The following is a 71,655-nucleotide window of genomic DNA, read 5'->3' as shown; positions in this document are numbered from 1 at the left end:
AGGCCCTTCTGATCTGTTCAGCCTGGTCAGGCCAGCAGGCACGCTGTTGACATGGAATCCAAGGGCTCAGGGGAGAGTAGAACAGGGCTGTGTTTTCCACGGCTGCTGAGAAAGGTGAGTGAGGCTGATAGAATAACAAAAAGCCACTTCAAAACACATCAGAAAAAGTCAGAAAGCAGAGGCAATCAGAGGTTTGAGAGACACCCCCCCCCCCCCCCAACCCTGACAAAAGAGCAAAAACAAGTCACAGAGGAGCCTGCAGCCCTGATGGTTTCGAGACTGTCGCGGTTGCTGACTTGAGAACGGGCCTGTCCCAGTGGTTCCGCAAGGGGCCGGGAGCTGAGGCCTTGGGGGCTCAGAAACTTTACCTGAGTTCTGAGAACCTTGCAGCCAGGGAGGTGGGACAGTCCCTGAGTGCTCAAGGCTCTGGGAAGACAGAGGTGTGTCGGCATGGCAGGGCCAGGCTGGCTGGGTAGGAGAGCATGTTAGCCCTCAGACTGGCCACCTGTTAGGAAGCAGAATCCGCCCTAGCCCTGAGCTTTGGGGGCCTACTGCCTGAGGGAGAGGCCTGCATGGACCTTGTTCACCGTGGAATTCAAGGCCTAAGGCCACCCACATCCAGGAAGCCCCTCCTTCAGGATCTGACAGGAGGAGCCAACCACAGAGACATCAAGCCTGGTGCTCCCTTCCCTGCCCCCATTTCCCAAACTGCTATAGGACAGTGAAGTGTAGGGAAGGGAGCCTGGAGTCGGTGGACTTGGGTTTAAGTCCCAAGCACTGTCATTCACTTGCTGTGTGACCTTGGGCAGGTCGGTTTACTTCTTGGACTTTAGTTTCTCGACTCGTAAATTGTAGTGTTGGCATACACCAATGGTTCTCAAGCCGGGCTGCATATTGGAATAACCTGATGAGTTGTAAAAAGGAATGAGATTCTAACTGTTCTGGGATACAGCCTGGCCTCAGGGATTTTCAAGGCTCCTTGGACGATCCTAGTGTGTAGCCACAATTGAGAACCCTTGGTCTATCCAGCATACTTGAGCCATCTTGCTAAAATTCAGATCCTAATTCTATAGGCCTGGCATAGGATGAGAGTCTGCATTTCTTTGTTTTTTTGTTTGTTTGTTTGGTTTTTTTTTGAGATTTTACTTATTTATTTGAGAGAGAGAGAGAGAGCAAGAGAGAGTTAGAGTGAGAGCGAGAGAGAAACAGGAGCTGGGTGAAGGGCAGAGGGAGAAGCAGACTCTCTGCTGAGTAGGGAACCCAATTCAAGGCTCAATCCTGGGACTCTGGGATCATGACCTGAGACACCCAGGTGCCCTGAGGGTCTGCATTTCTAATAAGCTCACAAGGAATGCCCATAGGCCACAGTTGGAGTAGTAGCAAGTCTATCTTTAATATTCACTTCTCTCTAGCAGCAACTCAATCTGGGTTTTATTTTTTGGAACTGGCATGGGTTGCGTATTTCTGCCAATAGATACCATCACTTCTAAATTCTTTCTTTTCCCTCCCTCCCTCACAAGAATCACTTAAATTCTCACTTGTCATTTGACTTCTGAATAGGTTTGAGTCAAATTTCCCTTCAGAGTAGAAAATGAAAGATAAAGCCAGACTATGATCTGAGTTCCAGGTGGGGCAGGGGCCATTTTACTGGTGGGAAAGACTCCACATTGCTGATAATAATAGATATTGAGCTCCCACTTCTGTGAGGTACTGTTCAAGTGCTTTATATAAGTTGTCTCATTTACTCCTCACAACAACTTCATGATAACTACTGATAATGCCCCCTGTTTACACATGAGAAAGCTCCAGCTTAAAGAGAATCAGAAATTTTTCCAAGCAAGGAGTAGTTTGGGACTTGAACTCTGGTGTCTGTGTTGACTAGACCATGTAGGACAGGATTAATATTTGAGCTACATGCCTGGCCAGACCTAACCAGACCCAATGAGATCCAACTAGACCCAACCAGATTCCACAAGACTCAACCAGACCTGACCAGACCTGGCCAGACCTGACCAGATCCAACCAGACCTGATCAGATCCAACCAGACCAACCAGACTCAACCAGACCTGGCCAGACCTGATCAGACCTGACTAGATCTAACCAGACCAACCAGAATCTATCAGAGTCAACCAGACTTGGCCAGACCTGACCAGATCCAACCAGACCCAACCAGACCTAACCAGACCTGACCAGACCCAATCAGACCTGACCAGACCCAATCAGACCTGACCAGACTCAACCAGACCAAGCCTCTTGGCACCAAGTTGTTGGCAGGAAGAGGGGTGGGATGGGGTTTGCATGAGTTTAGTTTAGTCAAACAACTTTCTCCACTCACCTCCATATCTCCTTAAACAGAAAAGGAAGAGTGGTAATAGCTTTCCATCCCTACCTGCTGGGGCCAGGCCTCCGGGTTCTTGCATAGAGTTTGGCACCTGGATTCATACTTTTCCCCACTTAGCTGCCTGTCCCTGCATCAATCTCTGCTGCCTGCATCTTTTTTCTACTTGTATCATTTTTTTCCCCAGGGGAACACGCAGTGTGTCCAGGTTTGTGACTATCTTAATCTTCCTTTTGTAGGCGTGTCTAGGAGCCTAGAGCAAGGCTTACCCCCACCCCACCTCCCAAACAGTGCCACAAAGAAGCTTGTCTGAGGCTACCAAGATTGCTACAGACTCTAAACGTCTCAGATTCTACTGGGTTCTTAGCCAATATGGTAGTCAACAGCCCAGCCCAATAGTTTTTCTAACTTGACCCAACCCAGCTTCTTCCTGATATTAGCAATATGGGCTTAGAGTGGGGTAAGGAGGTGAGAAAGAAAGAATGAAGATGTTTTCATTCTCCTACTAGAGCTTGAGATCCTGGAGATGAGGACTTTGTCTTTTCACTTTCATATTCCCAATACGAAATGATTGTTATTCCATAGAATATGGTGCTGGGCAGACAGATGCATAATGCTTGTTATGCCCGAAGGAAGGTGACTCGGGCACATTTTCTTCTTGCACTGAATGATTGACAGCACTGATAGCTCGTCCGGCTTGGCGACATAGTCACCTGGCACAGATTGAGTTTGTGAGGTCCCCGGAACCCTGTGGGCACAGTTACTGGGAAATCTTTCTCTTTCACCACATCTTCTCAGGTTTTGCAGCAGATCAGGAAGGTGAGGTTTTCCTTGATATGCTGGGTATGTGGTAGAGTGCTCACATTGAGAGCGATCAGGAGATGCCTGGCCTGGCACTAGTTAGGCAGCCCTGGGGTTATAGACTGTGGGAGTGACGAGATCCCTCTCTTCCTTACCTTCCAAGGAGGAGGCAAGGGGGAGGGGGTCATCCTATTCTCAAAATTGGGTTTGGATATCTGGGATGAAAAAGTAAAGGGTTTAATCCACATGGAAGAGTTTTCCTCTGCAGATAGCTTTTCTCTCATCATTAAGAAAGAAAGAGAGAGAGAGAGAGAGAGAGAGAAATCAAATACGCCCAAGTATTGAATGTGCTCAAGAATCTAAAGTGATTTTGCACTGGTCATTTGGGCCCCAGTCAGGGAAATGTTCCCATGTATTCAAATTTTTTTTGATAATAAATTTATTTTTTTATTGGTGTTCAATTTGCCAACATACAGAATAACACCCAGTGCTCATCCCATCAAGTGCCCCCCTCAGTGCCCGTCACCCATTCACCCCCACCCCCCGCCCTCCTCCCCTTCCACCACCCCTAGTTCGTTTCCCAGAGTTAGGAGTCTTTATGTTCTGTCTCCCTTTCTGATATTTCCTACCCGTTTCTTCTCCATGTATTCAATTTGTGTAAGAAAATGTTCTTGCGTTAACTCATTAAGACTGTCTTATGTCTTGAGTCTTACAAGAAATAAGCCAATGAAAGGTATGGCCCCACGGCTAAGGTGCCTGTTCTGGTGGGAGTGGGTCCAGCAAGAAGGGCATTAGTTAGGAGAGGCCCCAAAACAAGACCCTCTGTGATTCAGGTGGATGTTCCTGCTGGGGTCACATTATTATTATTATTTTTTAAGATTTTTGTCTACTTATTCATGAGAGACACGGAGAGAGAGAGAGAGAGGCAGAGACACAGGCAGAGGAAAAAGCAGGCTCCCTGCAAGGAGCCTGATGTGGGACTCGATCCTGGCTCTCGGGATCATGCCCTGAGCTGAAGGCAGATGCTCAACTGCTGAGCCACCCAGGCATCACTTGGGGTCACATTATTGCTGTAGACCCAACTCTCTTCCTCTGGCTTTCCCGGGAGGTGGGTGGGCTGTGAGGTTAATCCACTTACACCATCTCCTCTGAAAGCATTATCCAGTCCAGGGGGATGAAAACTGGTGATTGGTGGTATTTCTATCTCCTCCTTCCATCAATAGCTGCTTTTCTGTATTTTAATTGCTGGGGTTAGAGCTTTTGATTGTGTGGAACCATGAGGTGGGCCCCGGGGAGTGGATTAATTAATCTTTCATTTAACAAACATCTCTCCTGGAGTATCCATCTGCTCCCATGACTTTTATCTATATGCTGCTGATTTTTAAACCTATTTCTTTGTTTTGACCTCTCTCCTTCACATTAAGCTCACACGTCTTTTTATCTTTTTTGAGATTTTCTTTTCTAAGCCCACATTTCTAACAAAAGAAAAAAAGAGAGAAAGAATGGATATTGCATGTAAATGATTGCTGTTAGCTTACGGAAGTTGTTCTGCAATACATATTCAGTGACTCTATTTCCAGGTGCAGAAGCTGAAGCCACCAGACGGGCTAGATTTGCCTAAAATCTCAATAGAAAATCTGTGGCAGTGACACCGTCCTGAGATCACTCGCATCAGACATAAACCAGGTACTCCAAAGGAAAAAAAAAAAAAAAAGGAAAGGACAAGAAAATTCATATCAGAATTAGAATTGGATCGAGGGCTTCCCCACTCAAAGCTGCGAAGAGAGCCTTAAAACAATGGCAGGGCTGCCCGGGTGGCTCAGCGGTTTAGCGCCGCCTTCAGCCCAGGGCATGATCCTGGGGCCCCGGGATCGAGTCCCACGTTGGCTCCCTTCTTGGAACCTGCTTCTCCCTCCGCCTGTGTCTCTGCCTCTCTCTGTGTCTCTCATGAATAAATGAATAAAATCTTAAAAAAAAAAAAAAAACCTATGGCAATGGAATTGATGCCTGTCCTCTTGGGTCCTTCTAGTTAGACACGGTCTGCCTTCCCCAAGGGGGTGAGCTCTTCTTCATCCTCCTCTCCCCTGCACCTTCCAGCCCAGTGGGTGGCAAGACCAGGGGCTCAACAGGGATGTGGGGGTTGAATCTGGTGGTTAAAGCTGACTTGTGAAAGTCTTGGTTGTAAACAGCATTAAGTGAGGGCACCTGGCCCCTCCCATCCTCTCCACTCAACTGTGTCCGAAAGGCTTGGCCCAAATCTCACCATTTTTTAAAAAAGATTTTATTTATCTATTCATGAGAGACACAGAGAGAGGCAGAGACATAGGCAGAGGGAGAAACAGGCTCCCTGTGGGACTTGATCCCAGGACCCCGGGATCATGACCTGAGCCAAAGGCAGACGCTCAGCCGCTGAGCCACCCAGGTGACCCTTGAATCTCACCATTTTTAAGAAGACTTTCCAGATGAACGCAGTTTCTGATATTTGGAGCAACTCCTGTCTGTTCCCCTCATTTAGCACCCCCTCTATATGCTAATTTATGTGGGAGGGGGCAGTGTGGCACATGGCTTGCAAGTGTGGGCTGTGGACATGAACCTCGTGTTTAAACTCCAGCTCCACCATTTTCTAGCTGTGTGCTCTCCAGTCATTCCTCTGAGCCTCAGTTTCCTTATCTGTAAAGTAGGTTGAGTAATAATTCCTCCCTCTTAGGCTTGTCATGAGGATTAAGTGGGACAGGTTGTGCGGAGTGTTTAGTGCGTTGCCAGGCACACAAGACATTCTAGCTATTATTGTTGTAAGTTTTCACAACGAAATGTTTTGTTTCTCCACCTCTTTGAGGATGGTTACCTCACCTGTGAAGCAGAGGAAATAATATGCAATCGAAGTGGATTGTCATGACAACAAAATGAGAAGCTACATAGGAAAATGCTTTGTGAACCTTTTTAGGTTTGGGTGTGAAGTGTGACTGCCCCCAAGATTACACAGCTAGTACGAAGTGGCACCCTTGTGGAACCACCACACCCTCCCCCCCACTGGCACACACACACACACACACACACACACACACCCCAGCAGGGGCAGTTCCCCACCTGGAAACCTCTGGGTGGCCTGACCCCTACTGGTGTCCTAGGGAAGTTGCTCTTTCTTCCAGGTCATCTGAGCAAGTGCTCAGGTCCCGTGCGGTCCTGTGCAAGGCATGGGCCTCCCCCTCAAGAAGCTTACAGAGAGAAGTGTGAATAAGCCTTATTCTCAACGAGGCCAGGTGACACAAAAGTGGTGGCAGCAGAGGGGCAGAAGGAGGGGGAAGATTGGGAGTGAAGTTTCAAGGGCGGACTGGCATCAGAGCTGGTCTCTGAAAGATGAGTAGCATGTTAGTTTGCTGGGGCTGCCCTAACAAAACACCACAGACCGGGTGGGGTGCACAGCAGAATTTTGTTTCCTCACAGCGCTGAAGGCTTGAAGTCTGAGAACAAGCTGTTGGCAGGATTGGTTTCTTCTAAGATCTCCCTCTTTGGCTTGCGGAAGGCTGTCTTCCCGTGGTGTCCTCACACGTTCACCCTTCTGTCTGTGTTGCCCATGTTCTAACCTCATCATGTAAGGAGGCTAGTCACACTGGGTTAGGGCCTGCATGACCCATGTGACAGAATTTGACCTTAATTACCTCTTTAAAGGTCCCATCTCCAAATTCATTCTGAGGTCCTCTGGTTTAGGACTTCCACATATTAATTTGGCACAGGGGAAAATTTAGCCTCTAACAAGTAGGATGTTTTCTTCTTACATTTGCTCAATTACAAAAACAAAATGTGGTGAAATTTTGAGAAGCATGGAAAGGAAATAATGGACGAAGAGATGACCATATCTGCCCAATCTTTTTTTTTTTTTTTTTTTAAAGAAAAGAATATATGGCTTTCAAAATGGATATACAGCACCTGCTGTTTTGTACCTATTTTCACTTGACAAATACATCATGAACTTTCCTCCTTAAAATTAACTCTCCTTCCACAACATCCCCTTAAAAGGCTGCATATTGGTTCATTCTAAGGATGTATTAACTGTGTTCACTCAGTGGGTGGCAGAATTTTGATTAGCCAAGATTGATAGCCAAGAAGTAGCCCCATGGGATGGAATAATACAAGCTTCAAGAGCACTGTGTTGGTGACACTTTAGCAAAGTGGAACCAGCCAGAAGAGTTCCCAGAATCAAGTTGATTACACTTATATGTATGCGTATTTTTTTTTTTTTTTTTGGTGGTGATAGACGTGGATGTGACAGCGCTATTTCTTCTAAGAAGTCCTGAGGTGGTCCTGAGAATTGAGCCAGCTGTACAATTTATATCTGACTCATCAGAATCTCAGTGACACCCCACAGGGCAACTGAAATTCAATATTTGACTCTACAGGGTGACATGGAACTTAAAGACTTACTAGTTTTTATTGCGATGCTGCTTTTTTAAACAATGAGTAACTTTTAGTGATTGGTGATGATTATTTCCCCCTCTCTCTCATTCCCTTCTTTCTCTCCCAACTGTTTATCCCTGATGAAGAGAAGTCTCTGGTAACACAAAGCAAAGTGACAGAGATTTAGTAATAAAGATTGGTTTGTCTTGTTTCACACTGAAAACCCTGAAGGATCCAAAAGGGACGTGCAGGTTGGTCCAGGAGGGCTTCTTGGGGAGAAAGGAGGCAGGGAGCATATCTTCAGGATGCCCACCCATGGTGGTTTTTAAACAACCCAACAGACCATTCAAAAGAGAGACAATGCTTAACCCTGTTAATTTCAATAACTCAGACTTTCAAATTATGTGATAAAGCCCACAGAATCTTAGGTTTCACTTGTTCTGTCATGCAAGTGGAAGAAGAGGAAATGGGAATGGCTCTTTATGTGATTTGCTAGAAAAACCCACAGGATAGCATAGAAATCCAGAGGTGTCAGTTTCTAGATAATAGCCCATTCTTTTTTTTTTTTCTTTTTAAAGATTTTATTTATTTATTCATGAGAGAGAGAGAGACAGAGAGATAGAGAGAGACAGAGTCACAGGCAGAAGGAGAAGCAGGCTCCATGCAGGGAGCCCAATGTGGGACTTGATCCTGGGTCTCCAGAATTACGCCCTGAGCTGAAGGCAGACACTTAACGGCTGAGCCACCCAGGCACCCCATAACAGCCCATTCTTAAGTGAGCAAATCTGTCAGAATTACAGACATTTTGGGAGCTTGCTTTCTTTCTTTCTTTCTTTCTTTCTTTCTTTCTTTCTTTCTTCTTTCTTTCTTCTTTTTTTTACAGGGCATGGGAATCACGTCTATAGTCTTAGGAATCTTACTAGACCCTTAAAAAAAAAAGATATATTTGTTTATTTGAGAGAGAGAGAGCGAGTGAGAGTGTGTGCATGCTCATGCGGGGAGGGCCAGAGAGAGAATCCTCAAGCAGACTCCTCACTAAGTGCGAGACTGTATCCCACCACCCACGAGATCATGACCTGAGCTGAATCAGATACTCAACCCACTGAGCCACCCAGGTGCCCCCTTACCAGACGTTTGTTGAGTGAATGCATCCAGGGACAGCTTTATTCTAACCAAGTCCAGCTAAGAACAATGATGGATACTCACACCAGTCCACACACTGCCCTGGAGAACAAGATTTATATTCTTGTAGAAATCTTCATCCTCACACCTTATCAGACTTGATTCCTTGAATTGGTTTTCTGATGAAGAGTGGCACTTCTCTTTCCTTAGCTACAGGGCGGGACTGGGGTGCAGGGCAGAGGGAGGGGAGAGTCCATCTTTCGTAATTCTTTCTTAGGGACTTATGTTCATGCTGATGGCTTGCATTTTGGAGGCAATTTCATCAGTTGGCGTGATAAGGAAAGAAGCAGACCTGCTAAACTCAATTTTACTAGCAGAAATGGGAAAGAATGAAGAGAATTGATTTGTTGTGAAGCAGAGCATGGATTGTTTTTGTTTGCTGGCACCATCCTTTGGGTCCCCTTTAATGATGAGGATTCTGATTGTCTTTAAGTCAGGGGATTAGATTTACACCTGTCTCCAGTGCTGTGAGTATGATAAAGGGTGTGTAGATGATTTCCACCTTTAGGTGCTATTAGCCCCTCGACTATGGGGACCACATAGGAAAAGTGAATCTGGAAGGTTGGAGTTTACGTCAAACCTTTAATAAATCCACATCATGAAAACTCAATTAAGATGACTTGGTTTAAAAAAGGATTTACCACTTTGCAACAATTCACATAGACAGTTGTTCTGCATTTTATATCCTCCCCCCCCCATGTCATTTTTTTTTTTTGAGACTGCACTGTGTGCCTAGCTCTGGAGGAAAACCACACAGGCCAGATCTCTAAGGCAGACTATGCTCCCCAATTCTGTGCAAGCGAGTTCTTTTGGTGTCTCTGCGCACCCACGTCCAGTGCCTGGTGAGATAGTCGTGGTACCCAGGAAAGTGGGAAATGCTGCTGAGGAACAGCGCCCACATCCCAGCAGTCATGCGGGGGCTGGCCACCCCTCTCCAAATGCCTGCAAGGCAATGTGTGCCAGGGCTAACACACCCCCTGCCCAAATCCAGGTAGCCTAAGGAGGAAAGAGGGACAATGATGCTCCAAAGGCCCCATGCAGGCAAGGTGCCCAGGGCGAGGGTGGTCATTGGGACAGTTCTGCATCACTCAATTATGAAAGCAGACTCTAATTCACTTTCAGTAAAATAGAAGAGCCAGTTCCACCCCAAGGCAGAAGACGCTGTCAGTAGATGCAAAGTGAGATTTGGGGTCTAGGAAGCAATAGTGTCTCCTCCCTTGGCTCTGTCCTGGATGATTGACATGGCCCCATTTTACTCTTGTAGTCACCCTTCATGAGTCACTGGACTGTTATCCTGTCCGAAGAATGCATATTCTCCTGGAAGGAAGCAGGGCATCGCTAGTGCCTTGAAGGGCTAAAGTCTAGGGCCTCAGATGAGTAAGGAGAAGGCATGAAGGGAAATGATGAGTGTGTATGTGACACAGAAGACACAGGGGTTTTGTTTTTTTGTTTTAGAGAGAGAGGGGGCACACACAAGTATAGGGCAGAGAGAGAGAGAGAGAGAGAGAATCTCAAGCAGATTCCTCGCAAGCTCAGAGCCTGACCCAGGGCTTGATCTCATGACTCTGAGATCATGACCTGAGCCAAAATCAAGAGTTAGCCCTAGGTGCCCTAAAAAACAGAGTTTGTCTCATTCCTCACTGAATATAAACTCCTGGGGGCAGAAGGTTTCGTGTTTTATTCCTTGATGAATCCCCAGCATCCCCAAGTCTGGGGCATCATAGGAGCCCAGTAAATATTTATTCAATGAGTGCTTCTGAAATGCTGAGTGAGGGAGTCCTTCCAATGAAGGCTTCTCTGTGAAGTCTGATGGGGACAAAAGTGGTGTAAGGCAGGGTGCCTGTCCTAAGGTCTGGCCAGATGCTAGCCTGATAACCACTTGGCATTTATTGGTTCATTCATTCATTCATTCATTCAAGGAACATTTCCTCAGCCCCTCTTCTGTAATATACTACCCATCACAAGCCGGGCTCTGAGGTTACCATGGTGACTCAGGGCGGTGGGCGGGGGGGAACCACAGTGTTTGATAAGCATTCATGGGGCTGGGGTGGGGCTGAGGAGAGGATTCAGGCAGTTCATGTCAAGACCTACCGTTCCTCAAAGGCATGTTGGGGTCACCTACCAGCCACACCCCCCACTTTGTACTTCTCCACTACAGAACTCACTAAACATGACCTTCCCTCTGGCTAGTCCTTTGTTGCTCTTCCCAGCTCTTTTCCACCCCAGGGCCCAGCCCATAGTCAATGTACAGCACAGATGTGTGTTACTATTAATCCCAGTAAAATGTAAGAACAGTTCTCAGAGCTTTGTGACGTTATTGGTGCTGGTATGGCTAGGGGACTGTGACCCTCGTTTGGCTGCTGTTCCTTGGTCTGACTTTCTTGGGAACTTCTTGTGGGAGAGGGAGCAAGCTGGCTAGGATTGGGCATTCCTGGGATCTCTATGTCATTGAAATACCACCTGGCCCCCATGGGAGACTACTGGGTGGTAGGCCCATGGACTCTGGCATAGCACAGAAACAGTGCCCTTCACAGGGCCACCTGAGGATGGTAACAGTGTGGGGATCATTTGGAGTTATCCAGGTCCAGGCTGGAGGGGCTTTCACGGGGCAATATTGTGGTACCTTAGATCAGCAGGCATTACTACCCACATATTTGTTCTGATCTCATGATTCTTTCAGGCTTTGAATATGGAACGTCAGAACCCAATCACGTGGCTGCCACCGAGAGAGACCATTAAAATGCAACTAGAATTTTGTTTTGGTACTTTTTACACATCAGCTGCAAATCTTTACAGGATTTTCCCCTTCCCAGGGTAAAGAGAGAGAAGAGGAAGTGAAAACAGGAGGGGAGAATTTTCTTATAGCACCTCTTGCCCTACAGATAACAACCGAAAACCCCTTTAGGTTTGGGCAGAGCCTTGTACTTTTTAGTAAATTGTGCCCATCCAGACTTTGGTTCTCAGAGCTCCCCGAGGCAGGAGGCAGAATTCTGAGCTGCCCCACTTTTCCTCTTATTTGCAGACAGGAGGCACTCCTGGAGCTGTAGGCATGGGCTGGGTGCTGGCTATTTGGGGAAAAGGAGGTAATTCTTCAGAGCTATTCTAGAAAGGCACTGGGGGTTTCTGAGCCTTTTCCAGAAAGCTCCTCCATACCTGGCAAAGAAAGGTCTGTGTGAACAGGGATCCCAGCTGAGTATCCTCTGGGTGGAGCCCTTTGGCCACAGAAGACAGAGGAGCTGTGCTCCCCAGCACTCCGGCACCATCTGCTGCTCGCTCTCAGCTGTGGGACTCTCCTGGAGGCTGGGGATCCCCCACCCCAAAGCCCAGGGACTTTGAGAGCTCCTAACTGTAGTATCTGCCTCCAATAAAAGGGTGACTTCTCCAGAGTCTGGTATGCATATCTCCCAACTCTCTTGCTGCTTTAGGAGACTTCGTTGACAACTTGGCATACAGCACAGGCCGGTGGGAAGATGGGAAGGGTATGGAGGCCAATGGATGAGGCCCTGTTCTCCAATGCAGACAGATGGACAGAAACTCAATACAAGGGCTAAATAGAGGGTTGGGAGCAGGAGAGGGGATAGAGTGCTAGAGGTGCTTGAGGTAGCCTCGTGTTGGAATCCGGGTGCCAAGTCCCAGGGCAGAGTATCCCGGCTCAGTGGCCCCTGTTCTGTGCACCATGTACTCTGTGCTGAGGATCAATAATGCACAATAGGGCAAGTGTCAAGCTCCAAGGTGGCCAGGGTGTTTGCAGTTTGGATGGTTCCATTTCCATGGCTCCTTGGGAAGACTCCATAGTGTGGCTCATTGAGCCTAGAGTAAGGGCCTGGGACATGGAGGATGGACAGGCGATTTGCTGGGGAGGGCACATTAAGGTGGCCCTCTCCTGCCTCCTGAGGGTTTTGGCTTGTTTGGAGTTTGGGAGCTTGGCAGTGGAAGAGAGGCGAGGGATCAGGGTTGCTGGGAAGGAATGGGTTATTCCTTCCTTTGTTTGACAGATATCAAATGTAGGGCGACTGGGCATCTCCACTGGACTGCAGACCAAAGTGCCCAACAGAGAAGCATTAGGATCATTGCGCAAGGGGCCCTCCCTCTACTCCACACTCCAAGGTTTGCTGTCTCCCTCTTCTGATCTCACTTGGTGGGTGGGTGGGGGGGCAAGTAAGTGACCCGTGTTGGAGGCATTCAGCCCATCTCTCTCCTCTGTCTCCAAGCTTCCATCTCCTTGGCCTGTACTTAGGTTCCCGTCCTCTCAGAATATACGCCATCTCCTGGCTGTCTAGTAAGCTGTCAGTAAATATTGGATGAACATGTGAAAAAGATTCATCACCGACTCCTCGAGGGGTCTCTGCTTACCATCTTCTTTTCTGGAGAAGCAGCAGCTTGTTTTTGTCTATGTCTGAGAAAAAGATTAGGGACAGATCTGGGAAGAAAATTGCACAGCAAATTTACACCTGGATCTGGGAGAGCTGAAATCCTGTCCAGATCAGGATCCAGGCTCAGGGGACACCCAGCCAGGACCACTGGGGATAACAGAGCAGTTTGCTGGTCTGAGACAGGAGGAAGAGGAGAAATGTTTGCAAACCGGGCCTGGCATTGCAGGAATTTGCCTGGCCTCTGCGCTAGGGCCAGGTCAGTTGGTTTTCAGGTGAGTCTGGGAAGATTCTATCCAGGGAGATTCCAGCTTCTTCTGTCTTTCTAGGGTACAGCAAGTGGGGTGAATGATAAGGAGCAAAGATGCTGGGCAACGTCTCAGGGTGGCCACTTTGGACCCCAGAACCATGTTTGCAAATGAATAAAGCTTTGGTACAGAGTTGACTCAACAGCTATTCAACAACTACTCAAATTTCCTACAAGCTAATACCAAGTTCCTTGTCCGTGATCCACCCTTGGGGGTGGGGGAGGCCTTGGGTCTGGGATGAGCACTGGGTGGAGACCATAATGTAATGGGGCCTCACTGGTTTCCCTGGAGCCTTGAAACTGGCTGAGCAGGAAGCCTCCTGTTTAAAACTTACGTAAACAATCCTAAGCCTTTTCTGAGAGTGGGTGGGGGGAGCCTGGGGTGCATGTGAGGGTTGAAGAAGGGAGTGGTCATAGATGGCTGCCTCTTGTTGGCACTGGACCCACCCCTGATCCCCAGAGCGGGACCCTCAGCAGCTCAGAACCTGTCCTGGTGGCCTCTGGGCTTCCCTTGTGATCTGGGCACACACCAGGGCCATAGGATGCTGATCAGCCCAGCCCCGCTGTTGAATCAGGCTCCATCACTTCATTTTGATGGCAACTTGAATTTGTTATCCTTCAAGGATCATCTGTTGGAAGGACACCCGCCTCTTGTTACATCTCCCAGCCTGCCTGGGGGCAGCTCTGCAAAGCCAGTGTCTTTGCTTCAGGCCTGCATGTTCCGATGCCAGCTCTGGCACCAGCAGGGTGGGAAGATGAACAAAATTATTAAGCCCATGAGTTGAAAGGACAATTAATTCCCCTGTGGAAACTTTTGTTTCTTCTCTTCCTGGGTAACTTCAAATGTGTTAATCTAGGACTGTCTTTGGCTTCGTAACAGGTCTCATTCATAGCAGTCGTGTGGGTTTTTTTAGCTTTATTTTTCATTAGTGTGCAGTACATGTGAACTTTATATAAATATAAACTGAGTTTTGAAAAATGGAAGAATTAGCCATCACCTCTAATCTTACCACAAACACACTCGATCCAGTTTCACTTCCATTCCTCATCCAAATGTGTATTTAATTATACATAATATGATCCCAATATACATTTACCTTTTGAAAGAACCTAATCTGGGAGCACATGCATGGTCTCATGTGGCTACATTACCTTTCTCATCATCATTAACCCAAAAAATACCTCTAGCTTCATAATTTATTTAATCAACCTCCTGTCATTGGAAATTTGATTACTTCTTCCTTCACACTCCCAACCACAAGATCTGCTTGTCTTTTCTGGGCTCTGTCAATCCCTGGGGGCCAGGCAGAGAAGGTGGTCTAGATTTGGGAGTCTGGCAGGGTTCATGTGACTCCAGCTCTCCCTCACACGCTCCCTTCAGCCCAGGTCCTGAGCCTTTCATCCTGCCAAGCGGTTCTTGCTGTGCCCAGGTGTCCACAAGGAGCTCCTCACTGCTCAGTAGGGTAAGGGCATTTCCAGGGCACATTTGTGCAGTTTTTCATCCATGCTGGCATTCACCCACTGGACTCTGACCATGTGTATAGACCTCTCCTTACCAGATGAAAGGCAGGGGCCAGGTCATACTGGATCTTTATTACTGATGCCTTAGAGTGTTCTTGGCATATAATAGATGCTCAAGGGGTGGTTGAGGGGATGAAAGGTAAAAGAATGATTCACAGCCCGCAAGGAAACCTGTGTCACCAACTCCAGCTCTTTCCCCAGTCTGCTGTAGAATCTGACACAATGCTCTGCTACAGGGCCAAGGGGCTTTGGCTCAGGGCAAAGGGCTCTTTACTGAATAGCTTACTTCTGACTCTTAGGTAGCTCCTGCCCCTTTCTCAGAATTGTGGTCCATGCTCTCCACTCCCCGTTTCCTAATTTCAACCATAAAGTAATGATGGTTTAATAATGTAGGGTCCCCACTCCCCCCATACGTCCAGATTTAGATCCCCTTTTAGTCAATGGGGGACCAACTTGTCTCAGCTTGCCCAGGACTTTGCCAGTTTTAGCTCTGCAGGTCCCCATTCAGTCCCAGTTAGAGACATGTAAACCCGAGGGTTTTGTCCCAGCTCCCTGCACCCAGTTTTAACAGTGTCCTGTAGGGGGCGCTAGAGGCACAGCCTGGGAGGCAGGTGCCCAAGTGGAGGGAGCATTTTTGTCTGCCTTCCCAGATGTAAGACCCTACCACCTGGACACCATCGGACTAGGGATTCTGCTCCGCCAGAGCGGGTCAGAAAAGAGCCCATCTCTCCCCACCCCCCAACCCCGCGTCAGGGAGCTGACACCTGTTGCAGAAGAGGGTGTTATCTTGCAGACAATCCTGGTGCCCAGAGCCCTCTGTTTCTTGGCCCCATGAAAGCAAATCACGTGTATAAATATATTGCTCTTTGTCTCGGGCTATCAAACTACCCAGTGTTTTCTAGCTGACGGCAGCTCTGCCTACCCCAACAGCAGGACCCTCCAGCTGTGAGACCTAGAACAATTCGAGCGACAGCAGAACAAACTGGCTTGCTTCTTTTAAAGTGTGTCTATCGACTATTCACCTGTCCCTGGTTTATAGACCTACCTTGGGAAGTGGGAAGTCATAAAATTTACTCTCAAAGTCAGTGGGGTGAGGGGGTGTGATAATGGTAAGGTAATCTTGCTACAAGAGAGGAGACCCATGCAGATCCTGCTTTGGGCATTAGCCTGGCTGTGGCCAACAGCGAGTCAGCTGTTCTGATGAACACAGATTTCCTGGTGCTTCATGCATCAACCCCCTGCTTTGGTGCATGACCCTGACCATTGAAGTGTAGATGTGCTCAACTGGCTGACCAAGTGTTTAGAAACAATTGCTATCGTGGTAGGATCTTTTTACCAATTCTTGTATTTGCTCACTCTTTGTTATTAAGCTTTGTACTTTGCTGATAATTACAGTTCAACAGGTATTCTGTGAGAACTGTTTTGTAAGGAGGGCCTGGCTGAAAACACCAACACAATGATTTAAAAACCCAGAGCTGCCATTTACGACTTGACATGTCATCAGTGTGGGTGTTTCCGTCTGCACAAATATCTGGGACATGCCAATGAGGATACCAGTCGTTGATAGTGCTCGCTACAGAGAAGGTATTTGTTTATAAGCCTTCCTCCCTCTTAAAAAAAATCATTTCAAGAACGGGAGGGGTTATGACAAAGCATTGGTCCTTTTTTGCAAAGAGTTGGAGAAGAGAGCGGGCCAGGGCCAGTTGGCAGCCTGAGTTCATATTTCACCGGTGCAGTATCTATTCCCCTTGGTGCTGGACTCAGAGGAATCTGGGGCAGGGACATGGTGGGGGGTTCCTGTGACCTTGAATGAGTTATTTAACTTCTCTGAACATCAGTTTGTCCATCTTTAAATCCAAGATGATATTCAGAGTATCCCCTCATTAGGTTATTGTAAGGGTTAAATGAGATGATGTGCATCGTGCCCTGAACCCTTAACCCCAACAGACTGGCAGGGGTTCAACAGTGCTTTGTTGAAGAATCAAGTGTCTCCCTTTACCTTCCCTCCAAGCTGACTGCCTATTCAGTTAAGCCTATACCACATCAGCTTGAACTGTATTCCAGTTAAATAAGGCTTTCTTTGTATTTCGATATACTCATTAAGTGGGTTTGGCTGTTTCCCACGCTTTCCCAGGTGCTCTTTTTTTTTTTTTTTAAAGATTTTATTTATTTATTCATGAGAGACAGAGAGGCAGAGACATAGGCAGAGGGAGAAGCAGACTCCATGCAGGGAGCCTGATGTAGGACTCAATCCCAGGACTCTGGGACCAAGACCTGAGCCGAAGGCAGACACTCAACCACTTTGCCACCCAAGCATCCTGGGTGCTGTGTCTTGAGCCATCATCATCGTCCTTACTGCCCCTCTGCCCCCAAGCCCTGTCCCTGCCACCACCGGTAGCTAACATTTATTGAGTGTCTACCAAGTACTAGGCATCAGTCGAGGTCCTTTCATCCACCTTTCATTCTCTTCTCCCATGCACCCCGAGAAATTGATACTGCAGTAACTTTGTCCCCATGGTGCAGATAACAGAACTGAAATGGTGTCACTGGACTTGAACCCGGAACTGCACTAACGCCTGTGTTCTTGACACCACTATTCACCGCCTCTCTTCATGTGGCAGATCTTGCCCCTTGACAGGTTGGATTTCGCTAGTTTTGCTTTTGGAGAGCACATCAGATTCTAGGTTCCTGGATGCTGGTCACAAATGGTTTTGGGTTTCTGGCGACAACTCAAGGTGCTATCTATCCCCTGTTGTTTAGTGGGGGAGAAGTAGGATTTCACTGCAAGAAAAGTGATCCTCGTCTAAACTGGCATGATGGGAAACACTAAAAAGTGAGGGATGTCAAACGTTTGGCAAAGTTCAGGTCAGCTAGACTTGAGCAGGTTTGTTTGTTTTTTTTAAGTAGGTTCCAGGCCAGTGTGGAGCCTGATGCGAGACTTGAATTCATGACCCTGAGATCAAGACCTGAGCCCAGATCAAGAGCAGAGGCTCAAATGACTGAGCCATCCAGGTGTTCCTTGAGTGTTTGAGTGTCCCGAGGACCTGCTCTCTGCAGAAGAAGCTGTAAAGAACAATTCTAAGCCTGGCACCTATCGTTGGGTCTTAGATGAGTCACTCAGTTCTCTTCTTTGGGCTTTGATTCCCCCTTTTGGAAAATGAAATGGTTAAACCAAATTGGTGGTTCTCAAAGCTTTGATGTGCTAGATTCCCAGACTCCCACTTGGTATGCTCTAATTCAGTACGGTTGGGTGGAGCCTAGGCAGCCTCCCTGGGGCAAAGGCTGAGCCCATTAATTTGAGAATTGTCCACCTGGACCATGGCTGACATTTGATTTGAAAGCTAATGTCCCAGGATATGTGTTTTTTGAGGAGGAGGAAGACTCATCCAAAGCACACACACAGGAAGAGGTGGGTCAGGTTTAGAGAGTAACTGTACACAACAGCCATCTGATATTGGTACTTCCTGAAATTTCTGAGACTCAACTCTTTCAGAAGCTTCCCCAGAGCTCACAGACTGACAGGAAACCACGACAAGGGTAAAATGCAAACATAATACACCCTATCAGATGTGGGGGCAGTTTTCCATGCAGCATGATAACTTGTATCCTCAAAGCTTGTAAATCATTTGTTTTAAATCTGTGCATTTTTCTTGTTTTGGTGGCATGGAGAACTCTGAAGAAAAGGAGGCTTCAAAAGGGAATAATTTTTATGTGTATATATATCCCAGTAGAAGAACTCTGATCTCCAAGGAGATTCTTTTGTCTTTAAGTCTTTCAGATTATTGACCCATAGGGATGAAATCCTAGGACACATCTTCAATCTCCATATCATTTTAATATCTTGGGCTACAGCCTAAGGCTATCTCCATGTCCCCCCCCGCCCCCCCCCCGCAAATGGTGTGTGTGGGTTGATTAACTCTGGCTCAAGATAATAAATATAGATTCCATTGGTAAAGTGATCTACTCTAATATGACCTTCAGGAAATTAGAAAATCAGACTCAAATGTATGAAAAGCACTTGGGCATATAGTAACTGCTCAAAAACATGTTGGCTTTTAATATTAGGTGATCACAGGATCAGCTTTCACGAATTTGTCCTTGAGTTACCAACTGCTTTTGGCTCAGGGATCATTTCTGAGAAGACAAGGTTCCTAGATCTCCAGGTAGCAGGAAATATACTTTCCTTTTATTGCAGCCTTCCCCAAAGATCTTTATCCAGACTACTCTGTAGGATCCTTCAGATGATTTTGGATGATGTGCAGATCTTCTAAATAATGTTCTTTAAAATAGTACTTAAGTATAAAGATCACCAGTAAAATATCTGTATTTAAGAGTATTTTCTTTTTATGACAAAAAAATGGTTTCACATTTATGCTGATATAAAGTTTCCTTTTAAAATAAATGATGTAAGTGGAATAAGTTGATTCAGAGAAAGCTGTTAAGTAATAATAGTACAGGTGGTACCCAGAAATGGTAGAAATCATGGCAGTGCATGCAAATGACTGAGTTTTGAGAAGTACTGTGTTCGTGCATTGAACCCACCTGCTCCCCAGTTTGCTCCATGTGAAACTATTAACGCTCATTTGGTGGAGTTTGCATCTATACTATAGTTATAAAAATCTTGTGCTGGACAGGACCTGAAGGTCATCAAAGAACAACACTCCTTATTTTAGACAGGTGGTTTCTGAGATCTCGAGATGTGCTTTAAGTGCAGTACCTGCTGGAGGAACTATGACTTTCCCCATCAGAGAAAACATTAGTGCTTTCTAGTAGCCCAGACGTGAGGAGTAGAAAAGCATAGTCATTTACCCCCAGTTCATTAAGAGACACTGGAAGAGAGAAATCGTGTCCCATGGCAGGATCTCGGAGTGCACTTGTCTTGAAATATTTGAAGGTCTTTTATTTGGGAGAGGATTACATTTATTCTATTTGATTTCAAGGTGTAGAAGCAGGACTTTGAGTTAGCTAAACAAGGAATGAGCTGTCTTCAGAGATGATGGGCTCCCCAAGGCTAGAGGTGCTTATGTTAGCATCGTGTGACAACCCTCAAGGACACGGGGAAGGGGATGCTCTCTGTCCAAAGACCAGATAGGACCTGAGGTCGTTGCCACTCTTGAATGTCAAGGAGTCTGAGGGTAGCCTTTCCTTCCTTTTAAATGGCTTATCATAGGAAACTATTGTCTGTAACTGTCTCAGTTTTATGTAAAAAGCAGTTAAATCAGGGACGCCTGGGTGGCTCAGTGGTTGAGTGTCTGCCTTTGGCTCAGAGCCTGATCCTGGGTCCTGGGATCAGGTCCTGCATCGGGCTCCTTGCATGGAGCCTGATTCTCCCTTTGCCTGTGTCTCTGCCTCTCTGTGTTTCTCGTGAATAAATAAATAAAATCTTAAAAAAAAAAGTCCCCTCCCCACATTACATTTTTTTGATTAAAAAATTATGCAAAAAATTATATGAACCTTTTTTTTGTGCTAAATGAGAAAACGTGACCATAAGCCCGCTGGTTTAACTATTTCCTGCAATGTATTTTCAAAATCTGGTGGCTAAATACTTGATAGTTTGGGATTTGCATTTTAATTAGGGTTTTGTTTAACAATATGCAGTAATTATTAGAGAGGTATATAGACCGGTCTGGTAAATCGAAAGTTCCATCATTTTGCACTCAGAAAACTTCTACTTGGACTATAAAATGTAGAGTTAATACGTTGAACCAAGTGAACTTGTCATTTTGTAGGCAAAAACCTACATAGGCAATTTCATATAGTTCAACCTAATAATACTAAAGACATTTATAAATAGTCTTATAATTTCTAATACATTTGGATATCATTTTCTACTAAACTCAGAATTTTCCTTAGCATACTGATCAAAGAAACATTATCACAGTAAGCCAAATTATAGTTCAGCATGATTTCTTCTCAAAAGGCTCTGAGTTCCTTTTGACTTGTTACTGCACAGTGAATTTTTCATTTGCAAAGATGTTAAGCCCTCTAATGTGCAAATCATTAAGAAGCCAATGGTTGTTCCAGCAAGGTTTGCCCAGTGCTGAGAAACAAGATAAAACTCCTGCACACGCTAAGACCAAGTGGGGAGACCATGTGTGGTAGTGCTTGAGGGTAAAGGACAACTATTCATGAAATGAGGATTTAACAAAGCATAATCCCAGCTTCCTTGCCGTTCACATGAGAAACCAAAGCTTCAATTTAACTGCAGGCAGTGGGAGTTTCACACTGTCAGCACCAACTGTCTGAAACCCCAAACTGGTATCTAAATGTGAAGGACCAAGACTAAAAATTTAGAGCATCTTAGTTAAATGTCAGATTCTCTTTTCAAACACACTAAACTGTTTTATCTTTTCCATAGGACATTTGTACTATGTTAAAATGAGATAGCTCCTAGTGACTTTCCCCCAAAGTTCTGTTTTACAGAATAATATTCATGTACTGCAGGAGAACCATTTAAAAATACATGCTTGACAGGGAAAGATAGGAAATTTGAAACTCTTCTAAGAAAACTAGGGGACTATGGGGGCATTTCCTGCCCCGTTTTTTGTTAAAAATTGATCAAAATATAAGCCCTTAAATTCTACGCATTCATACTCAAAATAAATCCACTAAAAGTCATGGCTTTTGGGAGTAGCAAGGGCACTGAGACAAAGTAGTTCAATCTATTTTACAGTTGAAACAGGCTCTGAGTTTAACTGATTTGCCCAACGCCTACGGGGATATGGAAAAAATAATCAAAGACCTCGATTATACCCCACATTCTCAAAGAAACTAAGAAACATCTCCAACATTGTTGATTTCTCCAATCAGATCACTCTGACTAGGGGAATTTTAATTCAATCTTCCCTGCCCAGCGGTTAAAAAGCGGTCAAGTCGCATCTGATTAAATTCATTCTCCAGCCAATTGCCTAGTATGGTGTGGGCAGGCTTGGCTGAGAGCTGCTCGTTTTTCAGTGCCATTTCCAGCTGGGCAAAGGCCCCACTTCCATCATTTTGGAGACTTCAATACCGTGGTAAATGACCCGATTTTGCTCTGGCACTCCTTTCCACACACGTATTTAACAAATTCTTTGCCCAGTTTTGACAGAGATGGCCTGCACCCACAAAGTTTATCCAAGTTGTTGGGTAGATGGCTCAGATTCTCAGCCCTACAATGTCTGACACCCAAAAACTGATCTATTTGACCGGTTAGTTCTTCAATTTACAAACAGGACAAAGATCCCATGTGCTATTTAGAGAAACAGAGACTAAGGGTTGTTTCCTCCCAGTACCCAAGCTTCCTTTCCTCTTCTCAGGAGGCTGATGAGTGCGGTCAGCTCAAGTTCAACAGCAGTGATTTATAAAAAATGTCACTATAAGTGAAGTCATGCACGTATGAAGTTTTCTGCATGTAAGCTGAGGGCTTGTGTTCATTTACCCACTTTTTCAAAGATAATTTAAATGTAGAAACAGATTTCCTTTTACTTTGGAGTCAAAGACCAACCTTTAAATGTGATATGACCGTGAGGAAACAGATTTTCACAAATGTCCTGTATAAATGAATGTAATACTGCAGTTTACAGATGTTAGGGGAGACCAAGGCCCTGAGGATGCAAATTTATAATGGCTGTGTGAGCCCACTCCCTGCTGTCACTGCATCACAGTAACAAAATGATACACTTGCTTTGCATAAAAATAGTGATAAAAACACAGAGACATTTTTTCCACTTATTTATTACATTTGGACCTTTAAGAAACATATACCATTAGATATACCACTATTCAGTAAAAATCTATTCTAGTTTTTGGGAAGCATACGTGTCACAAACTATCTTGTTTCTAGTCTCCAAGACTTTACTAAGAGTTTATCAAAAAGGTAGACTCTGATCTATGGGATCCTGAGCCTTGAGGTTTTGAGTTTTGATTATTGTAGAACAATTTCAAATGAATGAACTGAATTCCCAGCTGTTTTCCTCCTGGAATGGTCTAAGCATTTTGAAGTTGTCTAGTCCACTGCAATATTCAATTCCTTAAGCTTTGTGATCTATTCTGTCTTTGGAAAACTTGGTAAAAAAGTATTTTTTTTTTTTTCTGTACAATAAGGATGAATTTATCAGAACACACCCGGTATGAATTATAACAAAAAGCAGTATACATAATGTGTATGCGCCATGTTCGTTTTAATGACTACTTCATAAGCTGGTAACTACTCAAACTATGGAGGCTATTTCTGGATCAGTAAGACCCAAGCTCAGTTGTAGTCAACTCCCTAACACAACTCTTGGTACTCCACGTTGATTAAAAATAAAAAAGGGTAAGTGAACAGATACATACTCATACATGATTACCTTTTCAAGAAGCTACTCTTTGTGGAAGAATACAGGGAGGCTGTTGATGGGGACTGGGAGGTTTAAAGCTATGGCTTTGGTAAGCACCCCAGTGAGCTGTAGGAAGGCATTTTTAAGAGTAGATTGTGCAGCATCAAAGGATAACTCTCTAAAAGAGGTGGGCGTTTTCTCAGTTAATTTAAATTCTGAGGCTTTCAGTAGTTGAGGGCTAAAAATAAGACCCAAAGAAAAGAACCGACTTCACAACGGCTTAAGAAAGGTGACTGTGCCATTTGGCTCGTGATGCTAAATGGTCCAAAAGCCTTTGGTGGTATGATATGGACAAGAAAAATATTAATACACAAACCACATAACACCATTAAAACTCAAAAAACATTTTTTTTTCATTTAAAAAAGTATTTAGAACACATAAAACAAGGCAACATTTATTCTTTCTTCTCATCTTCTGGTGTGGGGTCTGTCGGTGGCTCCTCCACTGTTGCACTGTTGCTCTCTGAGCCAGTGTTACTATCACTGGTCCCTTCCTCGGCCATACTGTCCACCCCCTCCTGCCCGCTCTCCTTGTCCTCAGGAGTAGATGTGCCTTCTTCACCATTCTGTTGGCTTTCCGTTGCTTCTTCAAGGTGTGTCTCCTCTGTAATCACACATTTGTCACTGTCAGTTCCAAGATAAAAATTTACTCTTCTAATTATGCTATGCTGTCCAACGTGGTAGCCACTCACCACAGGTGATGTTAAGCATTTGAATGAACTAGTGTGACTGAGGAACTGTTAGCACCTTTGAAAACAATTTGGATTTGAAAAATCTACTTTTTAGCCGTAAATTTACAAAAGCTAAATACAGATCAATTATTTCTGATGAAAACTTAGCTTCTAAATTAGATGTGCTACAGGTATAAAATACACATGAGATTTTGAAAACTTACTATGAAAAAGGCAGTAAAAAAACTGATACTTAAAAATGTTGATAACTGGTTGAAATATTAAGATATCCTGGGTTAAATAAATATATTATCAATATTAATTCATTTGTTCTGCTTTACTTTAAAAAGTGTTAGAAAATTAATAATCACACAGCGACTTACATTTTATTTCTATTGGACAATGCTGTTCTCTACTTTGGGTTTAATTAGTGGGAAATGACATAAGGGCAGTATTTCAGGTACTTTGTTAAAATGTCATGCTGGGCTGTTTTCTGTAAGCAATTAAGAGCATGAGGTTTTTGCTCAAATAGTCTCAATTTTGTTTTTTCCTTCAGCCTCTAAAAGGATAAAATCTGAGTAAAGCCCCATAGGCATGCTCTACTCATAGACGACAGAACAGAGGCAAAACACAGAGTGTTTTGTCTAGTTGTAAAATGAGCAAAGAATCATACTCCATACCCTAATTCTCAAGCTCCTGCTTTAATCATGGGCATGTACTTATGCTCCAAACTTGTTAAGATAAAAATATGTTCACAAAAAAACAGAAAGGCTCAGATAATGAAACTTAAAATCTGACTATCTGAGATGCTAATCTGAATTAAATTTTTAGTAACATCTGGTAAAGAGATCTATATTCCATTATATAGAATAGTTTTCCTGATGTCAAATTGGAAATTGTCAGTTGAATGCCAAGTATGACTACTGTCTCTCCCACTTCTTGCAGTGATCGTCCAGGGAACCTTTGGCTGTATTTCCCATAATACTTTTTTTTTTTTCCTAAGATTTTATTTATTTATTCATGAGAGACACAGAGGGAGGCAGAGACATAGGCAGAGGGAAAGGAAGGCTCACTGAAGGGAGCCTGATGTGGGACTCGATCCCAGAACTCCATGATTATGCCCTGAGCCAGAGGCAGACACTCAACTGCTGTGCCATCCAGGTGTCCCTCCCATAATACTTCTTTTTAAAGATATTATTTATTTATTTTAGAGAGAGAGAGAGAGAGATCGATCATGAGTAGGGGGAAGGGCAGAGGGAGAAGGAGACTATCTGCTATGTGGGGCTCTATCCCAGGACCCTGGGATCATGACCTAAGCTATGGCAGACACTTAACTGACTGAGCCACCCAGAAGCCCCTCCCATAATACTTTTAACTTAGTCCTGTTTACATAGGGCACTGGGCAGGGTCATAACAGTGCCAGAAGGTAAAGTGATCTCAAAATTTCAAGTAATCAATTTAATTGATATTTTATGTGAGTTTTACATCTTATTTTGTGCCTTGAGGAATGCTTTTAATCAGGAAAATCAGTATGCTTGGAAGTAATAACTTCTCTTGGATCAAGTCAATAGACCTTTTCTGTAAAGACTAGATAGTAAATATTTTGGGTTTTGTGGGCCAGGCAGCCTCTGCAACTACTCAACTATACTGTGGTAGCCCCAAAGCAGCCACAGATAATACGTTAACATACAGGTAAGGCTATGTTCCAACAAAACTTTATGAAAACAGGTGGCAGGACAGGATCTGGCCTGCAGGTTTTACTTGCCCAGCCCTGTCTTAGGACGCCAAAGATGCTTGATCTTAAAAGTAACAACCACACACTATGTTTTAGCAATAAAGGTTAAAACACGGAGTGTCATTACTGTGTCAAATCCTATACTAAGTGATTTTACATACATTTCCTTATTTGTCCTCTAGAACTCACTGTCAAGAGGCCGGTACTAAAGTACTTACAGGTGAGGAAACAGATTAAATAATTTATCTAGTCATAGGCTAGCAAGTGGTGAAAGAGTATTAGACCCAGATCTGTCTGACTCCAGGGCTAGTATCCTTAACCATTCGTATCATTCTACTTTATATGCCCGAGCTGGAAAATGGCATGACTCAATCCAGACAAACAGCCAAGACCTCAAACAGCCAGACTAGAGACCGATGCCCCACTGCTCTTTTGTATTGACACCAAGATTTTATGTGAATCTACCACAGAGATTAGGATTTGGAAAGGAAATGTGTAGATCACAGAGAATAGCCCTTGACAATGACTTTGCAGTCAGCTGGCAGGTTACCTGTCTCCATAGGGATGCTTTCGTCGTCCTTCTTCTCCTGGGTCTTACTAGCAGCTGGCTCTTCCTCAGGAACCATGCTGCTCTGACTACGTTCAGCTTGCTCTGCTGCTTCTTTCTCCCTCTCCTCTTGCCTTTTGCGAGCCTGTTCTTCTGCCTGTGCAATTTCAGCAGCAATCTTTTCCATATCCACTTCTACTTTCAAACCGCACAGCTAGTAGTCAGAAAGAAATACAACTCTCTTAGTAATGTTCTTTTCTTACAATCTGTGAACCAGAGGAATTATTTCAAAAAGTGGGTTTTCTTGGCTATGAACTATATACATTTTGGGGGGTGGGGTGGGAACGGACGTGGTTTGAAGCTCTTGTGTCTATAGGAAAAAAAAGTTGCTCTATCGGCCACTTAACATCAAGTATTATGGGACAGTTGGTGAGGCAATGCTGAAAACACTGGACTTATATATATATAAGGCTTCCATTTCCTATTTCAAGATACCAAACACTAGGTTTACTTGTGTACAAAATGTACACACACCATAAACTACATTTAATGAATAAATCTCAATAAAATGGAAACAACTCATGACAGCATGAGTTTAAATTAGACACCGGGGGTCTAGGGTCTATAGGCCTAGTACATATGTGTATACTATATGATATTTTAAACCTATTGAAATTTTGCCAGAAAATGGGAATAACTTCATAAAGCAAACACCTTACCAGTTAGAGCAAAGTTAACCCTGTTTCAAAGTGAATAACATTTAATAAAAATACTATTGTGGAGAAAAGAACAAGAAAAAAGTACCAGACACAGTGATAAAAAGTACAGTGAACACATTAAATTGATACCCTTTTAAGTTCATTGTTAAATGAATCTGTGCTTTCTAGAAACTTCCTCTTCTTTTCCTGGTGTCGCTCCTCTATCTGAAGAAGTTCAGCTTCTAGTTTTCGCTGAAAGACATGATCAGCCTTTATTATTATTGAATTATTTTCTCAAAAGCAAATGGCAAACATAAAACATATTTCATTTCTTTTTGTATATATATTTTATATTTCATTTCTTTTTTTTTTTTATATTTCATTTCTTAATGGCCCATGCTTTTTCACAGCATGGCAAAGGTTTTGAATTTTGAAATTAAATCATCTGTTGTACAATATGTATAGCTAAGATTTTAAAAACATAAAATGTGGCACAGAGGAGTGACTACAATTAACAAGTATATGTTAAAGAATATTGTTTCAGGCCTGAGCAATGTCTTCAAAAAAATATTTAGTTAAGCAGTAACATCTGAGAAGATGTCTTAAAATTCTCCATACACATACTTTCCATCACAAGGGTCTGTGTTATAGTTTGATGACAAACTTATTAAAATCTCTGGGAAACCTCTACCTCCTCAAGCCTCTTCCCTGAATGAGGAACAGGTAAGATGGAACACAGAAATATTTAGCCTGTACACTGATGCATGGCATACAATCATGCCACTGAGGCTCTGTGACATACACCCAGTTTATTGTAACAAATGCTTTGTGACTTTACCTGATGAACCATTAAGGACTGGACCTGTCGTTTGAGGACCTGCATTCTAGCTGTTGTGACAACTGACCGAACGTCTGGCACCACACTCTCACTAAGGATTTCACTGATGAGGCGGTGGTTTCTCTGGAAACGGGCAGTGGCTGTATGCTTCATTGAAAAGCCATCATCATAATCTGGAATACATAAGATGTCTGGAAATGAGGTCACTAGTAACCATAAACAGGAGAGAGTAACAATGTGAACACCTAATCACCAAGGAGCCATGGCCCTCACTGGCCTAACAAGGGGAGAAGCTTCCTTGCTCAGCAGGGAGTCTGCTTCTCCCTCTCCCTTCCCCCTGCTCATGCTTGCTCTCTCTCTCTCAAATAAATAAAAATCTTTAAAAAACAGAAACAAACCCAAGGGGACCTTAAGGGCATTGTAGGAGCAACGGGGCAGTCATTTGATTAAAAACCATAGGGAGGATTACATAATGTTCATTGGTCAGGGTACTGGTTATTCTCCTGAAATCTTTAAGTGATGATGTGTCTCTGAGAAGGACTTGGCTGAAACACAAATGATATAAAACCATGTGTCTTCTGGCATGAAAATCCAACAATGGGAGGGCTTGCGTGTTACAGCAGGACTGCAGTGCTGCTGAATGGTTTCCTCTTCCAGTAGTAATTTAGGGCATTTATATGTGATGACAACACAGGAGCTGGACAGCGTCTTTGTCACCATATGACTTTAATACTGAAGTAATGAAAAATGCCCACTTGCAGAGAAAACATTAACTCCAGCAACACTGTGTCTCAGATTGCCATATACATCTTATGCAATTAAAAAACCATTAAAGCCCTAAAGTAACTTTATAGGAAAAGAATGTTCACTACCAAATTTTACCTTTAATTTTTATCAATCTACACATGTATAGAGTTGTCAGCATGTAAAGACATTATACTGTTTCGTTCCCTCAAACTCATATACTTACAACATGGATCTGATTTGTATGCTTATTTTCAATGGCTATGCAACAGTGTTTCCTTCATCTCAACAGTGGTCTATCACCACTGTGGTTTGGGGCATATCTGCTAATAATCCATACTATCATTTAACTTACTTAAATTAACTCACTTAAAAAAAAAAAAGCTTCCTCTTAAGCAATACACATTATTATAAAAGTTCCTTTCTGAACTATCTAATTATCTCAGCATCCCACCAGAGGTGGAGGGACCACGCTTTAGGAACCTTTGCCACTGATCCAAATTGTACTGCTTTGTCACAGTTTAGCACTTCCTTTATTATTTGGTAATTAGGTAGTTCCCAAAATCTCATCATCGTAAACACCATGGCCAACAGACTGTTTTGCAAATTATTTTGTTTCCTTTCAAGTAATTTCTTTAGGAAACATACTTCTGAAATGAAAATTACTGGAATATAGGATACCATTAAAAAAAAATTCCACGACTGGGACACCTGGGTGGCTCAGTGGTTGGGCTTCTGTCAAAGGCAGATCCTGGGCATGATCCAGATTCCAGGGCATGATCCTGGAATCCCAGGATGGAGTCCTTCATTGGGCTCCTCATGGGGGAGCCTGCTTTTCCCTCTGCCTATGTCTTTGCCTCTGTGTCTCTCAAGGAATTAAAGAAAAATTCCATGACTTTCCTGGGTTTTTTGGGGGAAGTCTTTCATATTTATACTTTGGATTATACATGGTATATTCATGCTACCTCTATCTAAATTATATGCTTTCTTCTTTCATTTATAGGGCTCTAGTGTTGGCCACTGGTAGGGGAAATCAAGTCTTAGCAATCTGGGCTTGTCTTTCCTTGCACTTAAGAGTTGTCTGACTTGGGGCAGTGGTGGGCTTATATTTTCTAGTTGTTTTCTAATTCACTAGCTATTTATTTTACCTCAGTCTCTAAAATGCCATTTAAAAAACCCTTCACTGTTTGGAGTGGAGTGCATATGCCTTCTCCGTAAGAGCAGCTGGCAGCTGCTGTGCTGCTCATAGGGGGCTGTCCTTCTCTTGGATCGGTGCTCATCCCCACCTTGCAAATCTTCCTTTTTCTGCTCAGTTCTGGGGTGAAAAATCCAAGGTCTAAAGTCACTCTTCTCCTGGCATCTTCATTTCCACCTGTCCTTTCTTACCAGCAGCTTTAAGTTCCTATCTTAAACTTGTAAAACATAATGGGCTGAAATCAAAGGAACAGAGAAGAGGATCTTTTAAAGACTGTTCCTGAATGAGTCTCTAAAGTCCTGCTCAATGCTCACAGTCTTTCACCTAAAAAAAACTTTAATTGCTTGTACTTGTGGCTCCCATGTGGCTAGCCTTTGTTTATACTCTTCTACGGATTCCTCATCCTTCTAATTATTCATAGACTGGATCTTCTTTTTAGTTCTGCAGGTTTTTCTTGCTTAATCATCCAATTTGAGTAATTTTTTAAAAAAACATTTTATTTATTTACTCATGAGAGACATAGAGAGAGAGGCAGAGACACAGGCAGAGGGAGAAGCAGGCTCCCCATAGGGAGCCCGATGCAGGATTCAATCCCAAGACTCTGGGAATCATGACATGAGCCGAAGGCAGACACTCAACCACTGAGCCACCCAGGTGTCCCAATTTGAGTTATTTTGCTCTGTGTTTGCTAGTGTGTCCTTACCACGGCTGATTCTATTTAACACTCGGTACTGTTTCTATTCCATATTTTACTCTATTATTTATTATTATTATTCTATTCTATTCTATTTATGAGAATATTTGTCAGTATCCCAGTCCATTCTTTTTAAAAACATTGTTTTCCTTCTCCTTTTAGGTATATGTTTATCCATGTTTTTAGGTGGCATTACTGTTTCCTCTCTCTGCAGTATCTTTAAAGTTCTTACAAGCCTCCTCTGTCACCCCTACTCTGAAATGGGATCTTATTTTCTTGATTTTTTTTTTTTTTTTTTTTTTTGCTTGTAGCTAGAGCTTCTGGCCTTTCCAACTTCATAGCAGCACATGAGAAAATGCTATTTGTACAGCAGGTGTGATTCATGGAGGAGTATGCTCCCAGATGCAGGTGGCTAGCTCTGAGGTTCCTTGCAGCTTCAGATCCTGCTTGGCTGCAGAGACCAGGGGCAGAATCTGTACACCTGCAAACTTGTCATGGGATGCCAATCAAGATGCTCTGCTATTTGTATGTGTGTATAAAGTTTGTATGTGTGCACTTCCTCATGTTTATCATGAGCTATGTTAGATTTCTGAATTAAATAGAAAGAAAAATTCATAATACTTCTACCCACTCATTAACTTTCTCCCTTAAGTGCCTTTAATTCAGCAAGTTTAAGGAACCAACAGGAAAACAAGATATAAATAGAAGACATTTAGCTTTTTAAAAGCAGTTGTGGCAAAATTCTGATTATGACTCCAAAACCTTCCCTGTATAAAGATTCTGGTAAACTATAAATAGTTTTTGCTGTCTTCTACACTAACAACGATATACCTTTTTCTTGCGGGAAATTAATATATCTTAAAATAATTACTCAAAATATTAAAATGGCAATTAAATATGCTTTGTTTCCCATTTAGGATAGGAAATAAAATAAAAACTTTTTTTTTTTTTTTTTTTTTTACCATCTGGATCTTCAGCAGGCTGAATGCTCATGTAAGGTTCTCCTTTCTCCATGCGAGACTGTCTCTGTCGACTTTCTTCCTCTAAAGCAGCTTCTGCACGACTTTTCGCATTTATGTAAGCAAGGTATGCGGGGGAATTATGATAGGCCTTCATAGATTCATTGTACTCTATCTGAAATTCAAAGGTTTTTCAGTTTTATAATTAACATATTGCAGGTTATACAAATACTTTATCTCATTTGACTATCAAAAGACATAATTATCTCCTTTTTACAGACAAGGAATCTGAAGCCTAGAGAAATTTGACTTGACCAAGGCAGAGACAGTACAGCCTCAGCTGATTACAGCTTTTGTTTTTTATAAACAAGCAAATGTTTATGCATTTTATATATTGTCTCCATTCCACTGTGATCCCCATTCTACCTTTTCTGCTTCGTATTCGTTTAAATATTCTTGTTTTTCTTCATCAGTGAGATCTCGCCACATGCCACCAATAATCTTGCCAATCTCCCACAACTTTAGGTCAGGGTTGGAAGCTTTTACTTGGTCCCAGACCTTAAAAAGGAAACATGAAATTTTTAGGATGCCTAACAATACAGACCTTTAAAAATATTTTTTAACATAGAAACTTTTAAACATAAACAAAAACAGAAGGAATAGTATTGAATTCTTATGTTCTCGTCGGCCCGCTGCAACAATTATCAATAGCCGACCAATCTCATTTCCTCTGCTGGATTAATCCATGGCAGATCTCAAGATATCTCCAATCGCTGTTGAAAGTTAAGATGAGCTAACCCAGTAACATAGTCTCTCTCTAAAAGTTCACAGAATTTAGAAGGAAAGTGGTTAATCTGTATAATACAACAGACCATATCTTTAAATATATGTGTAACAATTGTGACCACAAATTTCTAAATAGTGGTGAAAATAGCTAAATGCTCTTGCTATTAATAAAGATACTGGCTCTATTTGTTACTTTAAGAGAACACAGGTTCATAACCAAGGCAAACCAAACCACAAGGGAAAATTCAAGAAGTGTAAAGAAAATGAAAATTACCATAAGCTTATTGTATAGGTATAACCCCTGCATTCTAGGCTTTTTAAATTCAAACATACAGTTGCTATTCTTTTTATAAAAAATAAGAGTCTAATACATGTGGTCCATATGTATGCCTTTTTTCACTTCAGATTTTTCTCATTTCACTGAACTTCTCCAAGAGGCTATATAACATTGTCTTATGGATTTAAACTATTTATTCAATGATGTTCTTCTTGCTGGTTTTAGTTCTGGAATTCTGAAATCAGAATTAAGTTCTTTAAAAACTGCAATTCCTTATCCTTTCTAACTATGCACAGAAACACTGGCTAAGCCATTATGAAATCTGATATAGAGCAAAGCAGCAAAGAGCAGTCCTCATTCCCTTTTGGCACCTAGCACCTACCTTTCTGCTGTACCTCATGTAGGGCATCAGCGGCTTATCTGGTGGCTTTGGGGGTTTTGGAATCGTAATACCAGAGGATGCCTACAAAAGAGTTAAATACATTCATTATTCACTTGCAAGTAGTTAACCAGCAAAATGAAAAGAGAGCCCTTAAAAAATTCTAATGCGCCTTTCTTCTACTGGTCCATGGATACAAGATTCTTATATTTTCTCCACTGAAAATAGCTATCTCTGCAAATTCAGAAATGTTCACATCAAAAGAAAATAAAGAAAATTACTTTAGGCACATAATTTTAAAATATTTTACTTAGCAGTTTTTTGCTACTGGTTTGACAACCTGGCTGTAAGAACAAATAACATATTACATAATAATCCATACATCAAAAAATATATATGTTTACATATCACATGTCCCATATTTAGGACATAACCTAACACCCTTTTACTGTGCTTAATTTACCATTACATACAGTCAACACTTGATTATCTGCCCAAGTCTAGGCTCCTTCAGAACTTACCACTCTCACACTGTCTGTGGGGGACTTTGTATCTACCTGTACTATTTCAGAAATGCACTGCACCCCTACATAAAGAATACCCCTGCAAAAACTACCTTCTGGTTCAAGACGGAAAACAAAAAAACTTATTTCCTTTATCAAGACTAGAGATTTTATTTTTTCTTAAGGTTCTAGGACCATATCTAGTGGCTTTCTACAAAGTGGATCAAAAGTATAAAGTCGTGCCTTTTCTTGTCCTTAGTCCTAATAACAACATAGGAATGTACCAAGAACAGAGAAATGGCAAACACAGGGCCCAATTAGGTTATTTTTGAGGCCTTATACTGATTACAAATTTTTGGCTTTGTGGAGAGAAAGAAAAATGAAAATAAAAGGCGGAGGGGAGACGAAAAATATTTTTTAAAAAGGTTAAGATACACTTGACGGGATGAGCACTGGGTGTTTTTCTGTATGTTGGTAAATTGAACACCAATAAAAATTAATTTATTAAAAAAATAAAAAAAATAAAAAGGTTAAGATACAGGTAGGGTAGAGGGGGGAAAAAGGCCAAGAAAAAGATGAGAAATTGGTTCTTTCTATGGGCTAATATCTAAGAGATACCAGGTACTGTCTAGTGGGTGACCCAGATAACTCCAATCCAAGAGCACTTATTTCTGAGCTTAGATTCATCTTAGCACACATGACTACATTTGGTTAAGGACCCAGAATAAATTAATAATGACTGAATCACATTTATTTTCTCCCAATTTCTAGGAGACAATGGATATTGATGCTCCTTGCCGGGCCAGGGTGAAGAGGTGCTGGCTTCATTATCAAAAGACAGGGACTGGTGAATCCCTATAAGGAGTCTAAATGAGTGACATTTTGTTCCCTTGCTCTTCAGCTGCTACTGTGATAAAACCCTGGACAAACTCCTCCTTTTTTGAGTTGGGACACCAATTATGATTATTTTTTATCCGAGGGCTCAGAGATTAGTGTGTCCCATTCCATTGTTTTCAAACAATGCTTCCTCCTCCTCCGACGAGGGTCTTCCTCCAACCCTATTTACTTGCGGTAACTCTGCTTCTTCATACGTGAACTTGTTAGAAAGGATATCACCTCTGAAGCAGTATTTCCTCCTCTTTTCTTTCCACTCCTCCCATACATTCACACCACACCTCATGCCAGTGCCCATGCAAACAGACCTTGTTTCTTTCTTTTTTTTTTTTTTTTCCAGTCAGCATTGGGCAATGGAGTGAAGCGAGCCACAGTGATAGACACTGTCAACAGCAATGGTATGAACAGGCCATAAGAGAAGATCTGTCTCAAGGTCTGTAGCTCTTTTAAGGAGGGGTAAAGGAACTCCTATGAGGCTAACCTTACATCACTGGTTCAGAGCAAGATTCACAAAGGTCTGAATTTTCATACATGCAGTTATTAGAAAGCATTTCCAACTTGTATCCAACACAAATTTTCAAAATTCCATAAGGTGGGTTACAAATAAAGTTGGAATTGTCCAATAATTGAAGTTGGTAGACCACCCCTAACAAATTTCCTTTAAAGAGATAAAGAACTCTAAAATGTCTATATTTAAATGTATTGAATTAAAACACTTTAAAAACAAATTATAGTAATATATGCTCTGATTACTTTTCAAAAAACCACAATTGATAACATTAATGGATTTGCTTACTCTTCCTTTTTTCTTCCAAAGGAAGGGGTACCCAAATTGTCTACATACTAAGGCTACATTTTCATCATTTGAATGAAATGATCTATATTTGACTAGTCAACTTATAAATACAAACAAAACAAAACAAAACCAAAAACAATAACCAAACTTAAATTCTAGCTGGTTTTCAAGACACTAAACATGTATATCACTAAACATCTCTAATTTATTTACCATCTCAGCAGACATCTTCCTACAATGTCTTAAACATTACTCTTAAAAAAAAAAAACAAAAAAAAAAAACAGTTTGAACTGAAGATACTTTAACCTTATTTTGATGAGTCCATCAGAAACAACCCTTGCTTTCCTGCCTGTACTCCTCTGGCTTGAGGAGTAAAAGCTGCTGGTCCCTTTACTAAATGGCCCCCAGTGGTTATACTTTTGAGGGAATATTTCCCTTCTTAGCAGTTTCCTTCCTTGTTTCTATCAGGAAAGGTACCTCTAGTAGGAAATGTCCCTCTCTATAATTTTTTGCTTCTAACTGGAAATGAGTTGGGGGAATGTAAGTAACATGCTTGTTAAAACTGTGCTAATATAAGAATAATTACTGGAGGACACCTGGGTGGCTCAGCGGTTGAGCGTCTGCCTTTAGCTCAGGTCATTCCCGGGGTCTTGGGATCAAGTCCGGCATCAGGCTCCCCACCGAGAGCCTGCTTCTCCCTCTGCCTCTGTCTCTGCCTCTTTGTGTCTCTCATGAATAAATACAATCTTAAAAAAAAAAAGAGTAATTATTGGGAATTGCCTATGAATAAAAACCATGATTTTGTGAAATTTATTTTGATCACTCAAGAGATTTTGTTGTTGTTTCTTCTAATTCTCTACTTTCTCTGGTAGGGTTTTTTCTAGAATGAAATTTCCATTACAGTACAGAAATAAGCCATTTTTAAAATTTTGTCTCAAACTTTTCACACCTGTACTTAAAGAGAATGTTAACCAACATTGGAAAAGACTAACTAGGAATGAATTCCATCTCATTGCTACTGCAGGTACTCCAAAAAATTTCTGCAGGCTGTAAAAAGTCTCGAAACTATTCAAGTGTACTAGAATCATGAGGGAAACCAGATTTCTGTAGACCTACAGGAAGCTACTTATTTGATAGGGCTTCACAGACTCATTTCTTCAAATTAGTGACTTAAGGCTATTAGCAAACGATAATATCAAATAGGAACCGAGAAAAAAAAGGTAACACATTCTTGGGGGTCATCTTAAAATAAAACACTTTAATAATAGTCAAAATCAGATCCATTAAGTCCTAACAAAGTTTAAGTTAGATATATAAAAAAAAAAGTTGTGTAAAACTTTAGGCATAACTAATTTTCTCATACTGTGATTCAGTGACCTAAAAGTTGAAGGGGCTGAGATTAATAGGCTGAAAGCCTTCAGTTTCTAGGCCCCTTCAGGTTGAGTCTAGGTTGCATACACTTTTTGGTATTATGAGGACAATAATACCAAGAAAACCACCACAAAAAACTAAAACACCAAATCTTCCACATCCAATAACCCTCCTGTATTAATCTACCCCAAAGCTAGTGCCCACTCCAAATATTGGGTTGTAACATCTCCCAGAGGAAATGAGGAAAAATATAACTGACTCAGGTCCTGAGACAGTGGGTGACTTTCCCTTTTCCTACTGAATGATCTCTCTTTATTAACAGAGAATTCCCATAGATATATCCAAGTTAGGAACAAAACGCTTATACAAACTGAAATACAAATGATGCTTATAATACAGTTATCCCCATTTCTATTCCATTAACATAGATAATCAAGAGCTGACTGTATAGAGCTATTAAAATGTAATCATTCTCTTTTCACTCCTCATGAATAATTTTCTGCATTAACATGAATGATCCAAAATTGATTTTGCTCCTTGTTTAGATTAAAATGCTCTTTATCATTGGATAACCTTGCCACCTGTTATACTTGTGAAACACATTTAGGCCAGGGAAAAACACGTACCAATGCACATAAAAATTGTATGCATTGTGAAATGCATACATACACACACTTTGTCAAAATTCTTTTCAGATACCATGAAATATGCATGGCACATAAAACTTGATATGCTTATGAAGTACAAATTATGCAGAAACAATGAAAAATTTAGACAAACAAAACCTATCAAGCTAAGCAATATGCTTACCAAGATAGACATACAGTTTGATAGTTACAAGTTTTCTGCTCTAGCTTGACTACAGGGTGAGAGGGCTCTTTTGAAGTCACATTAATTGAATTATTTATATTATTTATGAATACAGCAAACAAAAACCAAGTATTAAAAAGTTTACAGCCATTCTGGGTTGTGTAAATTCTCACCAATGCCACATATATGTAGGTATTTGGCTTTTGGATTTATTTTTATTTACTTTTGGTAAATAATTTTTACATTTATTTCTTTGCTAATTAAGCTTCCTTGAACATAGTTTAAGATGATTCTAAATAATCATAATCTATTTTTTTTAAATAAAAAATCTGAAGTATTACCACCCAATTCGGGTGCTTTAGGTTGATCATTTAAATGAAACATCCTCAGTTTCGGAAATTATACCGCCTGTCCTATAGATAAATGCACTTTTAGTTGTAGGTATCTAGTTTGGCATGTCAAATTAATTTCATTCAACATGCATTCTGAAATTCTTTGAAGTTACATAAAAATCTTTTTATAACTGGAGAGAAATGAATCTCAGAAAATCAACTATTAAATCCAAAAGACAAATAATTATGTGCAGTGGTTCAAACTGGTAAACCAGCGGCAATAAGCTCAGGCCCATAAGCCTGGCTTTTATTAAGAAACTGAGTTCTTGAGCCTCATGCCAATTACCTTAAATGGAAGATACTCTTTATCTCAAAAAGGGTATTTTAACCATAAGAAATTCTAGGTTTGTCTACATATAGTATAAGCAGTTAGGTGCCCAGGGCTTTAGCTCTACCAACCACCAAACAGAATGGATTCTTCTTTTCTTCTATATACATATCCAGATTTCGCTATTTTTTTTTTCCTCCAGTGTAAGATCGTACAACGAATGTTTAAAATAGTCAAAAAGCCAGGTTAAAAAAAAATTTTTTTTTTAAATGGCTGTGCTGATGATTCAAAAGGACCTAACTCTGGAGGCATTTCTGGTCAAATCCAGTTGTTTGCCGGATGCTGTAATAGTTGATTCTCCTACCGTGACCCGGCTGTTGGTGCCCGGGTTCCCTCCCAGCCTGTAGTTGTTGTAGGCGAGATGACTGTATGGATTGTATCCCACAAACCCTGGTGTGCTGGGCATTTGCTGATGGAAACAAATGAGACAAAAACACGAATGAGAAATGAGCTCAAACGAGGAAAACACAGAAATGAAAAATGATCTGCATATGGCATGCAAAAGCAACCTGAATTTAAACAAGCAATGATGTGTTGTAATTGTTCTTTTTCTTTCATTGAGAAACCAGTCTGCAAGTGTTTTTTTTTTTTTCTTTCTTTCTTCCCTTTCTTTCTCTTTGCAGGGGGTCAGTCATGTTTGTTAGTGTGAATGTGTGTGCTTGTTTTTTTGGAATAAGCAATACACTGAAGTGTCTCAAACACTCCGGATTACTTTATGATAATAATATAACAACTTAGCAATATATGTCTGAGATAGGAAGGCCTGCAATGTGATAAACTAGAAGTCTGAAAACACTTTACATGCAAAACAAAACGTGATTTACTTGACAGTTATGTAGATGCCGCCAATGTATTTAACTACTAAAAACAAAAACAAGAAATGGATCGTTTTCAGAGACAATTTTAAATCATTCTATATAATGTGAGAGATGAAAAGATACTCAAATCAGGAAGCCAGAGTTGTCCATAGAAAAGAACATATGTGGAATTCAATGGGTGTCACATACATGATTTCAAAACAAAGACTTATAAGAAATGCATGGATTTCATTTGGGGGTACTATCTCATCTTTTAAACCCAGTCATTCTTTTTTTAGGCTTTCTCTTCCATCTCTTCTTTGATCCATCTTCCATAGGTAATCATGAACACTTTCTGCCTTAGTTTTAATGTGAACTACTTTTCTAGTTGACAGACTTGAACTTTCTTTTTTCATCTACTTTCTTGATAGCTCTGACTCTTTCAAAACACAACTGCTCCAATGGAATTTTTGGGTTTCGTGAATTATGTATTGATGTAATCACAAATGGGCTCTTATAATAGCAGTGCCTTCATGGTTAATACAATGACATCCAATGTTCATGAGAATCAAGGTATAATGCATAAAAAGGATGTAGCAAAGAGAAACCAAAAGTAGGGTATTTTACCTAGTGAAACTCAATCAAAACAGCTAATTTAAACATGCAATTAACAATATTAGTCCTCAATTGTAGAATGTAAAATACACAACACATCCCAACTAAGCTGTGGCTGTTATAAACACAATTTTCTAAAACATGCCGCTGCACATATCCTTAGTGTCCAAAAGAAAGATATTCAAGCAGATACTACATTTGAAACTCTTTAGAAGAAGAGAACAACTGATCAATTCTAGTCTGTATAGTTATAAAAGACGCAAATTAAGCATATTTAAGTAGGCAAAACACAGATGAAGTATCAAAGGCACAAAAGAAGTGTATATTACTTGGAGTGGTACATTTGGGTGGTGGTGGTGGTGGTGGTGGTGGTGGTGGTGGTGGTAGTGGTAGTGGTAGTGGTGGTGGTGGTGATGGCAGAAGTATGGAAAAAAAAAAGGAAGGAGGATAATTCATTCAAAATCCATTCTGTTGGATGTACTAATCCCTAGTCTTCTTTATTTTATGTGTAAATGTGAAATTACAATGGTACAGAAATAGGACTAAAGAAAGGCCAAAAAAAAAAAAAAAATCCCTCTCTACATTCGAGAAGTCATAAGGGGACATTCGGTTTTTGAGCTATTTTTATTATCCCCAAAAAATCAAGTTTGTCTTCCAGAGATTATACACTGTCAGAGGCAGTATGTACGTCAAAATGACATCTTCAAAGTTTGCATAAAGAATGAGAATCACTGTTCAACATTATGAGGCAATAATGTAAGAAAATTAGGTAAGGGAATTAAAAAAAATCAAAACTAAAACATTACAATTATACCATTTCCAAAATTGAAGTACAAGGTTAGCTCTTTGAGGTCAGAATCTCAACTGTTCAACTCCACCTGTATAGCCACTAGCAGAGTGCCAAGGAGATGGTCATAAGAAATGTTCTTTGATTTAAGAAAGAAAACAAACCAAACACAGGACTTTAAGATCTACTGGAAGTAACTTTAGAAACTGTATGTTACATAAATTGAAATGAGAACATGAGATACAGTATCTCTTTTAAGAAGTATTTTACTAAGGAAAAATAAATTGTTGGTAAATAAAACTAAAGCATACATCTGAGGGTTAGTAAGAGAGTCATCTAGTGGAGAAAAAAATTACACAAGGACCTAATTAGTAGGTGAGCCTGCAATTTGGGGGATAAGGGGTAAGGAAGGAGGGCTAACAGCTGTTAAAGAACTTCTTTTGTAGGCTATGGTCAGTGTTAAGTGTTTTTTTTTATTCTTAAAGACAAAAAACAAAAAACAACAAGGAATTGTTTCAGCAAGGCCTGAACAGTTTGTTATATCTGTTTTGTGGATTGGACGATTATTTTACACGCTGTCCAAGCTGGGCCAGAACTTGCTCGGTGATAAACCTAGTTCACAAGTATGATTTAGAAATTTGGAAACATACTCAATAGGCAGGATCTGACCCACAGATAATGAAATCCTTACTTAAACAGCTTGAAAAATAAAAATTTATAATGAGTGTTATTATAGAACTGGAAGCTTTATTGTTTAATATGAAAATTATATATAAACAAGGAGAGAAAATGTAACCAGTTGAAGGTTAGGTTTAAAAATAATAACAAATGCCAGAATGAGCATTCACTCAATATCAACTCTTGATAGAGATTAACTAGAAAGAGGTGTTAAACTTATCATTTATTTCCCATTAAAAAAAGAACTGAGCATAGGAGGTTGGAATTTCAGCAATATGTTTCTTAAGATGTTGGGGTTGGTTCAAGGTAAGATGCAAAGAGTTATTTTATTTAGTAGGAAGTGCTGTTTTTTGGCTGAATTTTTCATCCTGTTGCTGTGATGATTGAGTGACTGTCACTGGAAGACATCTGGGTTTTTGTATCAAGGCCAGACTTGGCTATTACATTAACAAGAAAATTAAAACTTACTGTTGCAGGAGCTGGGGTGGGAGGTGGGGCATAAGATGGTCTTTCTGTTTGAAAGAAAATAAATAACTTCTTGTAAACAACTGAGATATAATACTATGCAACAAAACTACCAATGGTCCTGTTTTGAAGAAAAAAAATGAGAGTATTTTGGAATTCCCATTTGCTAGGGCATTAGTCTCTTATTAATAGATAAAGATAAAAAATGAAACTTACTTGACATTTTGGAAGATTAAGTTCTCAGTTCCTTAAGAATGAATCTGAGACACTAAAATAAAAAAAAGAAAAAAAAAAAGAAAAAAAAAGAGAATCAAAACTCAGCAAGCATAAGAGATGTTTTCCTAAAGAATAGGGTAGTTTAATTGGTATTTCTTAGTAAAATTACACTATCTTCTAGTAATCAAATCTTTTGCATATTTTACTAGTTCTTATAAGTCATGTGGTTCATCAGAATTAAACAACTAAAACAAATTACTCGGGATACTAAAGGTGGTATTAGACATGTACTTTCAAGTTTTTTTGTATATCAGGCCACCTCTTGCATGGAAAACATTTTGCTAATGCCATGTAAACATTTAATCAAACTGATAAAAATATAATGACAATAGAATGTGATTTATTATCAGGGCCCACCCCAACAAGGCCTACCAGATACGATACTAACAGCTCACTGATCAACAGCAGCTCTACTTCTATTTTTTTTTTTTTTTCCCCAGCTCTATTTCTATTAAAACAAGGCAGCATTTTATTCCTGGAAGCAGTGCAAAAGGTAACTGGTTGATAATGAGCTTTACATTCTCTTATAGTGGTAAACAGCTTTGTATTTCCTGGGAATAACTTTTGAGCAACTACCTGAAAAACTTATTAACCCCTCAAAGCCCATTTCAAAAATATATCTCCTCCAATGGGACTTTTCCTGATAAATTACCTGGGGAGAACAAACTGCTTCCTTCTCTGTACTCCTATCCAATTTACGTAAATCTATAACATTGTTCATTATTTTGCATTATACCTGCGAATACGGCTAGATTGTAGAACAGAGGCCTCTCATTCATTCTTGCAGTCCCAGCACCTAGCTCAATTCTTAGGTTTTGTCCTAGTATTATTACCAGCTCAGAACAATAACATACACGTGTGAGCGTGTGAGATTGCTCCTTACGTCAATATACATCACACACACAATGTGTACAAAGAGACAAACATTCATTTTAGGAAAAGAGCAAATAACTTCCATGACTGCTGGAGTACTTTTCTTCGAACGTTATGTCAAACAAGCATGATGCTTTTGCTTCTTTCCTACACTTTAAGGGGACTCCCTGGAGCATGAGGAATAAGAGGACTGTGTGGAAAGAAATATTTTTTTCAATGGCCCGACCTGGGTCTCTTCCTCTTTCCTCAAGGAAAGGACAGAAACCATGGATTTCGGTGCAGATTTCCTTCCTGCTAACGTTTGGGGGCTGGGGGTGGGGTGGGGTGGTGGGCAGTGTGCTGTCAACAACCGGTAGGCCTTGCTGTGGGGAGCCCTGACAATAACTGCCAAAGCTCCCTGGTACATCATCACACTTTACTGTCAACACTTTACAATCCTTGCCCTCGCCTGCTACGATAAATTCTAAGTAAGAGTGGGCTTGTACATTCGTCTGCCACAGGGACCCGTCCCTGGCGCCTGCCATAAATACTAGCTGCTTGTTGGGACACCTTACACCGCTTATCTTGGCTCATGGTCACAACCAGCCTAGCGTGAGATATGTTTGGATATCCCTACTTTGCACGTGGGGAAAAAAAAAAAAAAGGGAGTCTCGGCGAGTTTAAGTAACTTGTCTCAAGCCGCACAGGCAGGAAGTGCCAGAGCTGGGTTTCAAACCCAGGCCAAACGGTTTCAGAGCTTTCGCACTCCACTCGAAGCCACCCCGTGGGTCGCTGCCCAACCGGGGGGAACCACCTTCCTGGGGGGGGGGGAGGAGAGGGGGCTGGACCACGGGCTTGGCTCGCCCCTAGGGCTTCCCCGGAGGTCGTTTCCTCTGGGTTGCCGTGGAGAACGCGCTTGACCGGGAACTCCACTGAAGAGGGGACTGCGTGGGTGGCGTGGCCGACTCCGCGGGGTGCGTGGCAGAGGCACATCTAGCCTCCGGGGAGGGGCCCCAGATGGGACTCCCTCCCGGCCCCCGCTCCGCTAGGCCTCACGGAGGCCGCAACCGGCCCCCAGCTCTGGGCCCGCGGCCCCGCCTGAACCCCAGCAACCCCCGGGAACTCGAGGTCCAGCCAAGCCGGGACACCGCAACTCGCCACCCTCCCGACCCGCTCGGGCCCAGTCGGAAACACTCACCCGCGGGCAGAAAAAGCGCCCGCAGCTCCGGCCTCGTTTCTCTTTGTCCCGCGCACGCCCCGCCCCTCGCGTCCGGAGCGTCCCCACTCGCACTTTCCACACTCTTCTTAATTGTCTTCCAGGCCTCACGCGACTCTTTAAAAAACAAAAACACCCTCCAGTTGAGGAGGCGGTGAAGCTTCGTCAGTCAGGGATTTTTTTCAGGCCCCATACGTTCCTCCAAACCGGCGGAATGTGGGCATTTTCGGGCTGGGCGCCGATTCGTCACGGCGAAGTGGGCGGAGGGGCCCGGCGGCGGGAGCGGCCTGGGCGGCCGCCGCGCGGGGCCGGAGCGGCTGCAGGTGGCTTGGCGGGAGTCGCGGGCCTCAGCTTCCACGTACCGGGTTGCTCCGGGGCCGCCGCCGGAGCCGCCGGAGCCGCCGCGGCCGCTCCCGCAGGTGGTGGTGGTGGTGGTGGTGGTGGTGTTTTCCGGGTTCTTCCTTGCTCGCGCTTTCGGAGCCAGAGCACGAACTCGGGCGAGCCGAGGATGGAGGCGAGGACCACCGGGTTCTTGGAGTTTCCGTTCCCACGCGCGCCTCGCGGGGCTTCCCGCCTCAACGGCCGGGCGGTAAACCTGGACCAAGACTGCAGCGCGGGGACCTTTTCAGTTTTCCCCAGCGCGCGGGCGCCGTGACCGCCAGGTTTCTGAGCCGGGGCGCAGAGATGCCAACCCCCTCGGCCAAGGCGTGCGCCCCTGCGGCGCGGGGGCGGCCGCGGCTCTCCCTGGGCTCATCCCCACCTTCGGCTCAAACTCACCTGACCTTCCGGGCCCTGCTCTGACTCTCACGGTGGTGCCCTCTTGGAACATGCCCCCCTCCCCCCCCATAGTCCTTCCCCTGAACTCGCACGGTTCTTTGGTGACTTTATTGCACTCTGTGCCCTTTTCCCTACCTACGCTGGTTTACCAGTTAGTACGCCCTTCCTGGGATATGTCAACACCTGGCCCATGCCGTGGGCCGCTGTGGAGGGACAAGGATCTGTAATTGCTTGAAAACGCTGTTGACATTTAGAGGGACTGATTGAATTCTTGGGCTGCTCTTGGGTGCTTTTAGGTGTGCCCGCAGGGACCAGGGCATCCCCAGAAGTCTGCAAAGCCAGCCACAAGAGAGGTGTCTTGTCTAATTCTTCTGCTCCCAATATTTCCATACTCATAAATAGCGGTCAGTGAAACTAAAGGGAAAGGTTGAAAGAGAGGTTGTCAAAGATAATAGGCCTGAGTGATACTTGAGAGAATGTACAGTTGACCCTGGACAGTGGTGGGAGGGGGGGATAGAGGGGTGGGTTAGGAACGCTCCCTAGTTGAAAATCCAGCTACAACTTATGATTTTCTTAACTATAATACAAATATAATATAAATATGATCCAGCTATACTAACCGTCTACTTTTCATTGGAAGCCTTACGGATAATATAAATGGGCAATGGTTAACTCGTATTTTGTGCCTTATATGTATTATATATTGTACTCTTACAGTAAAACCTAACTTTGTCTTAACGTTTTTTTTCGTTTTTTTTTTTGGGGGGGGGCATTTCTAGGCCATGCGGTTCCTCTGCAAGTTGTTTCAAGTCGTTGCAAATCTCAAAAAAAGTTTTCCCATGTATTTACTGAAAAAAATCCACGTGTAAGTGGATCGGCACAGTTCAAAACCATGTTGTTCAAGGGTCAACTGTACTTGAAATTGCCTTTTAATATAAAAAGGTCTGAGACATGTAAAAGATTAACGTAAGATACATGAAAGCTTCAGCAAGGATCCCAGTACTGTCTTGTCTCACTCCTTCAGCCTGGTTTCTTCCCTGCACTTGGGCTTATGGTGGGGCAAGTACGTTGCTGAGGCAAATGCTCTATCCTTGCATCACTTAGGCAGTCCTCCGCAGGTGCTGGATGTTACACTGTAGTGAGAAAGGGGTGGAACAGGAATGGTGGAAAAACAAAGGAGGAGGATCTGAGTGGAGCAGTAACATTAAGACGCTTTCCTACCTCCTGGTCTTTACTTAAATGTCAGACCTATTTAAAATTCCCAGTCTCCAGTCTCTCCATGGTCTGTGCTTCATTTTTTTTTTTTATATATATAACTCTTATCACCACCTAATATACTCTATTTGTTATGTATTTGTTTTGTTGTCTTTTTTCTTCCCCTCAGAATGAAGGCTTCTTGAAAGTGGGGATATTTCACATCAGAACAGTATATGGTACATCCATGTGCTCAATATTTGCAGAATGAATACATGGTTATCTCATTTTCTCTGCTTGGCTCTTTTTCCACTCCCAGAGATTTGTAAAATTAAGAAAGGAAGAATACAGACAAAATAAAATAGAAAAAAAATTTGTTCCCTGGTCCTAAAGAAATTAAGGCTGAAGAGAAAAATATTCAGTAAGATAGACTCTGTTTACACTGAGGTGTGTGTGTGTGTTTTCTGCCCAACGCTCAGATATGATCTTGTGTATTTTGCAGTATTTATGGGAACCACAGGACAGACTTTTGGAATGGCGATTATTCCTGGCAAGTATGGGATGCATCATTAATATGACTAAACTATTGTAACTATAAACGCTGTTAGGAGCCCTCACAGCAACCTAGTGATAAACCCCAGGGATAGTCTCAGGCCCAAGTAGTTTAGTTTTCTTTCAGGCAGCAAGACCCAGGAACTTGGCCTGCTTTCCTCTCTGACACTTAACTTTTTTGAGGTTCATCTTCCCTCCTACCCCCAAACAGGGAAACCTAAACTAGTAAGTGATTAAGCTGGATTGAAGCCCAGGTCTCTTTGACTTCTTGCCACAATACTGTGGGAAGAAGCTGAAAAGGGAAATAGGATGAGGGGTAGAAAGAGAACCAAGGCTGGGAAGGAAGAAGGAAAAGGAGAAAATGGAAGAGAATGAGGAAAGCCCTGTAGTCCTTGGATACTTGGGTGGTCTATGAACAGGCCCTAAGGAGGTCTAGAAGCCCTTTAAAATTCACTGTAATTTTTTGTGCTTCCTCTCCCACCTCCCAGTTAGAGGGTTAGCAGTTCAATAGATTTTCAAAGAGATCTGTGACTCAAAGATTTTGAACCAACCACTGAACCATGCAGTTTGTCTGTAGTATTTTCTAGTGAAGCTATGTTAAATGGATTTTTTCTTTTCTCTCTCTTTTAAAAGATTTATTTATTTTAGAAAGAGAGAATGAGCAAGAAGGGCAGAGGGAGGAGAATCTCAAGCAGGCTCCGTGCTAAGCCCAGATCCTGAGGCCAGGCTCCATCCTAGGACCCTGAGATCATGACCTGACTTGAAATCAAAAGTTGGATGCTTGGGCAGCCCCGGTGGCTCAGTGGTTTAGTGCCGCCTTCAGCCCAGGGCATGATGCTGGGGACCTGGGATCAAGTCCCATGTTGGGCTCCCTGCATGGAGCCTGCTTCTCCCTCTGCTTGTGTCTCCGCCTCTCTCTCTCTCTCTCTCTCTCTCTCTCTCTCTCTCTCTCTCTGTGTGTCTCTCATGAATAAATAAAATCTTAAAAAAAAGTTGAATGCTTAACTGACTGTGCCACCCAGCACCTCTTAAATGCATTTTCCCCCTTAAAATAGGGAAAGGGAGGACAGAGTCCCCTTGCCAAATGGCTTGTAAAAGTCTGATTATAGTCAAAATGGTGAGCTAGGTTAATTTTCTCAGCTGTTTCTGTGAAAGCAAAAGTTATGGGTATTCAGTTTTTATCGCTAGAAATAATTGTGCGGGGACGCCTGGGTGGCTCAGCGGTTTAGTGCCTGCCTTCAGCCCAGGGCGTGATCCTGGAGACCTGGGATCAAGTCCCACATAGGGCTCCCTGCATGGAACCTGCTCCTCCCTCTGCCTGTGTCTCTGCCTCTCAATAATAAATAAATACAATCTTTAAAAAAATTGTGCAATATTGAAGCCCAGTAGATTTCCAGGACAGAGTAATTCACAGTGTTTTGTAGAACCTGACATATGATTTGCTTTTACAAACTTCTGTGTTGCCTGCAAAATACATTGAGGATTTGGGATGTGAGCTTTGACATATAATATGGAAAAGGATGAAAACATGGTGGTCCTGGAGAATCTGGGGGTATGGTCTTATCCGCAGACCTTATCTGAGGGTCTAGGGCAAGTGTCACGCAGGCCCAGTCTAAGCCACCTCCTGTTTTTTTTTTTTTTTTTTAAGATTTTATTTATTCATGAGAGACAGAGAGAGAGAGAGAGAGAGAGAGAGAGAGAGAGAGAGAGAGGCAGAGACACAGGCAGAGGAAGAAGCAGGCTCCATGCAGGGAGCCTGACGTGAGACTCGATCCTGGGTCTCCAGGATCACGCCCTGGGCCGAAGGTGGCGCTAAACTGCTGAGCCACCTGGACTGCCCAGCTGCCTCCTGTTTTTATAGTTTATTAGGACACAACCGCGCCCATTTGTTTCCATATTATTTTCAGTTCCTTTCAGCTACAAGGGCAGAGTCATACAGTTCCTACAGGGATCATATGGCCCGGAGAACATAAAATATTTGCTATGTTGGCTTTTACAGAACAAGTTTGCCAATCTTGGCTTAGGGTCTAAGTGTATAAAAGAAACTGGGAAGGCTTGTACTGATTGCCCATATATCTTACTTTAAAATGTGTATAAAATGTATAAAATGTGTGTCCATCAATATTAGCAATCTGTGTGTCCATGCTGGCCATAATTTGTAGACAAGCAAATTCTCCTCTGTGCACAAACTTTCTTTTGATTTTAGGTGTTGATCATTTGAGTAATGTGTGTGTACATGATATTTAACAAAATTTGATTTTGGCCCATGTCCCATAATAAGTTTTTAGAGAACGTTTTTGTACTTTTAAAACTACAATGGTAGGGCATTCAAATTAGGAAAGAATAATTCGTCTGGCAGCAATCGAATAATTTGATGCTTTTCTTTACCTGTTGTATTTTGAACTATTATGTAATCACCATCAGCTATGATTATCCTCACAAATTCCCAAAGACAATCTCCATCCAAATGGTACTGTATATTTGAGTAGTGCTTAGTCAAATATTTTCACATGTGTATTATTTCAAACAACTCTGTGATGTAGGCAGGGTAGGAATATTACCAAGGACCACCTTTCCCTTTGTTTTCAAGTGTGAAGTTGAGGACTAGGGACTCAAGTGATTCCTTCCTGGTCTCATGGGGAATAAGTGACAGCGCCCGGGGTGGGATCCTATCATTGTTAGTAACTGAAATTTCTCTTTACTTTCATATATTTGTATTTTGACAGATACAAAAGAGACTGAAGAATACTAATTTCTACTCATCCATAAAATGAGGGTAGAATCTTGTTGCACTGCTGTCAGGAATAGAGATCATGTATGAGTTTGCTGAGGACAGTGCCAGGAGCAGAGTACATGCTTTGCCAATGATGGCTACTATTATTATACTTTTCCCAGGGTTATGGGATTGTTTTGATTCTCTTAATTAGAATATACATTTATTAGAATGTACCATTCTTAACTTTTCTTTTGCCAAAAGAATATAAAAACGGTTATCCCTCCAGGTTACAATTTTTGCTTTATTCCCCAAGTGAGCTAACAATACTGGAAAATTAAACTCAATACAATGTATCAAACTCAAATAAAATGCGGCTTTGGACTTCATGTTTCAGTTTTTTTTTTTATTATACTGGTATCATTTACTTTGGTAAATTCCTATCCCGATTTAAAATGCCCCAAAGCAAATAAAACTTTTTAAAATAAATTCAAATACTGTATTTTAAAATGTACATCTTATACACACAAGAGCTGCATAGCAGAATTACTTTAACAAGCAGTTACATTCATGATGCCCAGTACTGTTTTTAACACTGCATATAGATTACACTAGATATATTGTTTTATTATGATTACTGTTGCTTAATACAGTAGCTTTAGTACAATAGCTTATATGATTGCATTTTTCAAAGCATTAATAAAGTTAGTAGCATAGCATTTAACTAATATTGAATGAAAACGCTTATGTACAGGATGTATTTTTTAGGTTGGATGCTTACACAAGAGTAAGCATTTAACATGCTGTCGTATCCTTGACAAAACAAAATAATCCCTTTTGCTAAATAGAATAAGACAGGCTAAAAGGAATTTAAAATAATTGAAAAAGAAAATTTAAAATTTTATATCCCTGTATTATGTTAAAGATTATTTAACATGATTTTCTCCTGGTTAAAATATACATTTTGTTCTATGTGAAATAGAGAAAGAAAGAGATTGCAAAGGCTGTACTAAAATTGCTAACTGAGCTGTAGCCCTTAGATGATATTTTAGCTGGGAAAAAGTATGGTGAGTTGTACTCAACATTTTATTCTGCTTAGAAAAAAAGTGATAGCCTATAAATTTCTAATGTTTTAAAACAGGTATTTATTGTTTAAGGTTTTAAAATAAATAAATATGCCTGTATTAAACAAATTAAGTTGTTTAAAAAACTTTGCAACAATACTTGATTTATTCACAAATATGTTTTCTGTCCATATTTATTACAGTTTGAACAATTTAAAAATGGAAATCCTGCAAATACTCATCGCTTAGATAACAATACTGTTATCTTAATTCACATAAATGACTGCAAGAAATATTTATAATGCTTTACATAGTATCTTATCTAATGCTCACATCAACTATTCCAATTAGTCACATTTAACTTTACTGATGAAAAAGTTGCGACGGAGAGATTTAGAGAACTCTATTCTAGTAACCATAGCAACAAGATTTTCATCTTTTGTTTGTGCCACTGGCCTTTTGATTTTTTGTAGAGGATACAACCTTAAAGTTCTTTGAATAAAGTAACTCTTCTGTAAATCAGATCATGATTACAAAAAGCTTTTGGATTAAGATTAATTTAAATTTATTTAATCATCAAATTAGCCAGGGGTGTTCTATAGTTTGCTTGGAATTGCTCGTGGAAAGTGGCTCTGTTATTTTTCTAAGTATGCAAATGATTGTCTCCAAAAAAATTTTTTTTGGTTATGTGAATTGTGAGTCCTCTTTAAGTTTGTTTACAATTGTTTTCTTTTTTAAGTAGAAAAATCTTTTTAGATATAACCAGTCATGGAATAATGATAAGTCAGTGTAATTCTTAATATAATCTAATCATACTTAAACAAATTGTTCTCTTTCCTTAGAATATTCAGACACTGAGTGAAATTTCAAAGACTCAACCAAGCCAAGCTTCACGCTTAGTTTCTGATAAAATTTCAAGAGAAAAAGAAGACTGTTTGGAGTAAATAAAGTAGAAACCATACTGAATTTCTGGTTTTATTTTGAAGCTCCCCCTCTTCAAAGAATACATCCATAAATGGATTCAGAGATATTTTGTCCCTGTTTGTTTTCTGAAGGGACACGCATTGATCATAACATATATACTTAATAACTTACATTTTGGGACAGAGGGTGGTCAGGATTATCCACATCCACCTTGGTCTACCCTAATGTCATTTTCAAATCAAGGAAAATACTGTCTTTGGATTAATTAGCTGTTGATGGAGGTTTGATAGAGGGGATACTGCATGATCTTCTCATGATAAGCCTGACTTCTATATCTGGTAGATTATCCTGCTTAGTCTGTAAACACCCTTCATCAGTGGCTGCTAAATGAAGATCAAATCGAAGAGAAACAGATTTTTTCCTTAATCGAGGGTTATCTTTAAAGAAGGAGCCTTCCCATTCTTTAATAACTTCATCCACTTTCTCTGTCCTGAAATGATAAAATAAACCTTTCCATATGAAAAAATATGGATCTATTAAAAATATATAATATGTATTCCATATGAAAAAGAAATCAAGAAATGTGTGTAATTCATAATTGAAACATTTAAAATTATAACTCACAATTTACATTGTGGAATTTATAATTTACACACTTTAAAAATCACACAGGTATAATTTCCAAGGAATTCTATGGAATTCTCATGTTTTGATTATATTTTTGGAAAAATGGTGAATTAAGGATTGAGTACTCTTATATCCGAGTTTTTGTTTAAATATATTTACTCATGTCAGATTTTAAAAATTGCAGCATATTAAAATTATGTTTGGAAACATGCAAAGATTATTGAGATTACTCAACTGAAGTTAATTTCTTTGCACGTGTTTATTATTATTTCTTAGTCAAAATTATTTTACTTACTGGATAGTGCCACGAGCCTCAGTGCTTTCCTTCACAATATTTCCATTTAGTATTGCCTGTTTGGTCACTGTTTCCACTTTTTCATTCTCATACTTTTGTGGGAGTTTTGTTGAAAAAGATATTTCATTTATAATGGCTGTGAAAATGTTATAGTGAAACATTAAACCACAATGTTGTAGTCCTAGTCCCAGAAAATTTATGTCAAACTATATTCAAATATTGCTTATTTTTGCTACTTTACAGTATTTATTTACAATCTCTATAAATGGCACTTTGCTTTTCAAGTTCGTTTGCTTAATATCAGAAACTCACCTGAAGGTAAAACAAAACCAACTCTACTTGTTGTAGGCTTTTGTTCTTTTTTCTCACCTTGGATACAACCATAATATCTGGAATTGGAAAGAATTATATTAGAGAAGCAATGCTGTATTAGCATATAATTAAATGCTTACCAATAAAAGAATGGATAAAATGTAGTTTATTCATACAATGGAAATATTATTTAGCAGTGAAAATAAATGAACTATGGGTACATTGTGTCTTTATGGATGAATCTCCCAAGTATAACATTGAGTGGGGAAAAAAAGGAAGTTTGTAGCTAATTTTATAAAGGTTAAAATAATATGCAAAACAATTTAGCATTTTGTTTAGGGAAACATATATACATATTAGTATAAAGGAATGTGTAAGACTAATAAGGATCAAATTCAAGAGCCAGGTTAGACTAAAGGAGAAGGTTGGGGATAGGAGGATATAGTTTAGGTGCCTGGGGTGGGGGTGGGGAGACTTCAACAACAGTGTAAATATTTCACTTCTCAGGCTGGGGGAAGTGCGAACATGAAGTTCATGACTTTTTTCTTGATACTTTCTTTTATATCTTAAATATAGCATAATGAAAATTTTACAAATTGTATTAAAGAAATATTAAAGACTGCTTTATCAACATCTTGAATGATTACGCATTAAATAAAATCCACACTTATTGTATTTAATAACAAATTAGAGAGGCGTGTGTGTATATTCACATAGCACTGTTTTAAGCACTTCACAAACTATTTAATCCTTACAGCAATCCTATGAGGTAGGTAATATTATCCCCATTTTATGGATGAAAAAACTGAGGTGCAGAGAGGTTCAGTAACTTGCCTGGTGTCACCTAGCTAGTAAGTGGTAGATTTTGAATTCAATTTGTTTTTCAAAGCTTTAGTAAATGTCAAGACTAATTACAGGTTAAGGTAGTTTCATCTAATTTTTTAGAGGAATTCTGAAGCAAGCAAGAATAAAGTTTTCTTTCTAGGAACATGTAAATTTGGAGGTTGTCCCATGCTCAAAGCCATGTGACCTTACAAGTGATTGCAGATTATGAAACTGAATTAGTAAAATTCTTCTTTTGATATTTCCATACCTTTTGTTATCAGGACATCTGGAAATCTTTTAAATCATGTACTCAGAACTAAATTGCTTTTCGTGGTTGTAATATAATCACATTATTATCATTATCATTATTATTATTATTACTATTAATTTTGGCTTTTGATCTGTGGTAGAAGTGGTCTCTGGGTGGGGAGATGTAGTAATAAGTGCATTTTCCAAGCTTTCTTTGTTTCTTTGTTTGTAATATAGGCTTTCTGTGGCCCATAGAAGGAACTGATTAACTTTTAAAAGGGATGAATGGCAAGGAAAGTGAGCAAGTTATGAAAGGTCATTCTTGTAGTGACTGAGAATTATTTACATTTCATTCTAGGCTGGAAGCAATCTTTGTCATGGCTAAAGTCCCTGACTGGCCATTCTCTTCATAATTTAGGGGGGCTGGAAATAGTTCTCCCACATATTCTTTGCAATGCCTACTAATCCTATATTGTTGTAGGAACCCAGTGAGCACATGGTGATGACGGATGGCTTTTTAGATGTAATTTCTCTGACTGTCTCACCAGAGACCTAAGTGGCTCCGTATTTCTGGTCACTTGCCATCAATGACTGTATATGGAATTAGGTACCTGATTTCTTCCTTTTCTAGGAGGCGGCGATAAGTGGCGATTTCTTGTTCTAGCCTCATCTTTGTGTTGAGAAGCATCTCGTGCTCTTGAAGCTGCTTTTCGATGCCACGCCTTACTTCCTGTAGTTCTTTCTCTAGTCCTTCAATCACGGCCTCTAGGTCTTGCAACTGCATCTGGTAATGTTGCTCGCTGGCATGTAGGGAGTTTTCAAGGCCCCTTTCCTGTTTTATATAGATCTTCATCAGTGAAGGAGTGAAACAAAGTGTGCTTCTGAAATTTGATTGGCAATGGCTTCATTCTATTGTGTTCTTTAAACTTTTGCAATAATGGTATATCACTTATGCAAAAGGTGTTTCCTTAGAACTTTGTTTATGACTCAAGTGAAAACAAGTTATATACAGATGACTAGAGAACTTAGTATTTCAACAGAATCCTGTGATAATTCTTACAGCAAGGAAAAAAAAAAAAGAATCTGCTGTGTGACTGACTTATTATCACTCTGATTTATTTGACTTTTTAAAAAATTGGAAATAGAGAACATCAAATGTTAAAGTAGAGCAGACTGCCTAGAAAAGGCATTTGGGGAAAGTGTTTAAATATTTTTTACTATTAGAAGTCTCAGGGGGTGGGGAAGGAAGACTCCCTGCTGCTAGAACTTTGGATAATGACAAAGGCTATGTTCTCTCACAACAGCAGTTAGAGGACTCCAGGATGAGAAGCAAGGATTCCTTCCTTTTTACAGGCCTGAACTAAACCTTGAATGACCTGGTAAAAGCCATGGTCATGATGGAGGGATGGAGGGAGGTAATTGTACGGGGGGACCAGGGATAGAATTCAGTGGTCTTGCCTTTCAGTTTCTCAGTGTAAGGTAAGGGGCATTATTCCTTTCTCTCTTAATCAACAAATGTCTGGGGACTCAGTGGGCCAGTCGGTTTTGAGATCATTCTCACCACCGCCTGGAGAGATTCAATTTCCACTTGCAGGTGCTGCCACTGGCGCCGAGCTTCTTTGAGTTCTGCTTGCGCTGCCTTTAAAGCCTCTTCGTCTTTGTCCATTTTTTTGCTCATATCTTCTTCTAGCTTTAAGAAAGCCACCAGCAACAAGAACAACAAAAACAAAGACCACTCTTGAAAATGAGACCTTTAAAAGTAATCCTAGAGGGGCGCCTGGGTGGCTCAGTCTGTTAAGCGTCTGCCTTGGCTCAGGTCAGGATCCCAGGGTCCTAGGATTGAGCCCTATGTCAGGCTCCCCGCTGAGCAGGGAGTCTGCTTCTCCCTCTCCCTCTGTCTCTCCCCCAGGCTTGTCTTCTCTCTCTCTCTCTCTAATGAATAAATAAAATCTTTAAAAAATAAAATAAAATAAAAAATAAAAGCAATCCTAGAAACATAGATAGGTGCCTCATCATTTTTTCTTTAAACTGTCAAATTTCAAACGTGTGTTTTAGTGCTTGGGGACTAATTGGTCAGGTATGGGAGCAAGTGAATTGCATGCTCAGTTTCAGTGTTCTCACCTATAAAATGAACCTCAGACGTCTCTTCCTACGATGACAGTCTATGAAATGCAGAGAAAAATACATCTATTTTAATGAAAAGTAACAGTTTGTAGGATCTAAGTTTCAGACCTCTGATTCTTCACTTTGTTATTTATGGCATTATTAGGAAAAGGATTGAAACTCAGCTATTATTTCCCCTCTATGTTTCTTGTAGACTGCTTTGTAAAAGCAGATAAACAGTTCTATATCTTAAACCAATTGATTCTGGGACTGGGTATATGGACAGCGATTAAATACTGCTGGGAAGTACATTATGAATAATTTAGAGAATTAGGTTATCATAGGCATTAGAGGCTCTAAAATAGACTTCCGTAGAAAGAGAACCCACTGTTGATTTACCTTTCGCAAACGATCTTTTTAGAAAGCATGCTAATTTTGGGTATCTAGGGAAGTAGCCAAAATTGCATCTTTAAAGATTGTTTTCTACATGCCGTCATATTAAATAACAAGTGGAATATGTTATATTGGGCTTTAAATGTTCTTATGCTGATGTTGAAATCAAATGAAAGTATCTTTTGACAGAATTCTCAACATTTGGCCCCAAGAGCAGCAGGGGTGATGTATGGAATTGATTGCAGTACTTTGAAGCAAAAGTGGCAACTTATTAATGCTTTTATAAAAATGCACTTTGAAATAAAAAATTTTAATTTGATGGTAAAATAGATTTCTTTTTTTAAAGAAAGCATTGCAGTAAATGAAAGTTCACAAATAAAGTTTAGGGCAAGGCATTAAAGAACAAAATTCATACTTTTTTTTTGGTTTGTTGTATCACTTGTTCCTAGCGGTAAGATGGCAAAGTTAAGCAGCAACACATCGCAGAGCAGCTACAAAAGAGAATGTCAAGAATTTAGGAACTAGGAGAGCATAAAACTGCTCGTATCTGCTGGTCTTTTGGATTTTGTTTGGAACTGGCAGCTTGGATTGTGCGGTAGCTAGATTCCGAAGTTGGCCCTCGAAGATCCACACCTCCCCAGATTCATGTTCTTGTGTGGTCCCCGTCTGTACTAAACCTGGGCAGACTTTGTGTCTTACTTTAGCCAGTGGAATGTGGCAGAAATGCCAGTTTTAGCCCTAAACCTCAGGAAGCCCTGAGAACTTGCACTCCTGTCCTTTGGGAAGCCCTGGGCCAACCTGTTAAGAAGTCTGGATACCCTGCTGGAGAGATCAGTAGAGGCCAGGTGGAGAGAGACCCCGAGGCGACAGGGAGAGAGAGCAAAAGACCCAACTGTCTCAGCTGAGCCAGCTTTCCAAAAATCCCCTGCCAAGGCACCAGATGTGTGAGTGAGGCACCTTGGGGATCCCAGGCCAGTTGTGCCCCAAGATGATTACAGTCTCAGCCAGTGTCATGCACAGCAGAAGAATCACTCCCACTGAAGCAGTCAACCCACAGAATCATGAGAGAATGAATGCCATGGTTGTTTTAATTCACTAAATTTTGAGGTAGTTTGTTCTACAACAATAAGTCACAAAAAGCTTATGTTTCTTTATTTTGTAATAATTAATCAGGCTTCCCTAAATTTATTCCAACTGACTTTCTGATTTCTTTGAAAGAAAAAATCCTCTAAAGTAGATATACATTAAAAAGACTCTAAACAAAACTTACTATAGCCTTGCCTTTTCACTTTAATTTACTAATTTTGACGTTGTGACTTACAAATTAAATAACTTGTATTGGTACCATTGCAAAAATAAAATGTTGATTTGGTCTATATTTTTCAGAAATTGTTGTCTAGTAATTTTTTGCCTTCTCTTTGCAAGAGGTGAATGAACTATTCCAACACTTAAATATCCCAGTGACTTTGCCTGATCTAGGATACTGCTCATTCTTTGTGAAGGCTGAAAATATTACCTAGAGGTGAAATTTATACTGTTACCAAAATGAATTGCTAATGAAATAAAGTTCTATGATTTCCTTGAAATATTTTTTCTCCTGTTGGGCATTGTTCTTAAGTTCACTATTTGGGTGCCTAGAATAGAATTTGAACTCAGATACCAAAGTTAAAAAAAAAAGAACCAAACCAAAACACACAGACAAAAATCCTTGAATTTTTAAATCTTCTTTCTAAAATATTTGTTTGTACAGTTATTTAAATGTGTAAGATCTTAATTAATTGCTAAGTGTGATTGTCACTTTAAAGCAAAGTAAGTCTATGAAATTAGGATTTAGGCTTTATTCAACTTAGCTCTCTCTCTTTTTAATACTTAAATATTTCATGACTTGTATTGGAAATAAACATTTCTCATCTTGTAGCACAAAACAAAAATCTCTAAGTGGAGAGTCCATATCAATTTGGGGAATTTTGATTGTCCCAATTTATATTACTGTTTCTGAATGCCACCTTCACATACTTAGATAATTTCTATTTATAACAATCTGGTATACAACTGGTGACAGAAACCTTTCAGAAATATTTTATCTGGTTTTTTATCTCTACCAAGTGTGCAAGCTAGTAAATCTTACCCTAAAGCTTGCCATTTTAAAGTCGTTATTTAAACATTCTCTATAAATAACTCTGTAATAATCTTCGAAGGGTATTTGAAATGCTACCTTCCCGAAGGATGTCTGAAAGAGGTTAGATCGCCCCATTTTATTGCATGTTGGCCCTATGTTTTGTTAACGATAGGAACCTCATCACTGATGTAAAAATCATCAATCGACATTAACCGAATGACCACTGAACGGTATCATCAGAGCATTTTCCCCCTGTGGTCCCAGTCACATCGCAGTAAAACCTAAATTCCTTCCCCAGTAGACGCTGCATCCAAAAGGAAATACTGTACCTCAAAGAGGCCGGGACAGGAATTGGACAGACAGGGATTGTCTCCTTATCCTGGAAGGTGCCTGTCTGTATGAAATCATTACCTGGATCCTTGTTGAGAGCACGGTCTCTATCTGATTTCTGGTGAGGAGCTTTTCATAGTTTGCCCTGATCTCATTGAGTAGCTGGGACAGCTCCATTCTTTTCCCATCCTCCACCTTGGCTAAGTGAACCTTATCGATAGGATGAGTCGCTGCGGCAGAGCTGGTCTGTCTGCGTCGAGCAGACACAGAGCTCCGTGGAGCCTTAAAGACGCAGAGCTCCCTTTCCAGAACCGCGTTGCTAATCAATTAGGCAAATATGCAAACCCCTTTCTCCTACTGTGGTTGGTGGAGTAGATGCGTCAGGCTCTCCCTAGGGGAACGGAAAAAGGAAAACATCCTCAGCATTCCTGAATAGGGTCTCTTGTAAAATTGAGCACTTTGGGGGGGGTGAGGGTGGGGTGGGGGTGGGGGCAATTTATCATGTATCTAAAGGAAATGGGGAAGAAGGGGAAGAAAATTGTATTTTGTTTTCCCCAAAGACCCTGCATGGCAATTAATCAGGGCTGAAAACATGATAGCTAAAATTTTATTTTATAGTTTCTCTTGCCTTTTCGATTATTTAAACAGAAATGCTGTGGTGGGGCATTAGAATATATCGGAAATCTTCAATATTCTGACAGGTTTTGGAAAAAGCTGCCACCAGATGAAGCTGACAATTGTCATTAGCCATGAGACTGATCATATTTCTCTCAAATGCATACATGTGTGGTTCATGGCAGGCAGTTGGCCCCATGACAGTTTGATGTCTTGAGGCCGATACCCAGATGAAGCTATAGCTGTAGGTAAGCGCTAATAAACTGTGAGAGCTGGGAGTTAACATTTCCAATATTTTAACAAAGTTGAAGAAATACAATCAGATGGTCCATGTCCAGGGGGGATTCACTGAGTAAGATTCACCGTAGGGGTTACTCCTTTGTGAGTAAACATATAGTCAGTGACAATTCATACCTGTAAATAGAACAAGTGTGCTGCTCTTCTAACTTTAAGAAGTGCCTTTATATCTATCATTTTATCTGAACTTCACGATCCCTGTCACTTTGTAATCTGAAAAGGTGACAAGCCTGAGATGGGAAGGATTGAGGTATCTTGCCCAAGGTCATAGGGCAATGTCATGGCATCTCTGAGACTGGAACTGTGCGACCTCTTTGTTGTGTTCCATATATTGCCCCATCTGCCTCTGCATTCTCTCTCTCCTCACCTAAATTCCTTGTTTACTCTGGCCAGCCAGCTGGCCAGTCACACATTAGAAATGACTGAAATATTTTCGAGAATAGACCTATTGTCATTGTTATTTGTAGAGTGGCTTGGCTGGAGTTGTATCCAAAGAGTAGTTCAGGAAATAATCAATCCTTGGCTCCAGCATTCACAGGGCCTTTGAATGTGCATTGTGTTTTTTTAATTTCCGAATTAACTCACTGCTGGCTAGGGCAGTTTGTGCTTGGACATTCCTACAGTCCCTTGTAAACAAAGCTGGCCATCTATTGACCCTGCTGAGAGAGAGGGGTTCTGGTCATTCCTGTCCTCTGTTTAGCCTGACCTATGACCTCTTTCACCCTTCCCATCAGCCACAAATGATTGTCCTAAATAGAGATGGACACTGGGCCAAAGGATAGCCAGTCGATGGGGCAGAGACCTATGAGGCAGTCTGATATAAAAACTCTGGCTAAAGAGAGTCAATTATGATTTTTTAAAAAAGATTTTTATTTACTTATTCGTGAGAGACACACAGGGAGGGGCAGAGACATAGGCAGAGGGAGAAGCTCCCCTGTAGGGAGCCTGATGCAGGACTTGATTCCAGGACCCCAGGATCAAGCCAAAGGTAGATGCTCAACCACTGACCCACCAGGGCACCCCAAGAGTCACTTATGATTATCTAGACCAAACTGATAATCTTTCTTGGTAATTGAGACTGAGAAATACGAAAAGAATCAGGTACTTGGTAGTGGGAAGACAAGCAAGAAAGTAATGAATTGCAATCATTACTTTATGTACCTCCTGCTAATCTCTGTGGAAAATACAGAAACTGAATTAGATTCCACAGAGGGGCTGGTCTTGGCAATCTGCATTTTAAACAGGACTCCCAGATATTTCTTATGTCCCCTAAAGCAGTGCTTTCCAATAGGAATATAAGGCAAGCCACAAATGCAAACCACATATGGAATTTAAACTTTCTAGTAGTCAAATCAAGAGAGATAAACAGAAACAAATGAAATGAATTTTAATATTATGTTTTCTTTAACCTGATATAGCCAAGTGATAATTATTTCAACTTGTAATCAGTCTAAAATATTAATGAGACATTTTACACTCTTTATTTATTTATTTATTTATTTTTAATTGGAGTTCAATTTGCCAACATATAGCATATCACCCAGTGCTCATCCCGTCAAGTGCTCCCCTCAGTGCCTGTCACCCAGTTACCCCGTCCCCCCACCCACCTCCCCTTCCACTACCCCTTGTTCGTTTCCCAGAGTTAGGAGTCTCTCATGAGCTGTCACCCACCCTGATATTTCCCACTCATTTTTTCGCCTTTCCCCTTTATTCCCTTTCACTATTTTTTACACTCTTTATTTTTGATATTATCTTTGAAAGCCACTGTATATGTTAATAGCCCATCTCAATTTGGACCAACCACATTTCAAGAGCTCGATCGCTGCATGGGTAATGCTATTGTGTTGAACAGTACAGCTCTAGTAGTTGGTCTCTACTGTCTCACACTAATGAGAGTTCCATGCCTGCAGCACTCTACATGAATCTTAGGTTAAAGGAAATAGTGCTAGATTTGGGTGGGGGGTGGGAGGCAGGTGTGGGGAAGAGGGAGGGAGACCAAAGTAGTATTTAGGAATGTATTCTACAGGGACACCTGGGTGGCTCAGCAGTTGAGCCTCTGCCTTCTGCCCAGGGCATGATCCCGGGATCCAGGATCAAGTCCCACATCAGGCTCCTTGCGGGTAGCCTGCTTCTCCTTCTGCCTATGTCTCGCCTCTCTCTGTGTCTCTCATAAATAAATAAAATATTTAAAATAAGAAAGAAATGTATTTTACAATAGAAAATTGCAGGTTTTGTGTAATTTTCAGTACATTAACGATAGTTAAACCCTTTTCTCTAATGCTTCGAAAATCACAACAGAATGCAAATAAGCAAAGGTGTCACAGGGACCAGCTTGAGTCTGCTCTAGTTATCAGAAGTAAATCATTTGACAATACTGCACTTTATTAATAGGAACTCATTAGTTATAACACATTTCACAATTGCCAAAATGCTATGGTCGAGGACCCTGGCTCTAGGGATATTCATGACAGTGAGCCCCCAAGAACCTTGGGAATTAAAATTCAGAACTGAAGGCCATTCATTCAGTCATTTGGTTATTGGATGGCTACTGTTTGCAAGAAGTGTGCTAGGCACAGAGAAGTTCTGAAGAGGAGAGGTGACCTCTTGGGACATGTGGAGAAAAGATGGAGAAGGTATTATGGAAGAAATGGTAAAAAAAAAAAAAAGTGGTCAGGGCCAGCTCGTGGAAAAACAGGTGATAACGGCTGGGTTTTATTTGGCAAGTAAGTACTGGAGAGTCATTGCTGGTTTATGAAAGAAGTCACATGGTCGGATTAATTTGGAAATAGTGCAAAAGATTTCAGAGTAGGGACACCAATTAGAGAAGCTGTATTAATGAAAAAGAACATAAAGCTACTTCTGAGGTTCAGGGTGAGAGATTCTAGGATACTGAATTTGAGAACAGCTGTAGGAATAGAGCAGGGGAAGCAGGCATGACCTCCAGAGCTTTTTAGCAAAGGGCAGCTGTTTATAAAGGGAAGGGGAGGTGGGGACAGAGGTGACTCAGGCTTGTACTCTCTGTACCTCGAGTACCTGTGATCCTGTGATCAGAAACAAGGAAGACAGGAGGATAATCAGATTAAATTCAATCTGGATCCTTAAAGCATCAGGGTGTAGTGGGAAAAGACCAGGGATCAAGCCTCTGCCTGCCAATTACTAGCAAGGTGAGCTTGGGTAAAATACTGATGCTCTTTGAACTTAAAGGACCTCATCTGTGAATTGAGATTAATGATACACTTCTCACGTTACTACCACAGCTGCTGACATTGGTAGATACTGTTATCATCATCCTCAGTATACAGATTAAGACACTGACATACAATCAAGTGCTGAGGCAAGATCAAAGCCAGGCAGTCTGACTCCAGAGCCTACCCTCTATAGCACAACTGCTAATTTTTTAGTAAATCAGAAGTAAAACACTGGCACTTAATAGAGGTCTTTAAATCCTTGCTACTTAAGAGTGAGAACTGGTTAGAAATCTCGGCTCTCAGGCCATACCCCAACCTCCCAGATCAGAATCTGTGTTTTATGGAGATCTCTACTTGATTTGTGTGCACGCTGAAGTTTGAGAAGTTCTGCTTTAAAATCATTGGTTCTCAGACTTGCTGCGCAGTGAACGCACCTGGGGAACTTTACGAAATAGTGATGCTTCATCCACCTCGGAGATTCTGATTTATTAGCTCAGCATGTTTTGCCTGGGCGTCAGCATCTTTAAAATTCCCCAGGTGGCAAAGTTTGACAATTATAGCAATAAATGTTGTGAATGTTTCCTTCTACTCATTCCCCTCTCCTGCTTCACTGAAGGAGATGGGTTGTTAGTACAGGTATCTGAAGTAAGACTCTAGAAGTTTAACAATGGCAGGGCCCAGTATTCACGCCGTAGTTGGTACAAATTTGAGTCAGGTAGATAAGACATATGCATTGTTTATTTTTCTTTTTTTTTTTTTTTTGTTTATTTTTCTATAATGGATTAATCTTTACTTTGAGCTCCCATTCTGTAGAGGATGTGTGATTAAATCTCCCCGATTGGGTTTCCCGCCTTTTCTTCAAAACGTTGCATCTAAGTTTTGGAGAACCTAAGGTTCCCTCTTAGGGGGTGAGGATTGTCCTTGATGTCATCTGTCCAAGTCTGTGTTTACTATGTCAGTCATTATTCTTTCCATTTGTCCCATTCAAGTTGTTGGGGGAACAATTAAAATCTCCCAACCCAGAAATCCTCTCTACAAAGGTAGTGGAGAAAGAGAACACTTAAAAAAAAAAAAAAAAAGATTTTGTTTATTCATTCATGAGAGACACAGAGAGAGACAGAGAGGCAGAGACACAGGCAGAGGGAGAAGCAGGCTCCATTCAGGGATCCTGACGTGGGACTCAATCCCGGGTCTCCAGGATCATGCCCTGGGCTGAAGGCAGGCGTTAAACTGCTGAGCCACCCAGGGATCCCCGAAAGAGAACACTTTTATCATTGAATACACATTAAACCAGAATGTGATGCACAGCACAGGTAACCCACTAAGAGATTGCAAAAACAGAAAGAAATCTCACCCTTTTATGTAGCCAATCAGATACAACCCAGGCATCCCTGTTCTCAAGATAAGGAATAACTAGTCCTCTCGATCGGGGGAGACATCACACTTGACAGCACCATTTGTCACACACAGTTCATCTGGTCATTGGGTGACTTTACCTGATTATTGAGGTGACCATCTGTGTTCACTAAGAGGCTTCATATAAGGAAAAATACACTTGCTTATAACAGGATGTCATTTTGAGGCTCCTACCTTCCCACAGAAACAGATAGGGCTACTGTGTTCCTTGGATGTTTCCCATCCGAAGATAGGATTCCCAGGTCTACCCAGACGTTCCAGGGGACCTGGGTAGCTCAATGGTTGAACGTCTGCCTTTGGCTCAGGGGGTGATCCCGGGGTCCTGGGATTGGGTCCCTGCATCAGGCTCCCTGCACAGAGCCTGCTTCTCCCTCTGCCTATGTCTCTGCTTCTCTCTGTGTGTCTCTCATGAATAAATAGATAAAATCTTAAAAAAAAAAACAAAAAACAAACATTCCAGCTTGTAAAGCTGATCAAGGGCCTATTTAGCTTTCAAAAAGATTTTACTTATACTTCAAAAGAGACAGGTAATGTATTCGCAATGACAAGGTTTCTAAAGTAAACAGTCTGAGAGACTGGGAGTGTGTGCTCTTCTATTTTCTTTTTTTTACTTATTTATGATAGTCACACAACAGAGAGAGACGTGCAGGTTCCATGCACCAGGAGCCCGACATGGGATTCGATCCGGGGTCTCCAGGATCACGCCCTGGGCCAAAGGCAGGCGCTAAACCACTGCGCCACCCAGGGATCCCTTCCCCTAGTTTCAACAGGGAGAATGAAGCCTCTCCTTTCTAATATGTATTTGTCCTCACTGCATCCAGCTGCTCTCTTCCATACTCTTATGAGCCTGAGGGCATGGGGACCATTCTGCTGCTGCTGGGTGCTGGGGGCATGGAAAGTAGCAGGTAGATTGTGGCTCCGTCTGCCCAGATACACTGCTCCACCAAAACTTATTTATCTGGCCCTTATCCCTTTCCTGGGGCCACAGTCCAAGAAGCAGGGCACAGTGTTCCTTTTTTTTTTTTTTTTAATATTTTATTTATTTATTTATTCATAAGAGACACAGGCAGAGGGAGAAGCAGGCTCCATGCAGAGAGCCCGATGTGGGACTCCATCTCGGAACTCCGGGATCACACCCTGAGCCAAAGGCGACGCTCAACTGCTGAGCCACCCGGGCATCCCAGGGCACAGTGTTCCTAAGCTGTCAGGTCCCCAGCTGACCTCGCATTTTGCTGCTTTGCAGGGGCTCTGACTCTGAAGCAAGGCCTAGGGCTCCTCTGTCAGGGGCCCGCAGCAGCTCATCTCCTCTCTCCTCTCTTCTCTTTCACCTTTGGTTGGGAGAAGCTCCTCTCTTCTTGAGAGTTCTAGTTTAGAATATAAGTTCCAAGATCTGCCTGCCTGGTCCTGAGTATCTAGCTCTGCGCCTGGCCCACCAGACAGAAAATGTGTGTAGAATGGATGATGTTTCGTCTGTACCTTTTGTCTGGGCCCTGAGACCTCTTCAATCTAAGACTAAGTAAGGGCTTTGTTCACTCTCCCTAGAGGCAATGAGCAGAGTCACTAATTTGCTCCAAGGAGGTGGGGGCTGGGCTAGTGATGAACTAGCAGGAGACCGGTAAGTAGTTCGAGAAGATTATACTCCTAACTTTTTTAGTGTTTGTAAATCCATGCGAATCAGGCACGCACCCACCTACCTACCATCTTGGTGGATTTTTACTGGGTCAAAGGATGAGATTTGCACTAACCTTTGTGGGAAATAACATCTCTTTTGACCTGTTTCTATTAAGATTGGATTTTTGCTTTAAAGAAGAAAAAAATATTGAAAAGAAAGTAATGGGCAAATTTATTTTTATGTTTTGCACTTGGGCATATATGTATGTGCCTTTTGTGTAATGCATTTGGACTTCTTTTATTTTTTATTTTTAAAGATTTCATTTATTTATTCAAGAGAAACGTAGACGTAGGCAGAGGAGAAGTGGGCTCCCTGTGGGGAGCCCGATGTGGGACTTCATCCTAGGACCCTGGGATCATGACCTGAGCTGAAAGCAAACGCTTAACTGACTGAGCCATCCAGGTGCTGTGGGCTTCCTTTAAAGTACCTAATTTTGTTGTATACAAGAGTCACAAATCTTAGTCCATTTAATGTTTTGTCCTATGCATCAGTGAGATCAGGTTTTATTATGACAAGCATGCCAGATAGAATTGACATCAACACAAGTTATATTAAATGGATTTCTTCTTTCTTGTAAATATGAATCTCTTTTCTTTAGACAGACATATCAGTCTGTCTTTTAATTTGGAGAATCTTTTAATTTGGGGGATAATCCCATAGAGCTGGGGTATTATTTTATTTATTAAGCATAATTTCTTCAGCAGCTGAAGATCCTGTGTTTCTTTTTTTCATCCATCATGCATTTTAATAAGATTATAGATCCATAATTAGCTGGCAGACAAAGATGTATTTTTTGTGTGTGCTTGTCAAAAATTGTGTTAAGTGATAGGCCTTGTCCCCTTTGTGTTATATTGTTGGTTTTTCTAACCATAGGAACATGCCTCCACATGATATGGCTTAATCTTGTTTCATGTGTCAGTTAAGAATGTAATTAGACAAAGATTTGTGTTGTAATATACCTGTCAGCATTTTTCAGCATGTTTCAAGGTGCATGTGCAATGTGTATGGATAGGCAACATGTCCTGCACATACATTTCATATGGAGTGAATAAGCAGGCTGTCATACAGATACAGGCCTGCCTTTGGCAGTACTCAATTCATTCTTTGCTGCTGGAACCCACGACTGAAGAGCAAGGCCATTTCTCCTAGCAAGAACTCTACCTTTGGAGCCTGTTTCCTCTGGTATCTTATCACGGTGCTTCCTCTTCCTGCTTTGTTCACTGCAGCCCAACACAGATGTTTCATGCTCAAAAATGAGCACCACCAGGGTGTGAGGGTAATTTAAGATCCCAATTATATAGGGTTTCGATGTATTGCAGTTACCACTCATGGTTTATTGTTAGCTTTGCAGATGTAAAGCACTAAGCACAACTATTCAGGAAATTCGATTTCCTTTTCCCCATCTTTTCCTCTGGAAGTGCCTTCATTAAGTTCCAACCTTTGAAGGTATAGATTTATTTATTTATTTATTTATTTATTTATTTATTTATTTATTTATTTATATTTGAGAGAGAGAAAGAGAGCACCAGTGTGAGAGGCAGAGGGAGAGAATCTCATGCACACTCCCTGCTGAGTGTGGAGCCTGATGTGAGGTTCAATCTCACAACCTTGAGATCATGACCTGAGCTGAAACCAAAGTCAGATGCTCAACAGACTGAGCCACCCCAACTCCCCAGGGATATGGTTCTTAAGCTGAAACCGTGCACCTGTCTGCTGGTCCCTCCTGAGCTACAATATTTGCCTTTCTTTTCTGGTCACTGGGACACAGGTCTTTGCTGGGCCCCGAGTACAACTTCCTTACCAATTGGACAGGTGTTCCCTTAGCTTCCCTTTTTGTCTTTGAAATATTGACCTTTCTAAACTCCCTTTCTCTCACTGATGACATTGGCCCTGTTGTCTTCTAATAAATGTTCTGGATTTTATCCTTTTAGTTATTTTCCCTTCGTCTTGATTTATTCTAGATAATTGAGTCCCTTGCACCAGGATCCATCCTTTCTCGGATATTATCTCTCTGTTATCTTCTTTTTCTCTCTCTTTAGATTTTCAAAATTTTGTTTAGCAGTTTTTTACTTAGGCCCATCTCACAGGTTTTCCACCCTACTCGGCAGTTTCTAGCATCCTGACAGGTGTTCCCCACAGTTTCCTAAAGGCATCCCCTGATTCTGTTTGACTCTTTCTCTGAATGCAGCTCTGAATTTTCTTCTCTGTAGCTTGGTCTGTATTTCTTTTTATTGTATTCTGTGACTAGTGTTTGATGTGATTGTGATGGTTGATAAGGCATGTGTGTTTATTTATCCAAGGGCCCTTTTACTTTTTGTTAAACTTATTTTGAGGTAATTGTAGATTCAGTTGGCAGAAATAGTACAGGGAAATCTCAGTATGTAAGATTTTCCTGGTGATACTTAGAAAACTATAGGACAGTATTGCAACCAGGATATGGACATTATACAGTCAAGAATCAGAATACTTCCATTGCCACCAAGTTCCCTCTGGTTGTCTGGGCCCTTTTCTGAATGGTGGCTCTGCGTGCCATGCTGGGTACCGTGAGGGATGAAGAAAGGAAGCAGGTATGGATCCTGCCCAAATGGCTTCAGTTCAAGATTGGAAAATGGGAGGTGCTGCAGAAAGGCACCTCCAAGGCGAGGGTGATGACTTTTTGTTCAGGGGATCAGAGAAGGCCTGTAAGGACAAATACAAATTAAAAATAAGAGGCTTAATTCTCCCTGTTGAAATCAGGGGAAGACACACACACTCCCACTCTCTTTTCTTAGAGCATTTACTTTAGAAACCTTCTTTCTTTGTCTCTTTGAAATGTAAGTAAATCTCTTAAAAACCTTAATAAGACTTTGGCCAGCTTTACGACCCTGGAATGTCTTTTTCAAGGACTTGGGAATCCTATCTTTGGATGGTAAACATCCAAGGAACATAGCAATCCTCTCTCCCAGTTTCTGCTGGGTGCCTGGCTCCAAAACCATCTCCTGTCATTAAGATAAGAAGACCTTGTTTTTCCTTTACATAAAACCTACTAGCTAACACAGATGGTGATACCAATTGCTGGGTAAAGTTAGGATGAGCTACATGTGACAAATGATGCTGTCAAGTCCTTTTAGTCGAGGATTTGTTTTCATTTATCTTGAGAACATGTGTGTATGGAGTTCTAGCTGCTTGAAATGAGATTCTCTTCTGTCTTTGTGATCTCTTAGTGATTGCCTGTGATGTATGTTATATTCTGGTTTGATGCTTTTTGGATAATACAAGTGTTGTTGTTTTCTCAACTACCTTTATAGAGATGATTTCTAGATGGGGAGATTTTGTTTTTACTTCTATTTCCCCAGCAGGTTTCATGGAGGAGAGAGTGTCCAACCTTGGCTTTGAAGGATGGCCTATATGTTACAGGCAATCTATTTTAAAATATATAACATGCTCTACTTGTAGTTTAACCTACATTTTAGGCAGGTAGTGGTGGAGGCTTTGCCTTGAAATTTGAAAAAAATTTAATGGAGATGAAATTTATATAACATAAAATTTTAAAAAGGTGTAGTTCATTGGCATTTAGTACATTCACCTTGTGTGACCAACATGTTATGTAGTTCCGAAGCACTTACAACCTCTCAAAGGAAGGCCTGTACCTATCAAGCAGTCATTCCACATTTCCCTCTTCCCCCAGCTTGTGTAACCATCCATTAGCTTTCTGTCTTTTTGGGTGGCAGCGCTGATCGTAATACCCAAACCATGGAGCTAACCCAAGTGTCCATCAACATATTTAATGATTTTTTGCAATTAATCCTTTAGACTTAATGTTCATTTAATTCTTTTGAACAAATGAAAGAATATTGGAGTGGATACTCTTTTATTGACTTATCTACCTCCTGCCACACCTTTTATGAATATTTTCATACTATTTCCTTCAGGAAAATTCATGGATATGAATGGATAACCTAATTGTGGTATATACATACAATGGGACTTTCTTCAGCCATAATAAGGAATGAGGATGTATGGAAGAGCCTTCAAAACATTACACAAAGTGGAAGAAGCCAGACACCAAAGGACACACATTACATGCTTCTATTTATATGAAATATCTAGAATTGATAAACAAAAAAAATTCTTAAGGGAATATATTAGCACACATGGGAAGATGTTATACGCTAGATTTTGAACCCTTATCAGAGGTGGTTGGTTGGTCATCATGTGGAGGTGTTTTTGTTTTTTGTTTTTGTCTGGTAAGTAGTAGTAAAGTGGAAGAGGCAAATAAGTAGAAAATCAGAGGATGGTTGATGATGGCAGAGGCAAGACTTGACATAGATTACTCTGCTTGGCTTTCAACATCCACCCTACCTAAGCAAGCTTGTCACTCAGTATGAACCTTTTCTGATCATAGGGCCAGTCACTTCTGGTCCTGGATGTACACCCTATGCAAGTGCTATAATACTAACAGTGTAGTCCTCAGAATTGAACATTTATGCAACTCAAATGCCCTGAATGCAGAGCTCCCCTTTGGCTTTCCTCTTTTGTCCTCTCTGATATCCTTCCCATGACAGAGTATGTGAGCAGCATGAGACGTGAGTGGATCGCATTCAAGGGTATGACAAGGGTATGACATAGGAGCCACCCTGAGTGGCTCAGTGGTTTAGCGCCTGCCTTTGGCCCAGGGCGCAATCCTGGAGCCCCGGGATCGAGTCCCACGTCGGGCTCCCGGCATGGAGACTGCTTCTCCCTCCTCCTGTGTCTCTGCCTCTCTCTCTCTCTCTCTATGTCTATCATAAATAAATAAATAAATAAATAAATAAATAAAAAAGGGTATGACATAGTTCTTATCCATAACCCAAGTTCTTGTATTTTGGGGTATTATTTTTCTTATTGGTCTCACATAATGACTTGAATTACTGAATTACATTTTCAGGTTTAAACCCCCTTTCACTGCCTAAACTGGCTGTGGCTGAATGTTCCCACTCCAGAAGTAACTATCCAAGTCCTGTGCCCCTTTCTACCTTATTTCTCCATAATGCCCATTGTCTCCTTAATTCTCAACTGCCAGTGCAGAGTCCTCCAACATTCTCTGGGTCAGACTCTGCTCTCTGACAGCTACTCTCAGATGCATCTCTGTCTCCCCATCTTTCTCTTCTTCCCCTGCTACCTTCCCAGGCATCTGTAAGATTGCATAGCTTTAGAGGACACAGTGAGCATAGTAGAACATTCGTACTTATAGGTACCTGTGGATCTCTTTCTAAGTAAGTTTAATATATAGAAACTGGAGTCTCACCAATGTTTACATCAGCCATGTCCACAACAGTATGAAAAGAGACCAGATCTCCATCTATAGATGAATGGATAAAGAAGATGTGGTATATATACTTGCAATGGAATACTACTCAGCCATCAAAAAAGAAATTTTGCCATTTGCAATGACATGAATGGAACTAGAACTTAGGCTAAGTGAAATAAGTCAATTAAAGAAAGACAATACCATATGATCTCACTCATATGTGGAATTTAAGAAATGAAACAGAGGATCATAGGGGAAGGGAGGGAAAAATAAAACAAGATGAAATTGGAGAGGGAGACAAACTGTAAGAGACTCAATCATTGGAAACAAAACTGAGGGTTGTTGGTGGGGAGAGGGTAGGAGGATGGGGTAACGGGGTGATGGAGATTAAGGAGGGCACATGAGTTAATGAGCACTGGGTGTTATATAAGACTGATGAGTCACTGACTTCTACCTCTGAAACTAATAATATACTAGATGTTAATTAATTGAATTTAAATAAAAAAAGAGATAAAAAGTAAAACAAACAAACAAACAAAAAACTGAAGTCTCAGAAGAAGCATATCCAGGGTTTTTATAAAGAGACATTTTATAAAAGAGATTTTAGCTGTACAAAATTTTTAAAAATTTATTTCCCCACTGGCTTGGAGGAAGTACTTAAGTGAATGACATTTAAAATATATAGATTAATAAAAATTTTATTTCTCTACAACCTTTAAGTGAGGTTCAGAATGCTTGGTAATTATTTTCTCCCTAACTAAACTGTGAATTTCTGAAGGGCACAGAGTGCATGTTTTATATTTCTTTGGGACCTGCCCCAACTCCCACTAATTTAATGATTTTTTGCAATTAATCCTTTAGGCTTAATGTTCATTTAATACTTTTGAACAAATTAAAGAATATTGGAGTGGATACTCTTTTATTGACTTTATATCTTGTCTTAAAAATGAATTGAAGATTGTTAAACTTCTCTCAAAAATATGTTTTGGGTTCTGGAAATGTTTATTGCAAGGTTCAGGTTTTGACTTTCTCATTGTATAACCAGGAGAAGAGTTGTTCTCTTAGGGATTACTGTTGTATATTTAGGATAGAATGATAATCTTTTCCTCTTGGGTGTGGGCTGTGTTCAGATTAAATACACTAAT

The 71,655-nt window shown here is 41.1% G+C and overlaps 2 protein-coding genes across 17 annotated transcripts; both read right to left on the bottom strand.

Annotated features, from left to right (window-relative positions):
• Positions 1-23,600: 23,600 nt before the first annotated feature.
• SMARCE1 (SWI/SNF related BAF chromatin remodeling complex subunit E1) lies at positions 23,601-44,171 on the bottom strand. 5 transcript variants are annotated; one of them, XM_072747290.1, is made up of 12 exons: positions 43,939-43,987; positions 43,559-43,693; positions 41,449-41,500; positions 41,236-41,279; positions 38,195-38,299; positions 32,799-32,879; positions 31,780-31,911; positions 31,357-31,528; positions 27,762-27,934; positions 27,074-27,175; positions 26,229-26,439; positions 23,601-23,876 (listed from the first exon to the last, which is right to left on the bottom strand). In XM_072747290.1, exons 3-12 carry the CDS (start codon positions 41,453-41,455, stop codon positions 23,668-23,670), a joined length of 1,236 nt encoding a protein of 411 aa, XP_072603391.1. In that variant the 5' UTR covers positions 41,456-41,500; positions 43,559-43,693; positions 43,939-43,987; the 3' UTR covers positions 23,601-23,667. The 5 variants fall into 5 exon arrangements, with proteins under 5 accessions (XP_072603391.1, XP_072603394.1, XP_072603395.1 ...); XM_072747293.1 differs by lacking the exon at positions 38,195-38,299 and having other exon boundaries at positions 43,939-44,016; XM_072747294.1 differs by lacking the exons at positions 38,195-38,299; positions 41,236-41,279 and having other exon boundaries at positions 43,939-44,171.
• A 5,026-nt stretch (positions 44,172-49,197) lies between these two features.
• Positions 49,198-58,394, bottom strand: KRT222 (keratin 222). 12 transcript variants are annotated; one of them, XM_072747279.1, is made up of 8 exons: positions 58,135-58,378; positions 56,020-56,095; positions 55,230-55,270; positions 54,670-54,798; positions 53,720-53,940; positions 52,035-52,111; positions 51,723-51,858; positions 49,198-51,290 (listed from the first exon to the last, which is right to left on the bottom strand). In XM_072747279.1, exons 4-8 carry the CDS (start codon positions 54,784-54,786, stop codon positions 51,062-51,064), a joined length of 780 nt encoding a protein of 259 aa, XP_072603380.1. In that variant the 5' UTR covers positions 54,787-54,798; positions 55,230-55,270; positions 56,020-56,095; positions 58,135-58,378; the 3' UTR covers positions 49,198-51,061. The 12 variants fall into 12 exon arrangements, with proteins under 12 accessions (XP_072603380.1, XP_072603386.1, XP_072603385.1 ...); XM_072747285.1 differs by having other exon boundaries at positions 54,670-54,794; positions 58,135-58,307; XM_072747284.1 differs by having other exon boundaries at positions 58,053-58,296.
• Positions 58,395-71,655: the final 13,261 nt, after the last annotated feature.

The sequence above is a fragment of the Vulpes vulpes genome, chromosome 2 (assembly GCF_048418805.1).
Source record: "Vulpes vulpes isolate BD-2025 chromosome 2, VulVul3, whole genome shotgun sequence".
In the NCBI taxonomy this organism is placed as follows: domain Eukaryota; kingdom Metazoa; phylum Chordata; class Mammalia; order Carnivora; family Canidae; genus Vulpes; species Vulpes vulpes.
This window is presented reverse-complemented; position numbering and strand designations above follow the sequence as displayed.

Coding starts and splice junctions, on each gene's coding strand:
- SMARCE1 (XM_072747290.1), bottom strand. Junction 32,880..38,194: donor GCACCAACAGCCGGGTCACG/GTAGGAGAATCA, acceptor ACTCTTTTGTAG/GCATCCTCTGGTATTACGAT. Junction 27,176..27,761: donor AGTCCTTAATGGTTCATCAG/GTAAAGTCACAA, acceptor CATGTCTTTCAG/CGAAAACTAGAAGCTGAACT.
- KRT222 (XM_025995717.2), bottom strand. CDS start 58,230: ATGGAGCTGTCCCAGCTACTCAATGAGATCAGGGCAAACTATGAAAAG. Junction 51,859..52,034: donor TGGTTTTGTTTTACCTTCAG/GTGAGTTTCTGA, acceptor ACATTTTCACAG/CCATTATAAATGAAATATCT. Junction 51,291..51,722: donor GAGGCTCGTGGCACTATCCA/GTAAGTAAAATA, acceptor TTATCATTTCAG/GACAGAGAAAGTGGATGAAG.